General features: G+C 55.0%; 1 protein-coding gene across 1 annotated transcript; it reads right to left on the bottom strand.

Moving 5' to 3' along the window:
* Positions 1-40,122: 40,122 nt before the first annotated feature.
* Positions 40,123-60,841, bottom strand: LOC112313319 (cytokine receptor-like factor 2). The gene is made up of 8 exons (XM_024569857.4): positions 60,711-60,841; positions 51,194-51,296; positions 49,560-49,720; positions 48,297-48,430; positions 46,269-46,431; positions 45,331-45,436; positions 43,878-43,962; positions 40,123-42,543 (listed from the first exon to the last, which is right to left on the bottom strand). Exons 1-8 carry the CDS (start codon positions 60,802-60,804, stop codon positions 42,265-42,267), a joined length of 1,125 nt encoding a protein of 374 aa, XP_024425625.2. The 5' UTR covers positions 60,805-60,841; the 3' UTR covers positions 40,123-42,264.
* Between the last annotated feature and the right edge of the window lie 9,634 nt (positions 60,842-70,475).

Below are 70,475 nucleotides of genomic sequence, written 5' to 3'. Positions count from 1 at the left end.
TGGCAGTCAGGAGGGGTAAAATGAGTGGGGCTTTGTAGGGTGGATAGGAGTTTGTTCAGCTCCTCTGAGGAAGAGAATTTGCAAAGAGGGAGCTGCATTGGCAAATGGCTGCTTGTGTCACCGTGAGTGTCTTTCACGGGCCGAGACACTCAGGGTGCTGGGTAGAGGCTGGGTCCTGGGCAAAAAGGAAGCGATTTTGTAAAGTCAGAATCACAAAGACTCATTTTTATTGCTCCTAAGAAAGGGGGCTATCCCAGAAGCCCGGGCTCTGCGGATGACAGTCATAGATTCCATGAGTTTGAGGTCTGCCTCCACAGACATGCTGTATAATCTAAGACTTAAATTTGAAGTTATTTGTAATAGTCTAATCACAGGGCTCTTTACTGATTAATCTGAAAGAGAGAGAGAGAGAAATTGATTTGTTGTTCCCCTTATCTATGCATTCATTGGTTGATTCTTGCATGTGCCCTGACCAGGAATCGAACCCACAACCCTGGCACATTGGGATGATGCTCTAACCCACTGAGCCCTACCTGGCCAGGGCCCTGTGGCTCGCATTTCAGAGCACGGCCGCTGTGAAGATGTTGCTACTCAGTTCCTGATGGGCAAATCGCAACGACGGTGGAACGCTCTCTTTGCACTGACTTCATGGACAAAATTTAAAAACAAGCAAAAATAAAATAAAGAATCAAGACTATAGCTAGCCTGGGAGAATGCTGCTGCAGTTTGGAGAAGCATCTGGTCTCCCGTTGTACGGGGTGCGGGGCACCGGTGCCCAGCTGCCCGGGCCACCCAGGGGTCCCGCAGAGGAAGGCCAGCCTGCCCTTGAAGTCGGCTGAGCTCTCGCCAGCGCGCTAGGTGGTTTCGGGAACGACCATTAAGTCATTTCCTCTCCTCCATGCCTCTCCCGCTAAGGAAACTATGGCTTCATGCACAGGCACTGTTCCAAGATGTTTACATTCCTTATGGAGGGCTTGTAAATGTTTTATTTAATTGCCCTAAAATAGGAGAACGCTGTAAACGTGCATTGGGAAAGATTTCGCGGAGCCGTGGGCTGGCAGGTGAGAGCGAGAGAGAGAGAGAGAGAGAGAGAGAGAGAGAGAGAGTGCAGGGTCCCTCGCCTCGTTGGTTTGGGGACGTGACATCTGAGGTGAGCCACCAGGCAGAGGGCCCCGTCTGGCTCACCTGCAGGGTGTGGCTGTCAGGTCTTGGTGTAGGTGGATGTCCAGATCCCTGTCAAAAGCCCCCTATCGCGTGACACAGTTGGTTCCCCTAGACCTCATGTTTTTGAGTAAGGTCACGGACTTCGTTATCAGCCGCTGGACGGAGATCTCGTGAACAAATAGCCTTGTGTGTATCTGACCTGCACCAGGAGATGCTCTGGTGTGAGCATGTGTCGGGCAGCGGTTGATTTGGAAACAAACAAACAGCCCTGGCTGGCGCAGCTCAGTGGATTGAGTGCCGGCCTGCAAACCAAAGGGTCGCCGGTTCGATCCCCAGTCAGGGCACATGCCTGGGTTGCAGGCCAGGTGCCCAGTAGGGGGCGCACGAGAGGCAACCACACATGGATGCTTCTCTCCCTCTCTTCCCTCTCTCTAAAAATAAATAAATAAAATCTTTAAAAAAAAAAGTGAAGAAAGTCATAGATACAGAAAACACAGGGAGGGTTTCCATATAGAAGCGGGGTTGGGGGGCTGGGTGAGAATGGTGAGGGGATTAAAAAGCACAAATTGCCAGCTATGAAGCCAGTCACGGGGATATAAAGCACAGTGCAGGGACCAGAGTGAATAACCCTATAATAAGTATGGGGCCCGGTGGGCCCTGGGCTTATGGGGGATCCCTTTGTAAGGGGAATAAATGTGTAGCCACTCTGCTGTACAGCTGAAGCCAATATAATATTTTTATTGAATTTATTGGGGTGACATTCGTTCGCAAAACTATTGCACATAATATAATATCGAATGTCAACTGTAATTTAAACATTTAAATTAAAGTGGAGAAAAGGCAAAAAAGCCCTGGCTGGTAGCTCAGTGGGGTAGAGCGTCTTCTGGATGCACCAAGGTTGTGGGTTCGATCCCCAGTCAGGGCACGTACAAGAATCGAGCAATGAGGCGTTGGTAAGTGGACCAGCAAACTGATGTTTCTCTTTCTCTCTCTCCCATCAATCAATACAAAAAATACTTTAAAGAATAAATAAAATTGAAAACGTAAGAATGTGACTTAAATGTGGATTTTCACGGACACTTCTCCAAGGAGGACACACAGAGGGCCCAGAGACATAAGAAAAGATGCTCAGCATCAGTAGCCAGCAGAGAGATGCACATTGAAACCACCATGAGGTACCACTTCACACCGGTCAGAACGGCCGTCAGCGATAAATCAGCAAACAACAGGGGCTGGCGAGGATGTGGAAAAAGGGGAGCCCTCGTGCACGGTGGGTGGGAACGCAGACTGGAGCTTAACGTTAATTAAAACATTAAATATACAGCTGCCCCATACCCAGCGATTTCTTCACGTCTCTGATTCTTCACCACGCTGAGTCTGCGGCTCTCCTGGAGAGGCTGGGTCCAATGCATTTTATTCCCCACTCGTGCAGAATCGCCGGTTGCTGGTGGAGACCCTGGGGACATCTTCCTGCCCATTGTAAATATGATGTCCCTGTAGCCCCCTGGAAGCCACCACCCCCTACTCTCACTGACCTGTGGGCTCCATGGGAAAGCAAGGCCACCCCACCTCCAGCTGCCCGCACCCCCATCCCGGCTGAGTCTCCTCCGTCTCAACAACACTTTGTCCAGTGGGAGCTTCAGGGGGGAGATCTCAGTGGTCACAGAACGTGGGCTGGGGGTGGACGGAGTGTGAGCACGGCGCTCGGCTGTCAGGGAAAGTGAACCTGCCGCAGCGAGGCTGGTTTGGAACATGCTGCTCGTCTCCAGGAGGGCTGCTCCCCGAGCCTGCAGCCTGGCGCTCGACGGATGGATGGGTGAGCTCCCCGCGGGCCCCAAATCTGCACGGACGACTCAACCTCTTGCTGCTACGCATGCGTCGGGCTTGGTGCCTCCGAGTGGGGACAGGTTGGGCAGCCCCTGGTCAACCCCTGAGTGCGCCCTCGGATGTTTCGGGCTGGCGATGACGGGGGCGGTGTCCGGTGGGAAGCTTCGTCGTCTCCTTTTCTTTCCCTCAACGGGGCCTGTCGGGCAGCAGTGGTGTGGATGAAATCCACGCTTTGAAGCGCCCACTCTCTGTGTTTGCGGAAGAAAAGCGTTTGGAAGAGAGGATTGCGATTGAAGTGAGCGTCCCTTTGAACGGCGACCTCAGCGCGGGGCGTGGCGGGGCTCGCAGATCAAATGTGGGGCACGGGGAGGGCCTCGGCTCCCAGGCTGTGGTCCCGGCAGACAGGACACTGTCCCGCCAGGCCCTCCCGGGGCGCTCGGGGGGCACCTTTGATGGGCGACGTTCCTGTGCCTGAACTTGTGGCCTGGGGACAAGCAGACAGGAGAGTACGCTCCAGGGGCTCGGGCAGGGGGTGAGAACTGTGTGTTTCCTGGGAACGGAGCTTCCATTTGGGGCAATGAGAAAATTCTGGAGAGGACAGCACGGATGGTGGCACAAGCGTAGCAATGTGCTTAAGGCCACTACGCAAAAAAGCTTGAGAATGGGTAAGACGGGGAATGTTGTGGCGTAGAATTTTTTTAGGCAGAATTTGTCAAAATGTCGCATGTCAGATGAAAGTCAAAGACGTTGCCGAGGTCGTGACCCTTGGCCACCTCTGAGCCAGCCTTGGACCAGCCCCCTGCATAGTATTCTTGCTGTCTGGCACCGAACCCTCTTTTTACGCCCCCGCACCCTGCCATTCCTCATGTCGGGTCAGTTGCAAACGCAGCGTTTCCTGCTCACGAGGAGCTGGCTGTTGCCCGTCCTGGTGGGGGTGCTCGTTTTCCAAAGTGCAGTACACGTGCCAGCGTTTTTGTGTGGGCTCAGCTCCGTTCATGGATCCGTGAACTCACCAACGGTCGCTGCTGAGCCGATGTCCTAGCCAGAGGGCAGAAATGCACGGAGAGGCTGTATTTTCCGTTAGGAAGTGGAGAAATGGAGGGCGGAGGAAACAGACCAAGAGCGTTGGGGCGGGAAGTGGGTGACCGCGGCCTATGGGGCCATCAGCACAGGCGTCCCTGTCAAGGAGACAGGGAGGCCCACACCTGCAGCAGGTGCAGGAGGGTCCGACATCAGGGATGGTGGTGCACCAGGTCCAGGGTGTAGCCTGTACAGACCTCAGGGAAGGGACCGGGCCTGGGACGTTCCGGGCTCAGCAAGCAGGGTGGGCAGCTGGGGTCGGGTGAATGAGGAGGAGGAGGGTGGGCAGTGAATGCAGAGTCCCAGTGAGAGACTTGGCGATGAGGTGGGGCTTTGTCTCCTGGAACCTTTGTTTGCGGGCGGGGGCAGGCAGCACCCAGCTCCCCTGCACGCCAAGCAGCCTCATCTCTCCTTCCGACTCCACCAGGCCCTCCGGTCCAGGAGCATGGCCAGGTGGTTCCTGCCGCTGGTTGGCAGGAAGTCAGATCTTCAGAGAGGGTTGAGGTTTTCCTGTCTGTTCGTTGGGCCTGGCCCTGTCCCTGGGGTTAGGGGGTCAGGGCTTCATGGGCAGAGCAGACTCCTTGTGGGGAACATGCGTGCCCCCACAATCGGGTGCCACAGAGAGACCCCTTCATTCCCTCTTGGCTCTCCCAGGACCCTAACAAAGTCCCGTGGCTGGGTTGGGCTTCCCCCCTCTGCAGACAGAGACTCAGGAGGGCACCCCACTAGCTGGAGGCAAGGAGGTGCGTGCTATCCTCCCATGAAGACAGGGGGAAGGAGCAATAAGCTTCATATCCTCTCGTGTGCAGGCAGGTGCCAGCAGAGAAAGGATCAGGCCCTTCAGACTCAGCTCCCCCTCCCCACCTGGGAGCGGGGATCCCAAGTAGGATGCCTGTGACACCAGCTGGATTTTTTGAGGGATGTTACAGTCTCCTGACATCCCGTCTGTAGCTCCTCTGCTGGGTGGAGTTGAGTTCTTGTCCTCTGGTTTACGCACTTTTTTTTGGTTGTCTGGCCCGTACCCTGGAATGCGAGTTTCAAGAGGGCAGCGTCCGGAGTCTTGTTTCTGTGCCTGGAGTGTGCTTCAGACACAGAAGGTGCCTGACAACTGTGCGTCGGAGGGATGCAGCGAGGGACGTCTGTGTGTGTGTGGGGGGGGGCGGGAGTGGGTGGAGGGAGGGATGGATGGATGGGTGGATGGTTGACAGACAGATGGATAGATGGACAGATGGACGAATGGATGGATGCCTGACCGGATGGACACATGGCTGAATGGGTGGATGGATGGATGGATGGATGGATGGATGGATGGATGGACGAATGGATGGATGGATGGATGGATGGATGGATGGATGGATGGGTGGATGGATGGATGGATGGATGGATGGGTGGATGGATGGATGGATGGATGGATGGATGGATGGATGGGTGGATGGATGGATGGATGGATGGATGGATGGATGGATGAATGGATGGATGGGTGGATGGATGGATGGATGGATGGATGGATGGGTGGATGGATGGATGGATGGATGGATAGATGGACAGATCCGTGGATGGATGGATGGACAGATGCATAGCCTGATGGATGAGTGGGTAAATGGGTAGGTAGACAACTTGCTTCCTTGGCTTCTCCAGCTTCTAGAAGTTTCCCACATTGCTTGACCCCTGGCCCCACCTGCATCTTCCAAGCCAGCTGCTCAGGGTCTCCATTCTCCACCCCGCCCTGTGCTTTCTCACCCTCTGTCCTTCCCTGATGACAAATCTCCTTCCCTCCTCCTTCCGTGCTCTCCATCCTCACATTCTGGTCCCAGCCAGCTGCTCCTCTTCCCAACTCCAGACCTTCCAGGTAACCCCCTCTGCAACGACCCTTTTGCCACACGAGGTGAGGGATTCGGTGGTTCTGGGGATCATGACTTGGACGTGTTTGGGGCCCCCAGTGTGCCTTCCATGGGCCAAGTTCTAGCAGTCCAGCGGGAGGGCGCAGAAAGAGCAAGGGAGACATCGTAGCTTTAGCCTGCAGGGTCCTGTCTCGCTGCTGAGGACCGGGTGTGCCTCCCCCCAAAAATTCACCTGCCAAAGCCCTGCCCCCCACGGTGATGATATTCAGAGATGGAACCTTTGGAAGGGAATTAGGGTTACAGGAGGGCATAAGAGCAGGGTCCCCATAGGGGATTAGTGTCCCTATAAAACAAGACACACCCGCGCTGTCCCGTGTGAGGGAGGCCTCAGCGAGAAGGTGGCCGTCTCCCAGCCGGGAAGAGACACCTCATGAGACCGTGACTGTGTCTGACCCTGGACTTGCAGCGTGCAGAACTGTGACAAATACGTGTGTGTGCTGCCTCCGTCCCCAGCCCGGGGTGTTCGGTGACCGCAGCCCGAGCTCAGGAAGACACTCTGTTTGCTGAAGAAAAACCAGCCAATGTTTTTGGAAGATGCTGGTGTGCCTGAAGCTGGGCGCTAGGCAGCTCCATTCCTGCCTCACTGTGCTCGACCCATTTCCACATCGGGGCGTGTGTATAAAAGGGCATGAAGGCCCCCCATGGCACGGAATTCCGAGAGGGCGGGAGTGGCTCACGAGACAGCATCGGGTTCCTAGTAACCTGGAAGCCTGTTCACCGATCCGGGCCTGCAGGGGCTAGCTGTTCCCTGATGCTCTGTCACCGGCGCATTGGGACGATGGCCCTGTGCCCGGGACCACTCAGCATTGCCGCCGAGACACGCTGCCCTACAAACCTGGCAAGGGACCATGTTATACAGTACGTCCCCATTTTGCAGGCTGTGAGCTCCCCATTCTGTTTGGGTTTCCGCGAAGGGAGAGAGCTTTCATACGGGCCAGTGCACAGGCCTGTGGTCTGTCCCTGGAGGGGTCAGGGTGGGGGGCGAGGGGGGGCTCCCGTGTCAGTCAGAGGCTCGGTGGAGACAGCTTGTCCCCTCCCAGGCTGGGCTAACGAGGCAGGAAGCCCAGCGTGACAAGGACATGCTCCCAGACGGGAGGCCACACATTTCTTGTCTCACACCAGTCAAGACAAGACAAATTGACCTTCGTCTTGAAATGTGCCCGGCCGGTGCTCAGCCAGCATTTTCAACCGGGAGGAATTGTTTTTCTTTTCTTTCTTTTTTTTTTTTTTAAAGATGCCAGTGCCATGCGAGATAAGGGCTTCCATCGGAAACTGGAAACCTGGCTCCTCATTACCTGCTCTGCGTCATGTCAGGTGCAGACAGGGCGGAAGGGGTCTGGGTTGGGGGGAGGGCGGACAGGGGACCGGGACCCTGTGCTGGGGGGCTTCGCCCCTGCTGCAAACACCCGAGCTGGCCCTGCTGGCGAAGGGGGGCTGTCCTCAGAGCTGCAGACCTGCACCCCGACAGCTCGGGGAGCTGCGCGGAGCGACGCCCGCGGGCGCAGGCTGAGTCGGGCGGCGCTGAGAGGCATCCCCGACATCATTTCCTCACCCGCTCGGAGGCGCAGGGGGGGCGTGCGCCTTCCTCGCAGCCCTAACGTGCACAAATGCCAGCTTGTCATCCTCATCAGGCGCGAGCAAGCCGAGGCGAAGGCGGTTTTTTGAAAGCTACCCGACCGTCAATTAAAATACAGGGAGGCTGACACGCGCCGAGAGCAGGCTGATCAAAGCCGAAAATGCCCATACAGCTTCTGACATAAAAACAGTGTGTTTGGCGGCAGACTGACACAGTGTAACAGGTCAGATAATTATGAGGAAATCTATGATATATCTGTTGCGATTGCTTATCCTATCCCCATTATCACAGCCATCAAAGGCGGCGGCGGGGTCCCGTCTGCCGGGTCCGTGCGCCGGTGACACCCGCGCGCAGTTGATACAGATGGCTTCTCCCGAGCGACTGAATTAATTTGACATTAAATAGGTGCTACGCTTACCGGCTTGTTTAAATATATATTTTTTAATTGCACTGGGAATAGCCGAGAAGCGAGCGGGGGTCTCGTTAGCGAGGCGGCTCCCCCCCCCAGCCTCCGCCGCCCCCCTTCCCACGGCAGGGCGCCCGCGCGGCGGCGGCATGCGCGCCTTCTCCCGCGCACGGGGAGCTGTTTTATGCTGTGCATAGTAATTGCACAGAGGCACCCACGCGCGTAGGGCTCTTGTCTGATGCTTTGCATGCTAATTCCTCTGCGGGAAGACATTGCTCCCCCCTCCCTCGCCGACCCCGGCCCCTAGCGCGGGGCACGCGCGTTAATTATGATGGGGAAGGCCACCTCCCGTCCTGCGCCTTGATGTGTTTATTAAGCTGAAGGAGGACGCATGTGGCGTAGGAGTCTGGGTGGGTCAAGCTTCGGCGGCGGCGGGGACAGTCGCGGGAGCGGTGGCCCGGCCTCCGCGTTCCCTGCGAGGCTCGCCTGCTAATTGCTTCGGAGGCTTCTCCGTGGTGCACGCTGGCTGCTCCCCGCAAAAGAAAAAAAAAAGCTAACCAATGACAGCTTTTTACAGGAAATCCTAATAGATTTCAATTTATCGCGTCCAGATGATTACAATAATTACAGGAAATGAGGCGCATCGGCGCCATCCTTCAACGCCCGTCTGGGTCGGCCGGCATCACAGCGGCACCGGGCCGCACGTGCTGACTGAGGCTGCATTTCCAAGCCAGCGTGTTTGCACGGGGGTGCGCGGGGGTGCGCCTGAGTGTGTGAGTGTGTGTGTGTGTAAACGAATCTGCGATTCCTGCTGAAAGCTGGCAAATGTCTCCCACAGAATAGGGTTCAAATCAAAGCAAGGAGGATTTGGAAATCAGGAATTTCTCCCCTCCCCAGCCTGCTTTCTTTTTTTTTTTTCATGCTTTTTCCCCAAGTGCCTTTCTGCCCACGGCAGGTCTTGCCCACACCAACAGGCATCGCACATGTCTCCTTTGCTGAGTGAAGCAAGCATCGAGACCTACTTATATTTCCATTTTAATGGGTTCCCATTATCTCGGTGGGAGAGGGAGACGCAGCCTTCACCCCCTTAATCAGGCAGCTGCTGGCCGGGCCCCACAGATATGAAGTCCCGGGCACGCTGCGACGTCTGGACAGGCGGCAGGCCTTATTTGTCACTTCGAGCCAAGCAGCATGCCAGGCGTCGACTGCCTCTGAAGTTCACGGCGGATGCTGACACAGGTGGGAACAGCACCGGTAGTTCCAGGCTTTCAGAGAGTTAGACAGGCGAGTGCTTTTGGGTTCATTTTGTTTGGTTTGGGGCAGCGAGGCCAAACTTTTACGCTTGCTTTGTTAAACTCCTGGGGGCCAGGTCTGAAACGCATTCCCAAGCGTGCGCGCTGAGGCAGGAGGGCGGGAGGCGACACCACACTCTGCGAGCGTTTAAATCCGACGTTTTCCGACGGTGACAGTTCCCGCCTTCTGTGGCTCGTCCGAGTGGTCACACGGCCTTTGAAATCATCATTTTTTCTTTCACTTTTTGGGCGTTATGAGCATTTCACCGCTATGAGCCTTATGTGGCGGCACACGGCTGTGTCGAGCTTGAAAATTACTCACCTGCAGGGTAAGAAGATTCTCTGAAATGCAAGCAGTCCACCGCACCACTCAGGATTTTGTGCAGGGTGGACACATCGTAAAGCGTAAGAGAGCAAATATTTTAGGCTTTCTGGGCCACACACACCGTGTCTGAAGCAAGTACAAAACCCTGCCATCATCGCTCAAAAGTCAGCAGAGATGATACATTAGTGCATGGACATGCCTGTGTGCCAATAAAACTTTATTATAACAACAAGTCGGGGGCCAGATTCGGCCCCAAAGAGCAGATGGCAGGTTACTGATTTGAATGACGGAAGGGGATGAAATGCAGTGATTCATTGGGTTGCCTGTTTCAGGGGCATTTGGCTGGTTCAAATCTCATCCCAAATTTGTCTGGGGAGGCAGTCAGCTCCGCCAAGACAGGGCACGGGGTGTCTGTTTGCTCATGTCCTCGTTAGCCAATGCGAACAAGCACTGTAATAAATTTACAAGTGAAGCCTAAACCCGGAATTCTTCCCCAGCATCTTCTCAACACAGCACGCCAGCGTGGTTCTGTCCACGGATGGGAGCAAAATACAAGACAAAAGTGACTGACTTCTTCTTCTTCTTTTTTTTACTTCAATCAACGAAAGGGAAAAAATTCACTTATTTGTTGCCTTGACTTGCAGTGAACCTTGAAGAATTCACGCCTACGTCTGCTAATATACCATATTTTGCCGTGTACAATGCTCACTTTTTTGCCCAAATTTTTTAGGGAAAAATAAGGAGGCACGTGATATACATGGTTAGTACTAATTCCGTATCTATATAAGTGATTTTCCTTCTTTTATTTATGTTTGTGCATTAAAAGTATATCTCCAGGATGCAATAATGATATCTGTATACAAAATAATACCCTGGAACACGATCATCTCTTTCCTTCCTAAATATAAATAAATAACAAATTGAATTAAAAAATTTATATGAAAGATTTTTTTTCCTGAAAGTTTGGGCCAAAAATGTGGGTGAGCGTGATACGTGGCAAAACATGGCACATTCTTCTTTCTCAGAAGAAATTCTTGCATGAAGCATGAAGTGCTGTTGGTACACGGCCTCGCAGGGGGTCCCCGGGGTTTCCCTGTGGGTGCTGGCGGGCCCTTCCTGTGCTGGTGTCAGGTGCTGATGAGCATGTGCGGTTCTAGCCCAGGCACGGAAGGGCAGTCACCTCCGTCACGGATGGCACCGTGGGGCCTGCTGGTCTCCTGCCCATGCTGCCAGCTGCTGCCGCTCCACAGGCCCCAGTGAGCCGTCCGTGGCTGAGAACCCTGGATGTGTTTTACCCGGAGAAGGTCCCCTGATGTCCACTCTGCAGGGGGCTCCTGTCTGCAGCGTCCGGCCTGTTGGGGCCGGATGTCCCTGTGGACGGGCCTCAGTGTCCCAACACCATTTCCCACCCGGGTGCTGGGAAGTGGACTGGTGGAGCAGGTAGCTTTTTCTGGCTGCTGGCTGAAAGGGAAGTTGGAGGATGGGAGGGATGGTGGTGACTGTGTACCCTGGATGGGTTGAATAGGGAGGGCCCCCATGACAAGGGGGTGCATGGCCCCGGGAAGTGGGGAGAGGTCCCTACTGTAAGTAAGTCAGTGAGGATGTGGGATCTCTGACCTCAAACACGGGAACTGGACTCTGGCAACAGATGAGCAAGCCTGGGAGCAGGTCTCTGGAGACCAAGGCGGAGGCCACAAGCCACCCCAGACGACTACTGACAGGCCTGACCTCTGAGTCACCTGACCCCTGACCCTCTGCACCCACTTGACCCCTGAGCCACCGGCCCCCTGGACACAGATAGGAAGAGAGGGCATGTGCAGGGAGCCCAGGGCGGCGCTGCTTCACACCAACACTCCACGGAAACAGCCTCAGCTCTGGCTCTGGAGCCATAAAATGAAACGTGTCCCTCCATGAACCGCCCTAACTGGCCAGTTACAGGGGCCCAGATTAGCAGACTGTAAAAATAACAATACCCCCTCTCTCCCCCTGAGAACTAAATCACTCGCTTGTCCCCATAAACCACATGTATATGGATTATACCCATTACACTGTTTTTCTGCTGTTACGTAATGAAAGATTGGAGACCTTCAGGAGGAACACCTCCAGGCGTTAGGACTGGCTTAACGGTGAAGGGGACGCTATTGATTATGACCAGTTTTCCTAATTCACAAGGGTTTCATTGCATGTTACAAGGAGCCAAGACTGCCACACTCCGCCGTGGCTGCGCTGATACCTTTGTGGCCACACGGGCTTGGTGGGAAGAAAGAGGAATGAAACGGTGGCTGGTCTTTGTTTTCATCCGTGTGGTCCCCATGTGGATGGAAGTGGCACTGTGTCTGTTTCTTCATTAGCAAAGTCAGGGGAAAGCAGGACCCACAGGCAAAGTCGGAAGGGACTGCATCCCCCCACGCACCTGAAACATCCAGAATGTTCCGATGTGTGAGAGATGCCCACGCAGGTCAGTTATTGCAATCCGGTGTCACCACACTGCCCTAGGCACGCTGCTCTCTCAGGGGCTCAGGTGGGCACGTGTCTGCCCAGTGATGTGTCTCACTGTCCACCCTTCTTTCTCTGCCTACCTGTGCCCTCCGATCGACGACAAAACATGCGTGTACAGTTTACCGTCTCTGAGCTCCGCCCTTGTGCATTGTGACCGGCACGGCACCAGTGAATTAGCAGCGGTTTCTATTTCGTCGGGGGGGGGGGGGGGGGGGGTTGGCAGGGTCATCAACTCATGGTGTGGCTTCAATTCCTGGAGTTGTAGACTCGGCAGAATGTGTTGTCCACACGTTGAGATGAGAAAGGGCTCTCGTGTGTTTGATTCCACGAGAATATGTGATCATTTCAACCAGACATGTGATCTCAGATGCTACAGCCGGAGCGATGTTGGATTTAGGAGGAAAGAGAGTTTTCAATGCTTGCGTGAGGCGGGTGTGTGCAGGGAAGCTGGGATTTAACCGGAGCAGGCGAGGAGGTAAATTGTGGGGAACTGTGTTTCACCCCATGCTGCCCTTTATTTGGCCATGAATGTGCAGCGTGGAAATTCTCGCCCCTTTTCCTGAGGGGTAAATGCGGGAAGACATGAGGGGGACAGAATGCTGAGGAGGTGGGGGGCCTTTTGTGGTCCTCCAGTGCATCTAGGGGCCCTGCCAGTGCTTGGGCAGTTGAGTCTGTTGAGAGAGAAGCAGAGACAAGATTCAGAACTTTCTTGGACCTGGCCTGCTTCAACCTCAGCTCCTCGGCTTCTGTGAGTCTAACCTGAAATGTTTGAGAGAACATGCGCTGTGTAAATTAGATCTCAACGAAGATGATTTTACAGTGAGTCCTGGGACTGACACTTCCTTGCTCTCTCTCTCTCTCTCCCCTCACTTCCCCCCCTCCCCATTCTGTTAACAGTGCATCCAGGTGCTTTTCTGGAAGGAGGAAGGCCCGAAACCGGCCACAATTCTTTGGAAGCTGGAAATCTGGAAGGGGAGGCTCAGAGCTCCACCTGGCTCCGCCTGGGACTCCTGGTGCATGCTGGGCCTGTCCCCAACCCTGTCCGCATCCCACCCTCCATCCCTGTGGAAGGAGAACCCAGCTGGTCTGCAGGTGTGGTCAGGAGTCGCCGGCTCAGGTGACAGTGCAGGGGGAACATGTCTGCTTTCTGCTCAGGGGACTTGGAACATGTGTCTGCTTAATGAATGCTCAGCGGTCCGTGGCTGCGAATAAATGCCCACGCTCCCCTGTGCACCTGCGTGTCTGCCGTCACAGTGGTACCCCCCACAGGTGTCAGTGCCTACGTGCTGATGGACAGGTGTGCGCTCAGGTGCTCACAGACCCGGGGTAGACACAGGGCAGGTGTGCACAGACAGAGGTGCGGGTGTCAGTGTTTGTACACACAGAGTTGTAGGTGCAGACATAGAGGTACAGAGATAGGTGACAAAGATAAGTACTGAGAAAAGATAAAGGTAGAGACATGGAAAGAGACCTAGAGAGACAGATGATTTGTAGAGATTATACAGACACAGGTGATTGGAGATGATACAGACACATGATTAGAGATGATACAGACACAGGTGATTTAGAGGCAGACACAGAGATAGATGATGTAGACAGGTAGCTATAGGTAATAAATTGATAACAGACATGTAGCTGATACCTAGGTACGATATAGGCATAAATACAGGTACACAGATGTCACACAGATTTGATAAGCACATGGTACAGATTGACGGACACTGATGTGCAGGTAATATGGACAGACACACAGGTATTGAGGTGGTAGAGATTTTCTAGATGTGGGAACGCACAGGTATACAGGTGACACAGGTAGACAGGTCTCAGAGCTGTAGAGATACAGGTGACATACATGTAGAGATACAGAAACACACACATGAGTTTCGCCCACACGTGCAGAAGACCACGCATTTTTGAACGAGAGGAGGGCTTCCCACAGAGCCAAGACAAGAGGAGTCCAGACAGCCCTGCACACGGCAGGCTGGGCAGATGCAGGCCCTCGCGAAGGAGGAAGCGGCCGGCCAGGGAGCCCGTGGAGAGCTGAGATCCTATGACAGGAGACACGGCATCTTCACCTGTTTACAGCTGGATTTCTGTTCTGCTTTTGCTCACGTCTCCAGAGGAATGAACTGGAGGCCACAGTGGTTGCCCGGGTAGGAAGGGCTGTTTGGGCTTCTCCTGCCCATGCAGACGGTTTCAGAAAAAAGGCTGGGACTCCAAGAGCCTTTTGGGTCTGACTGAGCAGCCACAGGTGTCAGGGACGTGAGTGACAGATGCCGTCCACGCTGTGAGTTTTGTGGCTCAGAGATGGTGCTGTGCATTCAGGTTTCTCTCCTGCGTGCTGAGTGCTTTCTGTGGCGCGTGCGCTCAAGGCCAGACCCCTTTACCTCTGGGCCTGCACCCTCTGCAGACTGGCGTCCCTGGCTGAGCCCCAGGCATGTGCCCGACAGGGAAGAAAACGTAGCAAGCATTCCCCTGCTTCATGCCCGTTCTGGCCTCACAGGTAGGTGGTATCATTCCCTTTTTACCAAAGAGGACAGCCACAGCGCTAGGGGCTGGGTTGGAGCTTGGCAGGGTTCCCTAGCTGGTGGGGAGGCGCTGGGCTCATTGGTTCATTGAAGGTGTGGCTGGTGCTGGTGATGCTTCAGCATGACGGGTGTGAAGGTCCCCGGGTTCCTGGGCGTCCTGAGGGCACCCAGAGTGGCCAGGTTATGTCCACGGTGAGGAGGAAAGGAAAGGTCGCCTTTCTGGCTCAGTGGCGCGGTGGGCTGGAGCATTATTCTGTGCACCGGAAGGTTGTGGGTTCGATCCCCAGTTGGGATGCGTGAGGGAGGCAACTCATCAATGTTTATCTTCCCTTTCTCTCGGTTCCTCCGCCCCATTCCTGTCTGTCTGAAATCAATAAAAAAGCATTGGGTGGCGATTGATAACCAACCCTCAAGTGTCCCTGAGCAGCCACGCCGGGGTCACACGCCACCCACGGCACCCTGGGGACCACGCGTTGGTCCTGAGAGGAGGGCGCTCCGTCTTGCATCTCACGCCTGGGGCCAACAGCCCCCCGACCCCTCTGTGGGTACCTGTGGGTGACACTTCCCGGTGTGGGAAACAAACCGGGCCCACGGTGCCCACGGAGGAAACACCTACTGAACTGATCCCAGAGGGTCGCCGGCAAGGCCAGGCCCCAGGATCCTGGGGCGAAGCAGGGTGGGCCAGGGTAGCCGGCAGCCCCCAGAGGGGACGTCAAGCTGGGGCAGGTGGATGTGCCCCAGGGCGGCATCCACGGCAGCGATCCCAACAAAAGGGGCGTCCTGGGACCGCCCTGAGCCTCCCGGGGGTGCAGGGAAGCACACCCGTGTGCGTGTATGTGCGCGAGTGTGCCGGTGACGACCAGCTGTTTTCTCCCCCGTAACAAGAGGGAGGGTCGTGGAGAAAACTTCAATTAAGCCCTTAACAAGGCCGCCTGCCTGACGGGGACTACAGCGTCGTGTAAACAAAATGATTGCGTGGCGTACAAACCCAGGATCTTATCTGTGGTATTGTGTTACAAATTAAAATTAGCTGAAGCCACCTACAAGCTACCTTGGCTGCATCCTGCATGTGCGGGGGAGGCCGCCCCGCGCCGGGGCGCGCGGGCGGGGTGCCTCCTCCGCCGGCCTGACGAGCTCTCATTATGTCGGCCTGCGCATTACTTACCGCGCCCGGCATAATCAAAGCCTGGGGGTACGTATTAATTATCCCTTTGAATAGTGATGAAATTTTAAAAAGCTCTGCTTTAGGCTTCCATCAGCAGCAGATGAAACAAAGGCCCCGCACAGCTTGCGCGGGGGGCGCACATGTGTTTGTACATCTGTTCGGGATATTTCAATTGGAGGCTCAACAAGCGGGGGCCGGGCTGGAAGGGGAGCACGGGGAGACGGAGACAGAGTCAAGGTGTGCGAGAACAAATAACGCCCCGCGCCGGGGTCCATGATGGGGGAGCAGGGCTGTGGGTGGGGACCCCCTGGGGAAAGGCTAGGTGGCTTTATGGATGCAGGATGCTCGCGGGTGACCCGTAGGGGAGCGGCGCGAGGAGTGCACCATGCTCCAAAGTGTATCCCTCCGCCTGCACCTCTCTCTGCAGCCCCCCACCCCAATGGTTTTGGGGTGACACTCTGAATTTGCACAGGCAGCTTCAGCAGCTTTTGGAAGGCAACCTGAACAGGAATGCGTTTTGCGGGGGTGCGGGCACAAAAAGAAGAACCCCGTGCCTGGGATGGGTTGGCTGGCGAGGGAGGGGCCTTTGGACGTTGAGGGGGGTGTTTTACAAAACTCGGTAACCTGAGGAAGGTTAGGGTGCCGCAGGCAGACGCTGTGAAATCAGAACCTCAGGTGTGGCTGGGATGCTTAGTGGGTTGGAGCGTCGTCCCGTGCACCATGAGTTTGTGGGTTCGATTCCCAGTCAGGACACAGGCCTGGGTTGCGGGTTCGATGCCCAGTCGAGGTGCGTAGGGGAGGCAACTGATCGATTGATGCTTCTTTCTCACATCAGTGGTTCTCTGCACCCCTCGACCCAGCTCTCTCTAAAATCAATAAACCCATCCTAGGGTGCAGATTTAAAATAAGACAGAAGCTAAGCAATGGTGGGAAAGCCCCTCCGTGCTGGGCATGAACCCTGGCCCCTCACAAGTACCCATTTTCTTTGAATTCCCTGTTTAAATAAGCGGGGGCATCATGGAACACCCAGAAAATGTCCCTTCCGGTGGTCTTCTAGAAACAAACCCGGAACCCAAAGCCAGTCCCCCACACAACAACGGTGTCCCCAAGCGGGCGGCTGAAATTCGACTTCATTCCACGCACCTCGTATCCGCGGACGTGATTATAACACAACCCCGAACGGGAGTACAAATCCACGGCCATTTGGTAAAAACAAAACACACCCACAAAAAAAAAACCGCCACGGTGCCCCTGTTTTGCTTTGCAATTTGAAAGGAAAGCGTTCCTGAATCTGTAGGGTGACTGTGAATTAAAACAGGGTGAGCGAGGTCCCACCGGGAGACATGAATTACGTGGAAATAATGTCGGTTGAGGAAGGGAGGAGCGAAAATCCTAAAGATTTTGCAGGACGGTCGTAATGCGTGGCTTCGCGGAGTAGGTGACAAGAGGACAGGGCTTTTAGGAAAGGGTGGTGCATTCATAACTAGTGCAGAGATGTTGGGAAAAAACACACCCCAGCTCTGGCCGTGTGGCTCACTGGGTGGGTAGCAGCATTGTCCCGCGTGCGAAAGGTGGCAGGTTCGATTCCTGGTCATGGCACATGCCCAGGTTGTGGGTTTAGTTCCCGGTCTGGGTGTGCTTAGGAGGCACCAATCCAGGTTTCTGTCTCACACTGACATCTCTCTCTCTCTGTCTCTCTCTCTGTCTCTCTCTCTCTGTCTGCCCTCCCTTTTCTCCCTCTAAAATCAATAAGTCTATCCTCGAGTGAGGATTTTATCTTGGCGTGTGCTCCCGATTCAGCACATCTGTGTTTGCTGCTTCCCAATACCGACGGGTGCGGCTTTGTGGTACGTCTGAAGCATCCGTACCTATGACCTCTTGTTGCTTTGTTTCCTCCGACTACGTCTTGCCGGCTGCTGTGCACCTGCCAGACTGCCCTGGGTGTGAGTTCGACCTTCCCTGCTGAGGTGTGACCTCCGCCCGAGCGGCGACCGGGACCACGTTTGCTCCCAGAGCGGTCCTTCATCTCGCTCTGAGCGGGTCCCACAGAGGTGGACGTCTCATCGTTATGAATCGCGGTCTGTGGACAGGGGAGCCCGGCTGTGTGTTCTTCCGCACACGGTGGACAGGAGACTCTCCCAGGTGTCCGGCAGGTAAGTACTCAGCAAGGCACCCGGGACAAGAGGGATGGGGCTGGACCAGCAGATGCTGACCAAGTGACAGAGAATAAGCCTGGAGGTGGTGACGGCTGAGTCCTGCCTCATCCTGGGACACCCACATTAGGTGGCAACTGCTCCGGCTAAGACTGGTGCAGGGGAAGGTCACAGTAATGCTGCCCTTGGGGACGCAGGGATCTCCGTGTACAAGACTGACCCCAGAAGTGGCCGCCACCAGCATCTCAGAGACAACACAGCCTGCTCAGATTGACCCACGTCAACTCAACTGACTGCAGTCTCGCAGGACAATCCAGAAGGGACCCAGGGGACCCCCGTGGGACGTCGGCCCAGGGTGGTCCCACAGTGGGGCATGTGGAGAGCTTCCTGCGTAGGAAAGATGGTCCCTGGAAGGGAGACATTTGAAAAGGGGGCATCCACGTTGAAGAAGGGAGGAGCCTTGGGTGCTCACCACATCCCTTCGAGGAAGCAGCCGAGCTAGCACTCTGGCCACATCGCTGCCCGAATGGCCACGTCACCGTGTTCTGACCGAGGGACCCAAGACACACCATCCCATGCCAATTCTGCAAGATGGCGCCTCCACGGGAGCCGAGCCCCGGCCCCGGCCGACCTTTGAACAGCTGTCCCAAATCACTCTGATGATGTCTTGAAGTGACCAGATTTATTTTTATATGCTGCCTTGATTTTCAGATTTTAAATTTCCTCCCCGGCTCCCCGGTTGGATTTTTCAGCCTGCAGCGAATTTTAACAGCTGAGTTCGAAGAGCCCTAAAAATAGGGCGCTCCCGCCAAAGTGCTGACACCGGGTAAGTCCCCGAGGACTGCGCTTCGTGGAGGAGCTATAATTAAAAGGACAGGCAGGCGCTCCGCCTTTGACTAACCTAAATAGCTATCAGGTTAGCTTAACGTGTCTCCGCACTCCGGGAGGCTGGGGGCCTCACGGCACTTGTTCTGCGGCTGCGACCGGGATGGATCACCCAATTGCGACGACAGGTGGAGAACTCGGAGGTGTCGGCACCGGCACCGATAAAATGTTCCCTTGACATGTGCTCTGCCTGGTGAACACATGGGGTCCGTGCCCCCGACAATGGGCAACCTGTGCAGACGCACCTGCATAGCCCCCTGACTCCCCCCGCCCCACCCACCCACCCCAGGCTGGCTGCCTCGCTGGGGGCGCCGGAGCTGTTAATCCTTAAATTGGATATTAGGAAATAAAAACAAACACTTCCCCTCCTCCATCTCTTTTCTGCGCATCTCGGCTGTTTCATCGTTCTCTCTTTTCTGGATGCAATCTGGGGCGCTGGCTGCTTTAGCTCGTCAGCACGGGAGCATCTGGTACTATTTTTCTTTTTTCTTTTCTTCTTTTCTTTTCTTTTTTTTTTTTTTTTTTGCTTCATAACATTTTCTTCTCAGATTTCGTGGGACGCCTTGATAAAAGGTCTCCTGTTTTATAGGTTTGCTTTTATGAGTTCCGTTGTTCTACTCCGTTGTTCTCGCTGGAGTCCGAGTTCTTTTTTCTTTGCTTTGCTTCACTTGGCTTTCCTTTCCTTGCCTCTGCTGCTTCCTTTTTTCCCTTCCTTCCCCCCTTCCCTCCTTCCTTTCTTCTGCTTCCTCTTGCTTCTCTCTTCGCTCCTTTTCCCAGCACCCTGTGAGGAAAAAAGTTGTTTCCGAGCTGGTAAACGAGGTGTGGCTCGGTCGTTTGCTTTGTTTGGGTACATTGACCCAGAAGAAGTTTTCTGGGGACACTTTCGGCTGAATAGCCAGAGTGGGTGAACCCCAGATGGGGTGACAAGGGGGACACCTGAGTGCAGCTACCTGAGAATTGTGGCATCCGCCCCCAGGAGGTGACAAAACAGGAGCAATACTCGAAGCGAGTGGCCAGCACTGGCAGGTGCAAACCTGTGCACGCCCACAACGAGATAATGACCGTCCCCACGAAGTTGGAGCGGTCTGTGCTTGTCCATTCTTCCGGGTTTCAGAGGGGAGCACCCCCTTCCCGAGAATGTAAGTGGATGGCACCCTGCAGAAGCTCGGCCCCTGCTCTCCCAAACTTCTCCATCACTCTTCGTCCAGGGCAGCACCTGGTGGTGCTGCCCCTGAGCCCATCCTCCTGCCTCGGCGTGCCATGGGGACGCCCCAGTGGCAATTTCAGAAGCCCTGCTGGGTTTCAGCTGTGTGCAGCTTTGGCAGAGAGCGTGCCAGATGTTTGGGAACTTGGTGCTCCAGCAGGCTTTGCAGCTTGGCGATGGGGAGACGCCTTCATTCCCTGGCTGTGAACAGACGGAAGCCTGGTGTTTGGGCTCAGAGCTCAGCCGGAGTGCCTGGCTGCGCCTGGGCCGCTGGAGGAAGTAAGTATGTTCGTCTGATGCCCTCTGCTGGGGGAGCGGGGCGTCTCTCTCGTGGCTTGGAGCCCGGGCAGGGGACAGCTGGAAGTGATGCAGTGACATCTGGGGACAGCCTGGCGGCTGGAAGCAGCCAGGAGCCCCCGGCCAAGCCCGAAGCTTGGGACCTGCAGAGGATGCAGAGATGAAGCGTGGGAGCTGCTGGTTGCAGTCGGCTCTGTGGAACTTTACAATCATAAAGGCGCCAAAGGACAGCCGAAGGTGTCCCTGCGGGGAGGTGGTGGGCTCAGGGGTACCTCTAGTGTGACACCGAACCCCGAATCTGTTTGCTGCCAAGTGCCCACCCCGATTTTTCCGACTCCTCACGTCCAGCAGACAGGCATCACGCCACCTTCCCAGGCAGCGAAGCCCAGAGCTAGCAGTTTACCCAACAGGAAGTTGTCATCTCACCTTGCACAGGTGACCGGACACCTCCAGGCGACGACAGAACAGGTTCCTCTGGAGTCCCCCAGGGGACGCTCTGTCTCCGAGTCTTGTCCAGCCGCTGCACACACCCCTCTCCTCAGCGCCTGGTCCTCTTCCTGCCCGAAGCGAGCTCGTCCTTCCGACCTCTGCTCCTCATCCTCACGTCTCCCTGTGGGACGCTGTTCCGCCCGCCTCCTTCCTACAGGCACTCCTGGGGTGACCATCGGCTTCCTCTTCGGTCCCGTCCCACCTCAGGACCCTTGACGTCATCACCTCGGCCAAGTCCCTTGTCCATCTATAAGGTCAGGAGGGGCTGCTGCTTGGAAGCTGGTTATTAAGAAATGAAACATTCGCCCCTGGTCACGTGGCTCAGCTGGCTGGGGCGTCCACCCATAAACGGAAGGGTCACGGGTTCCATCCTGGAGCAGGGCCCGTGTCTAAGTTGTGGGTTCGATTCCCAGTTGTGGTGCATATGGGAGGCAAGACATTGATGTTTCTCTCTCTCTCTCCTCCTCCCTTCCTCTCTCTCTCTACAATCAATAAAATTTATCCTTAGGTGAGGATTAAAATATAAAGAAATACAAGATTTAAAGGAACGTTTGACCCTTTCCTTTGCTTGCCCGAGAGATGCAGCAAGAAAGGCGGAGTGCAAACCCTTCCGTGGTCACCGAAGGCCAACCCGAACGAAGTGGGGCAGACGGGAAGGGGTCCGGCTGGGGCCCTGGCAGCTGCACGCCCCCCTCTGTCCCACGGAGCAAGAATCACCTGCCACGTGTGTGCTTCCCTTCCTCACTTGCCTGCACTTGTCGCTCATTTGTAATTGTAAAGCCAAAAGCCCCACCTCTCCCTTTTGCCCCCGGTCCACCATGTCCTAGGTCCCCGGTGCTGCCTCGCTGTGTTGGCGATGTCCGTGCTGCCGTGGATTCACTGGGCACACAGGTGTGCGTGTGATATTCTGCTGCTAATTTGCCTCTGCTGGTGGCACTATTAGCTCAGATGGAGCACGGATTCAGGATTCTGTGAATTAGGATGTGGACATCTTTGGGGACATGGTTCTGTCTCCACTTGGGGGTTTGGACGTGGGATATTTGGGGACACACCTGAGAAGGGGTTGACGAAGTGGCCGGAACAGGACGCACATGAGGGCCCCATCACAGTCACATGAGGGGGAACATGGGCTGAGCAGGCTGGGCTGGTGCAGGGTCCTAGCTCCTCCCAGCTCCCAGGTCCCACTGCAGCCAGAAGCATCTGCAGAATGTTCCCAACCCTCACTTCCTCGCCCTCATCAACTCCCCCAGGCCTGCCACACTCTTCCAAGTTCACGGCGTGAACTTCCCAAGAGGCCGGCGTGTCCAAGGTGAGGCCAGCCTGCAGGTGCCTGTGCACCGTCACCGTCCGGCTCTAGGAGCCTCGGGGGAACCGCATCGTGCCGGGTGGATGGGCAGGGGCAGCCCCCAGGAGGCCCACGCCCCCCTGCTACACCAGATATGCTCTGCGTGGGGCACAGACAAGACCCACAAAACACCTCCCCACTGCTAAGAGCACCCCCACGCAAGTGAGGTTGATTCTGGAGCAGCCAGGGCTGCGATACTGTATATGGGGGGGGGGGCCTCTTTCCCCAAAGGTTTACCCCGAGTCCTGCGGGAAGAGAGGGACAGTGGAACGGCAGGAATTCACACTGGAACGCCGACCCGAATAACGTAACCGGGGAAGGTCACTCCGCTGCCAGCACAGCACCGTGTCCTCGGCCTGTGGGGCTCGTTCTGAAGGCAAACCCCCTGTTTCTGACTTGGTCAATTTTATGGAGTTTCAGGGGAGTTTATGTGCCGGGTTGGGGGTGGGGAGGGACAAGTTATGGTTTAATTTCCTCTGCTTTTGTGCATTTGCAATTAAAACTCCAGAATTCACCAAAGCACAAAGGAAAGGAGCCACATACAGCCCCTGCTTAAAATGGCTCCAGAAGAACAGTGTGGTTTTTTTTATTTTGTCTCCTGTGATATATCAAGTTTAAGTGATACCCACACGCAAGCCGGGCCCCAGGGCTCCCCGTCTTCCCTGCGAACGTGGGGCGTTCAGAGTCCAGCACACAAGGCTAGCACGCGCCAGACGGCCCCCGTGGCTGGGTGCTGGCGTTTCCTTCTGTGGTCTGACAGGCGTCTGTTTCGTTTGGGCCGCTGGAAAGAGAGAGGCAAGCACCATTCGCCTGCCTTGTTCTAAAGCACGTGCTGGGCTTTGCATGTGAAAAGGCAATAAAACTATCAGTAACATCTACAGGCCAACGGCTGCAAAGAGCTGCTGCCTCTGTACAGTACAAGGCGGTGTGTTCTTGGAAGGCTTGTGCGCAGAAATTCGCCCTGATGCGGGAAACACCCTGCTCTGGGTAGTGGCAGACACGGGCAGGGCACCAAAGCAGGCTGGGCTCCACTGTTGAGAAGCCTGCTCACGGGTAGACACAGACCTAGCCCTGCTCCGGGTGACTTGTCATGCACATCGGTTCTGTCATTTTGGGGTCTATTGCAGGAGAGATACATAGAAAGATGGATGGATGGATGGGTAGGTGGATGGGTAAATAGGTTCATAGAAGAATGGATGCAGGCATGGAAGGGTGGATGAGTGTATGAATGCATGGTTATATAGATGCCTGAATGGACAGGTTAATGGAGGGATAAGTGAAGGATGGACAGGTGGAGGGGTGGAGGGATGGGTGGATGCATGGATGGATGGATGAGTAAATCAGTGATGCGCAGATGGATGGATGGATGGATGGTCCAGAGGGCAAAAACATAATAGATACATAATAGGTAAAGACACAAATAGATAAAAAGTTTCCCATATGTATATATGTCTATACATTGTCTCAGGGCTCTCCAAACCAACAAAACCAATGAGAGATACTGAATAACATATATGTAAAAAGTGATTTATTGTAAAAATCGGCTCACCTAATTATGGAGGCTGAGCGGTCTCACGTTCTGACCCTGGAGAACACAGGAGGGCCTGTGGTGTAAGTTCCCGGCTGGGTCCCAAGGCCCGAGACCCAGAAGCTGATGGTACAAGTCCAAGTTCAAGGCCAGAAGGAGACGAGTGCCCCAGCTCAGTCAGTCAGTCAGATCCATCGAATTGTCCCTTCCACCAGCTTTTAGTTCAAGGAACGCCTTCAGCGGATGACACAAGGCCCACCACAGTGGGAAGGCGATCTGGTTGAGCCAGTCCACCCATTCAAAGGCTGCTCTCGTCCACACACACCCTCCCAGGCACAGCCAGACCTCACGCTTCCCCACATGTACGGGCATCCCTCACCCAGCTCAAGTGGACACACAGAATTAACCAACACACACGTTCATACGTGTATATGCACTAAGCGTTACAGTGTGTGTGTCTGGGACCCTTCTGGAACATTCTCCCCAGCAGCTCTGCCTTCTGGAACCTTCTCCCCCCCACGCCCACCGTCTCCTTCCCCCAAGCGCCCCCCCGTATCTAGCCAGCAAACAGGTCACACGCCCGCCTGCACCCGCCTACACGCTTCCTTATATCCATGGCGCTTACTGTCTGTGTGACATTCCCCCTAACTTTTGTATTGTTGGAAGGGCTGCCTGTGGGCCCTATGATGACATCCGTGTCTTTGTTCTGTGCGTGTGACACTGCCCGACAGGGACATTGGCCGCAGGAACGGGCGAGGCGTTCCACGCCCCAGGCACCCCTTCCAAGGTGCTGACCCCACTCCTGGGTGCTCTCCACCCCACGCTGCCAACATTCTTTGCCCGCCTGCCTTTGTCTGGGCCGTAGGTGATATATGGGCCCATTCTGCTCCTTCCCTCTTCAACGTATTAACTTGCATTTGCGCCTAATGGGACACAGAGCCCGGCTGCGTGGCGGGGACTTCTCCGGGCCAGTCAGCATCTGTGGGCGCAGCCGAGCCTGATGAGGTGCTAATCAGTCGCAGTAGACACAGAGCCCCCCGCTCCCCGACATGTTCGGATAATATACGGCCCTTGTCGACGGCACTTTCATGTGTGGCTCTGGAGGAATGCCGCGTGCCCACGACTCCCCCCGCCCCTGCCCCCACGCGGGGCCGGAGCCTTTGAAGGTCTGAGGCTGATTTCCTGAACACTGTGCGCATCGGCACGGCCCACGCTCCCTGCCCGGCAGAGGGGGGCCGCCTGGTTGTATGGATGTCATCTGCCGTGTTCCGGGTCTCTATCCCTTTTTCCCCCATATCTAGACTTAGAGACAGGCTACGGAGTCCCCCCAGTGGGCCTGGGTCTTGTTCCACTGTCCTCTGCAGGACGTTGTCATCGTCCCAAACAGACGCTCTGTCCTCATTGAGCACTTGGTCCCCTCCCCCTTGCCCACCCCAGGCTTCCTCCACTTACTCTCTGTCTCTATGAGTCTCTGTCCCTCCTACGAGGGGGACTCCTTCTGGGTCTGGCTTCTTTCCCTCAGTTTCATGTCCTCAAAATTCACCTCACACACACTAGGGATGGTGTATGAGTGCCCTGGGTAGCCTTAAACAGGAATTTATACTCTCATGGTCCTGGAGACCAGGCGTCTGAGGTCATCCAGGTGTCCCAGGGCCGTGCTCCCTCCACAGGCTCCAGGGAGGGGCCTTCCTGTCTTTTCTAGCTCCTGGTGCTCCAGGCGTCCCTGAGCTGGTGGCCGCGTCCCTCCCGTCTCTGCCTCCGTCTCCATGTGGCTTCTCCTCTGGGTCTGCATCTCCTCTTCTGTCTCTTCTCAGGCCACTGTCATTGGACGCAGGGCCACCCTGGCCCAGGACGTCCTCCTCTCAAATTCTTCCCTCATCCCACCTGCAAAGGCCCTGTTTCCAGATCAGGTCCGATTCTGAGGCTCCAGGTGGGCATGCATTTTGAGGGGACCCTGTTGAACCCACTTAAGTCTCTGGGAAGCTCTGTTATCTCCACATGCTTCCACCATTTCCCAAACACTGGATTCCCTGGCTCCCTGACCCCTGGTGCCGATCAGAATTGAAGAGACAAGAGACTATTTGTCCTCGCCCAGGTGACCCTGGGGGCTGGGAAATGGCTCTAATTGAATTAGAAAGGTGTCTGCTGGGCCCTGGAGACTTCAGGGCTGAAGAGAAGGCTCAGAATTTCTGAAGACGCCCACGTGGGGTGATCCCGTAGGACAGGTTCCCGGGTCTGTGGCTGTGGCAGTGGGCATGGAGATGGGACAGGGTTCGGCTTGGGGACTGAATTGTGGGTTGCTCCGGGATTGGGGCCACAGACTCATTGTTCCCCCCTTTCCTGTGAAGTTCCGCATTGTCTCGGCAGGTGAACCGGGAGGAATGATCTGCCCTCCTACCCTGCCCCGACCTCCGTGCAGAAGGGCCCCTCGGGCCGTCTCAGCGGTGACCTGGCCCAGGGACACTCTCTGTCCTCATGGTCACACTGAAGCCATCTTCTTTCGATGTAGCTGTAGCATCCCAACCTTTTCTTTGCCGCACGTCCAATTCGGGGGGAGAAAATAAAATACAACTTCCTCGGGGAGGGGGAGTTTTTCAGCACCTGTCCTTTGAAAAGGAGAAACGCAACCACATTTCCTAAGGGCCCGTGCGGTGTTCTGAGGAGAGCAAACACCTCAGCCTGTGTTAGGAGATTCTCCAAAAGCAATTGCTCTGCCTGCTGTTCTGTGGAGCGGTTTTCCCAGTCTCCAGAACCTCACTGAACCAGGAACAATAAGCACAGGGTTCGAATTCCAACGTTCAGGGGGATCATGTCGCAATCCATCCGTTTTTCCGTGCCCTTTCGATATGGAAGAGTCACAATTTTTTTTTTTAATTTCAGAATTTCAAACAGATTTGGAATGTCCCCATTAGGGAACGGACTTTACATGCTCCTGAAGGTCCCTACAACTGATGCACATGGAAGGGTGAATCAGATTTTACAAAGTTATGGGTATCCGGGGGAAAACCCACGTCCGGGCTCAACAGCGGGGCTGAACGTGACAAATTAGCTCAAAGACACACAACCGCTGAGTAGGGGATAATTTTCGTCCAAGTGCCGAGTCCATCCAGTCTTTGCTATTGTTCTGATTAGACTCACCCACACACGCTTCAACAGCCATTGGCATTGGCCTCTGGGCCACCCTGACCCGGGATGACCTCCTCCCAGATCTGTCCCTTCATGCCATCTGCAAAGCCCCTGTTTCCCGATGAAATCCCGTTCCCAGATTCTGGGGGGACATACCTTCTGGAGCCACCATGTCACCCATGACAATGACCTTGCTCTTGTGCTGCAGACCCCCGGGCACCGTAGCTTGTGACAACAGAGATGCACACTGTCTCCCTGGGTGAAGAGGCTACAGGCAGGGACCCAGAGCTTCCTGCAAACCCACCTGGTCCCAATGGCCGATGACTGAGAGCAGGTGTGTGACAGACACACCTTGCAGAAATTTATATCAGAGCCACAGAAACTGCCCCTGCTTTGAAGCATCATAAACCTATTCAAGACACAAGAAATTTGTCCTTGGGGACCATTCAGGCCCAGGGCAGCCCCGATAACTGAGCAATAATTGAAATACAATATCACAGCGCTGCGTTGCGGTCCTCACCGGAGTGGGCTAAGCCTGCTGGGATGAGTGTTCTGGGCCGGCGCTGTGCGTTTAATAAAAGATCATAATCTAAAAATGCAAAGGCATTTCGCGGAGGATATGAACCATGCAGCTTTGTAACGGCAAGGCAATTTTGTAGAGCAGACCATAAAACTGTTCCTAACATTAGCAGGAGGCCTGGGAACCCACGCTCATTGCAACAGGTGCAGACAGCGGGGGAGGGTCCTGGGTTGAATTATTTGAGAAAAGCGTGCGCTTTCTGGTGTGGCGTCCGCCCTCCCTGTGCTGAGGAGCTGAGCCCACCATGAGCCCTGCAACCATATTTCCTGTGCCATGGGTGCTGAGTCATGGGGGGTGAATGCTGAGTGATGATCACGGGAATGCTGAGTCATGGGGACGTGAACATGAAATCTTTGGGGACATTAACTCACATAACAAGTTCTACTTCGTACGCATTTATGGAGAGACACAATCTGTGCGTGTTTTTTGATCGCAGTTTATATTCCATACGATTCTGTGTTTCGCTTCCTCTCTGACTGGCTCAGGGTTCCTCACCATGTGGGGGTATTTATTTGGTGGCAGGGTGGGAGGCAACAGGAAGGCTGGGGTTGTAAGATGTTTCCCCGGGCGTGTGGTGCCACAGAGAATCCCCGTTATTGTGACACCCGAGGGGAGCGGACCTAGGGGGACCTCAATTGTAACACTAGGAGTGAGGATTCTGCGCCAAAGCCACAGGCCCTAAAGATGGGGGGCCCCAGGCTCAAGTGTGCAGAGGGGATCTCCCACTCAGGCATGGCTGCTTGTCTCTCTGATTCATGCTTGTCACATGCAGCTGGACAAGAGCTGTCTCCCCCACCGCGCTGTGAGCATCGGGGGTCGAAGCAGCCTCGACGTGGCGTCCTGGGCCCTGGACGGGGCTGGGCAGCCTCCCTGGTCTCCACCCTCCAGGGGCCAAGAGGACAAAACCACAGGGTGGAGACAAGAATGTCCCCAGGCAAGGCTCAGATGCAGAGATGATGGATACATGGGTTATATCTGTGTTTCACACATGGATACATAGTAAATGTCGATAGATACATCACATATAGATACACAGATAGAGAGATGGTGGATACATGGGTTATACCTGTGTTTCACACATGGATACATAGTAAATGTCGATAGATACATCACATATAGATACACAGATGGAGAGATGGTGGATACATGGGTTATACCTGTGTTTCATACATGGATACATAGTAAATGTCGATAGATACATCACATATAGATACACAGATGGAGAGATGATGGATACATGGGTTATACCTGTGTTTCATACATGGATACATAGTAAATGTCGATAGATACATCACATATAGATACACAGATGGAGAGATAGTGGATACATGGGTTATACCTGTGTTTCATACATGGATACATAGTAAATGTTGATAGATACATCACATACAGATACACAAATAGATAGATGATACATAGATAAGACATACATGGATGATGGATACATAGTACATATGTAGACGGATAAACGATAAATAGAATAGACAGATGTATGACGGAGGCACAGATACATGGATAGATACAAAGATTGTAGATATGCTCAACACAGAGAGAGGAAATATTGAAACACACACCACAGATGACAGATACAGAGACAGATGACAGATGTGGAGACAGGTAAATGAATGACAGGGAACTAGATCACAGACAGAGAGAGAGTCTCTTGTGCTGGGTTGGGGTCTCTGAGCTTCACACCTGATGTTGGGGCTGGAACACTTTCACATGGGGGGCGTCCACTTCCTTATTTGTATCCTCTGAGACAATCGACGATTTAGGTGATGTCGTCACGGGCTTCTCACTTTGGTGGTCGAGTCATTAATTACAGGGCCTGCCCTGGCAGGTCCCGCCCAGGGCGCTGAGATCGGCAACAGTGGGGGCTTTTCTGGGCCCCCAGTGATGGAGCGGCCAGGGGGACTCCTAAAACGGCTACCCTGGGGGCCAGCAGGCACTTGGAAGCTGCGGACCTGGTTTTGGTGCCTCTGAGGGCGGAGCTAGTTGCAGCTGAGGAAGCTCTGTGATCCTTCGAACTGAATCCCTGTCGTCTGGGTGCACGGTTCGGAGCTTCGTGAGCTGAGCACACAGGGGTGCTGTCTTTTGGGGTGCTTCCTGCCTCCAGATCTTCCCGGTCACAGCTGCCCCATCAACGCATGTTGAGAATCAATGCCTAGGAATCTGCAGCCCACCCAAATCCAGCAGGTTTCAAATGTCTCCAGGTGAGCCCTGGCCGGGTGGCTTGGTTGATTGCAGCATTGTCCCACATACCCAAAGGTGGCAAGTTCAATTCCCAGTCAGGGCACGCACCTGGGTTGCATACGGGAGGCAACTGATATCTCTCTCTCTCTCTCTCTCTCTCTCCCCCATTTTCCTCCCCTCTTTCTGTGTAAACACAATGAAAAAAAAAAAACTGCTTAAGTAACCAGTGGATTTTCTACCACACACGTTTTTACAAGCCTGAATTGAAACAATGTTGCATGAAACAATTCATTGGATTCTTTTATTTTTCGTGGAGGTGGATTGTCAAATCCCTCGCTATGAAATGAACCTGCCCTCACCCGGTGTCATGAAAATGTTACTTAAGACTAACAGAAACCCTCCTTTTTCCGGTGAGAATGTGGCCTTCCGAGGAATGCAGGCTGGAGTCTCTAAGGGGAGCGTTGTGTCGATTAAAACTCGCAAACGATGACTCTGTGTGGCCACTGCTTAAGAATGTAGCTCTTTCCGTGTTGAGTGTGCAGAATGCCGCACTCTCTGGGGTAAAGCGGTCCCCAGTCCGGCAGCACGGTCTCCCTGCCCCAAGCAGCCAGCGGACCCCGTGACGGCCATACGTGGGCCCCCCGATGTCGGCCGCTCTGGCCAGGACACTCAGGCCTGCCTCAGAAAACGGGAAACATTCAGAAATCCACAGGCCGACAGGGAAACGCGGACGCATTCTAAATGCCATCGCCACGCTGTGCGCGAAGGAGCTCCAGCCGACTGTGAGAAGTCTGCTGCGCTTTAAGCGGGGATAGTTTGGGCCTTGAGAAATCCTGTGATCGCCGGTTCTGCCTGGGGAGGTTGGCTGGGGGTCAGCTCCCCCTGCCTCGTTCGTGTGCGACACAGCAGACCCCGAACTTCAGAGCCTGGCAGTGAACCGGGAGGCTTGCCGGCCCCTCTTGGGTGAAGTGACGTGGCATCGTCCTGCGTGTGTGTTTCCGAGCAAACAAATGAAAAAAAACCAGAGAGACTTTGAATGATTAAGTATATCGGAAAGCTGGCATTTTATGTTACGTGATTTTGCATTACTTTCGGGGGTACCACATAGCGGTTAGACATGTATGTGGCTTACAAAGGGATCCCCCCGATATTTCCAGTAGGCACATGGCGCCATACATGAGTAGTTCAATATTAGTGACTCTGTTCCCTGTGCTGGACTTTACTTCCTGTGGCCCTTCTGTGACCGCCGGTCTGTTCTCTGTGTCAATATGTCCATTGCAGCATTATTTACAATAACCGAGCTATGTCAACAGCCCAGCTGTGATGCCCAAAGAGATGCATCAGCAGACAATCGGATAAAGAAGACATGGGGCATATATATGGTGGGATATTACTCGGCCATGAAAAGGAATGAAGTGTTAGCATTAGCGACAATGTGGATGGACCTACAGGGTATTATGCTCAGTGCAAAGAGTCACAGAGAAATGAACATGGGTCCAAGGATGGCCACCAGCCCTGCGTTTGCTTCAGGGCAGAAGGAAGCCATCGCCGATGGCCCCTGGGGACCTGGAGACTCTTGCTCCACAAGGCTCCCACCTCTCGGCGGCTGTCTTGCTTCTGAGCGCACGGTGGTCCCGATGGAAACGGCGGCTTGGGTTGTGCGGTCACAGCAGAGGAAGCCACCTGCACGTGGGGTGGCCTGTCCGATGGCCCTCCCTTGAACATGGAGCGTCTCCCCTGCCGGCAGCTGCTGGTGGGGGCGCCGTCTGCCCCGACTGGGGACGCCTGGGCTGAGCAGAGCCTCTGCCTTGTGTGTGCGCGGCTGCAAGCTGGGGTGGCAGAGCTGAGCAGGGGCCCCCGCAGCCCTGTGTGAACCGTTTATCGGGACAGACGGCAGGACAGTGGTCGTCGGGCTCCAGACCCATTGTCCAAGCCGGCTTCAGGACGCCTCCCGTGCCCGACGTCCCCTAACAGGATGGTTCTTCTACGGTGTCCCCATGCTGGCAGGTGAAACTGGGGACGACTGCGTCTGGTGGAAGAGAAGAGTCCTGGGTGCACTGGGGAGTGTGAGTCACCCCAGGACCCCCGCCGTGGTTTGGGGTCCCAGGCAGGGAGGCCGCACTCTGAGCTGCTCTCAGCCTCCCCTTGCTGAAGTCACAAGAACGAGGAGATTTTGAGAAACCTGGGGGATGCTGCCACCTAGTGGCCGCCGGGAGTGTGGCCCGTGGGAGGGAGAAGACACAGATCCCTCTCTGTCCTGAGCCAGGGAGTGAAAACCTGAAGTTGTTTCCGTCTTCAAATCGAGGGTAAAAAAAAAAAAAAAAAAAAAAAAGCAGGCGTGGGCACGAGTCAGTTTGCGCTGTGTTCCTGTGGTATTATGCATTTATTTATTATTGTAGGCTTTGTCTGTGCTTTTGCATAGGAAGAACTGTAAGCTGATGTTGCCACCAACCTGTGCACGATCTATTCATGGGGTTGCTGGAGCTTGGAATAAAATGCAAAATGCAACATAGTTGCTGCCCCCCGAGCTCTCCAGGGCTGCTGTTGTTACGTGGGGTTATTTCTTTGGTGGGAAGAAGCTGCGGTGTATCAGTAAATGACACTAAATAAACACCTTCTACATGGTGATTAAAAATAATAATAATTTAAGAAAACCAACCCTGGTCCTGGCTGGGTAGCTCAGTGGGTTAGAGCGTCGTCCCCATACGTCAAGGTTGCTGGTTCGATCCCTGGTCAGGGCAGAAAAATCAATCCATGAATGCATCAATAAGCAGAAGAACAGACTGATGTGTGTCTGTCTGTCTCCCTTCCTCTCTTCTGAAAATCAATAAAAACACATCTTTGGGTACTGACGTAAAGAAACAGAGAGGATGGTCCCTTTTATAGGTGTTTCCCAGCATTAAAACACGGGTCTGATTTCTGTCCTGCCAGCTCAAGGCAGGTGGCACGTTGGGATGGAGGGGTCTGGAGCTGCCGCCCGCCTGCGCAGGTGAGGTGGGCGAGAACGCAGGTACCCACTGGGGTGAGCCCATGCAGGTGTGTTCAACAGGTGTCGCTCCTTGTTTTCCAGGGCCCACACGATTCCCAGTATTGACGGAGCCCCGAAAGCACAAAGCAGGGGCAGGGGGTTCAGGAAGGGGCGCTCCTCCTCCGGGAAGGAACGTGGGCCCCACAGCAGGAAAAAGCAAGGAAGCAGGGATGGGGCCAGAAGGCTGGAGCTGAGCCGCGTGCTGGTGGGCAGCTTCCGAGGGGGCCGCAGGGGCGATGTCCACCAGTAGCACAGGCACCTGGGACACTGCAGACACCATGAGCTGCTAGGAATGCTGTCCCAGAGCAAGTGAGCATCACGCATAGCTCGGGCAGAAGAGGAGAGTCTTGTGGTGCAGCCGCCTGCCCGGCGGGGGAAAGAGATAAGGAAACAGGGACTATTCTGGGCTGCAACCCACAGCCTCAGGGGGAACAGGGTGGGCTGGGGCAGGAGGCACAGGTGGGACCAGAACAGAGAAATGGGGATGGGCTGGAAGAGAACGTTAGAAACGGGTGCACGGTGAGGATGGGCGGCACAGCTCAGGGACCTTCCAGAAACCACGGCTGAGAGCGGTAAAGGCCTGGCCCCAATCACCTGCCTGAACCTGCAGAGAATTCTCACAGAGATGTATTTGAGGCAAACAGGAGACGTCTGGAAGCAAGATCAGAAGAGACGGAGAAGCATGCATCTCGGGACAGTTTCCCGTTTGTTCTGCATGTTCAGAATTGAGGAGGGAGCGCCAGGAAGAGTGCAGGAAGCAGGGTGCGTTCCCGGCTACAGGACCGGTAAGGTTAATTAAATTCCTGAAAGAGAGGAACGTCAAGGTGTGTTGACCTGGATGCAGGGGAAGAGTCCACAGGACTGGCTTAATGCAAAGAGACACGTTTTGGTAAAAATGTTGCAGGCCTGGGGCGTGACAACCCAACATGACGTGATCGGGTAGAGGGTTATGAGGACACGACCTGCGAGGCTCGTTTCTGCAGACCCCCTTTTGCGGCCACAGAGGGACCATGGGCTCTGTGTGTATGCACCTGAGACAGGTACGTCCACGTGGGCCACGTTCGATTCCTCTCAGCCTCCGTGAGCCTTGGTGGTAGCAACCGAACTCCCACGGGAGGGAAAAGAGAGGGGATGCCCCTCCAGTGGGGAGCCTGGGGGTGACCGTGCAGCCTGTTCGAGGTCACGGGGGCAGAGCTCCTGCTCGGGAGGCTGGGTGTGAAGGTGAGAAAGAAAGTCCCAGATGTGAGCCATGCGAGTTACTTCCCGATGGCTGGGGGTAGCAGGTGACCTGGAATGATGGATGACATCTGTCTGTCTTCCCATCTGTCCTGTCTGTTCCCCTTCTGTCTGTTCTTTTAATGACTCGGGAGTCTCTCCTAAAATCATTGACCCGATGGCCCCCTTCCCCTGCTTGCGTGGCATATAAACTCTCCATCTCCGTACTTTGGGGGGTGTTCACCTTGTTTGCCTGTGCTGCCCTTTAACATTAATAATACTATTAAACTGTAATAAGTGTATTTCCCTGTCCTCTTATGCGACCGCCTGTTGTCAGCTCACCCACAGACCCAGCTCCGGGACACCCGAGGGCGGAGGGAGCGCCATCCATCCCTTTCTGCCTCACGCCGATGCAGACGGCGAATCTCCATAAACCGAGAGAGACGCATCAAATGACATAATGCCCCTCGAAACCAATAAGCTGCAGTTAACCAGAAAACCCCACACGTTTGCACATTTAAAAACACACATCGAACGGTGTACAATAAAGAAGAAACCTCCAGGGAAAAGCTATTTTTCGTAATGATGTTTAAATTGAGTGACAGTGTAGTTTGTCACTGAATTTAAAATTGCCTGACCAAATGCATCGCTGTCTTAGAAGAAGCATCACATGCAGCTAAAACATCGATTATAAAAGCAAAAACGCCTGAGCCATCAACGAGCTAAATGCTCTCCCCCGAAAGTTAGTGGGGGGAAGCCGAACATAATAAAGGTAAAAGTTGAAGAAAGACTGAAGACAACTGAAACTAAAATTTGCTTGTCCCGCAAAACCAAGAGAAACCGGTAAAGTTCTGGTGAAACCAGCAGAGAGAGACAGATGGCCGGATGCCAGAAAAAGCACCCAGGAGAAGACGTGGAAAGGAAGCTGTGAGTGAGACAACCGAAGGGAGAAAAAACGAATAGCAAGCGCACGGTGATGTGGCCACAATATTCAGAGGAAACGGAAGGAGTAACTAAGACGGTTTATTTGGCCACAGCCGGCGACACAATCAGTACTCAGAAATCGCCTGAGAGATTTCTCACCCACCAGCAAAAAAAAAAAAAAAAAAAAAAAAAAAAATCAAGAAAAAAAACCACATGAGAAAGTGAAGACAGCACACAGCGAAGGCCCAAAGAACATCCCAAGCAAACAGGTGACAGGAAAACCGGCAAACCCTTCTTGAGACAAAGAAAGGAAAAGCGAGCAGGCCTGTTGGGGAAGCTGCTCCGTCGTCGGTGAGGAGACGGGTTCTCGCGACTCGCTGGGGAAATCGTGCGATTCCAGTCGGAATTTCGGCCGTGGTTCGGTCGCGTGGGACAGGCTGTGTCTCACGCACCCGCGGAAGTGCAGACAAGCTAACAGTTGCCCGAAAGAGGAAGTGGTGCCGGAGGCGGGGTGGGGAGGAAGAGAGAAAGCAGAGGCAAGGCGAGCTGCAGGGGACAGGCCTCCGACGTGAGGGTTGAGGACAGACAACCGCGCAGGACACATTGTGTGACAGAAGGGGGTGCCGCACACCCTTGGGACAAGGCTGTCCCAGCCGTCCCCAAAGCCCCTCCTGCTCCGCCGTTGTTTCAGAAATGCTTTTCTTGCTTCCTGAGTGAATGCAGCTTTAAAGAGCCCTCTCTGTGTTTGGGGGAGTGGGAGGTCTCTTTTCTAGTTTTTTATTTTGTCAGAGGGATCCGATCATTTCCTTGTTGGCGGGGTTAGGTGACTGCGATGGTGGGGAGCCGGGGAAGACCAGTCCTACGTGCCTGCCACCGGAGCGTGGTTGTCGAAGGCAGGGCCCTGTGTATACCCCTGTGACTCACTTAATGCCTCAGAGGCCGAAGGCCACCCACCTGTCACCCCTCACCCAGCCTCAGGCGCCCACACAGAGCATAACAGTTCCCCTGCTGGTTTTCACAGGGACACGTCCAGTATATCGGGCCAGGCCCACTCAGAATAGACAAAATTCACAAAGGCCCCCCCAAATTGTCAGCTTCCATTCCTGGCCTTGTCTGTCTGTCTGATTTCCCTGAGCGGCCCCCGACTCGCCACCCCCACCAACCAGAACCCAGACTTGATGCAAAGATTATTTTACACTGAACACCGAGTTTGCGAGTTGGCAGACGCAGAGAAAGAGCCTCCCTTGGGTTTGTCTCCCTTTGCTGCGCCACAGAGGCAACGTCCAGGAAATGAGGCTCCATAAATGTGTCCCCGGGGGTGGCTCCACTCCCAGAACTCACGGCGAGGTGAGGGTCCCCCCAAATCCCTTCTCCGGGCGGGGGCGGGGGTCATCCCTCTGTGAGTGGGCACCACAATATCACTCGCTCTGATCTCCTGCGTGTTCTCAGAAAACCCGCTTATCTTTCCTAAAAGTCATTGTTTTTCCTGCTGAGCTGGGCTTCCCCTGGAAGCCCCAAATTCAAATCGCCCCGATCAGTTACTCTGGAGGAACACGCCCCCCCCCCCCCCCCGAACATGTGCCTCTGTGGCGGGCAGATTACCTTGAGCTAAAGGCCACTGAGAACACGGGACACATTTTCCTTCGCTGGAGGTCCTGCACATTCGCCTAGAAAAGTCCATCGGCAGGGTGGTCCATGGGGCTGGGGGTCACTTTGGCCTGAGTCACACACCCTAGTGCAGCCCTGGTCACCTTCCCCACGCCAAGAAATACCTGTTTGTCTTCTTGTCAGTCTCTTGTTGGCTGACGTCACATACAGGGCCCCCAAAACAGAGCCTCCACCGTGTGAAGAAAAATGTTTCCCTGTCTCCACTCATCAGCAAATTCTGTGTGTGCAAGTCAGCACTTTTGTGTGGGCGCTAAAAAAATATGTATTAATGCTTTGTAAAAAGATTTTTAAATTTATGTTTAGAGAGAGGGGAAGGGAGGGAGAAAGAGAGGGAGAGAAACATCAGTGGGTGGTTGCCTTGCTCACCCCCTACTGGCGACCTGGCCTGCAACCCAGGCATGTGCCCTGAGTGGGGATCGAACTGGCGACCTTTTGATTTGCAGGCCGGCGCTCAACCCACTGAGCCACACCAGCCAGGGCTAGCTGTAACCCACCGAGCGACCTGGCCAGGCCCCGTCTTCGCAGTTCTTGTAAGCCGAGCTAGTAATCAAATGAACAGACACATAAACAGGAGAAGATCAAAGTTTTATCCCGTGGGAGTGGAGAATGCACATCGACAGGATAAATCATGGAAGCCCCCAGCACCGCGAGGCAGCACGGGGCCGAGAAGACAGTTGGGACAAAGAGAAAAAGGCGGGGAAACCGGTGTGTGGTTTATTGAATGCCCAAGCCTCGGTGCACGACCTCAGAGGGTGGAGGAAACTTTCTTCCTCCCCTGAAGGCCAAGGCTCACTGTGAGTCCTCCACAGCCCCACTTGGGAGCAGAGAATGCGGCCTATGTGTGGTTGGTCTGGATATGGGATTCTAGGGTGCTCCCCAGTCATCAGTTCTGCAGTCACCTGGGGACATTTTTTCATTGCTTTTACAGACACAGGAAGGGACAGAGAGACAGACAGACAGAGAAGGGGAGGCAGAGAGAGACACACACACACAGACACATCGCTCCGTTGCCTTGTGCCGGGGATCGAACCCACAACCATGTGGTACACGGGAGAATGCTCCAACTGACTCACGCACCCATCTAGCACCTAACACGTTTCACGAAGGAAATAAAGCAGGGTTCTTTCTCTCACCAAATATCACTGCATAAAGCTAAAGTGCTTTTCATTACGGGCAAAAGTAGGAAAGCGTCCCAATGACACAGAAAGCCGTCCCTGGGCTGATGGACACTGTGCAGGGCCCAGGGCGCAAAGCCCCGCGGCAGAGAGAGAGACTCGCTACATTGTTTCACAACAGCAGCCTTTGCAGGAATAACTAAGCTTTGTAGCCAACTGCATTTAAGCTAAGATTGCTTCAGTGTATTTTTGCCAGCCCCTAAAAGCACAGGAGGATGACAGAGAGAATCGAGGCGAGACAAGAAACTCAACCCTGCCAACACGGTACATGTGTTTGGACGTGGGTTATTACCTCTCGTCTTCCAGGGAGAAACGCAGCCCCACAGATACCTGATTTTGGCCACAGGTCAGCAGACCCTGAGCCGAATAGGTAGCTCAGCAATGGGGCACCTGCACAGACCTAAAACGGGAGGCACAAAATGTATCTCGTTGGCGTCTTCAGATTTGGGGTCATTTGTTACGAGGAGTAGCTAAGTGATACAAGGCCCAACCCACCATTTGCCTACGAAAATATCTAGATGGAGTAAATACTGCCTCCGAAATAGAAAATTATTATAATTTCTGGGCGGCAGGGAGAAGAAGAAAATATTTGTGGGCTTGGCATAGAAGGAGATTGTTTGAACAAGATGGCAGAAGGCGGCTTTGTGCAGCAAACAGCATGAAAAATGCAGGTAGAGCCCTGGCTGTTGTGGCTCAGTGGATTGAGCACCGGCCTGCGAACCAAAGGGTCGCTGGTTCGGTTCCCAGTCAGGGCACATGCCTGGGTTGCAGGCCAGGTTCCCAGTAGGGGGCGTGCAAGAGGCAACCACACATGGATGCTTCTCTCCCTCTCTTTCTCCTTCCCTTCCCCTCTGTCTAAAAACAAATACATATAATCTTTCAAAAAAAAATACAGGTAGAAATGCATTCTCGTCCCCCCAGCTTTGGGGAATTCAGATATCGAACAACCCCCCCCCCCCCCCCGCAGAAGGCGAGAGAATTTGCAAAAAAATATCCCACTCCACGTCAGCCAGGGGATGGCCGTCTGCGAAGGTGAGAAGTCCACACCATTCCTGTTTTATGCCTGAAGGAATCCAGACCGTCTCGGGCCTGCCCATGCTCCTATGAGGCGGTGGTGGGGGGGAGCCCGAGATAGCCAATAGCCCTTGTTCTGTGAGAACCAGGCCCCGTTTACGACCCTTTTCCTCCGTGGGGCTGCAGATGCAAAGGCGTGCGCACACACGATGCAGAAATTAAACCTCCGTTCCCTTCTGCGGCCATCTCGTAACTCCAGCCTGTGCGGGGGCAGACCACCCAGATGTGAACTCCGGGTGGTTTGCTCGGGAACGCTGAAAATTCCCCCTTTTACGGAGTTGTTTTATTTATTTATTTTTTTAAAAATCTCACCAGCCATGGTAGGGGAAAGACAGGACCGCAAGAAGTCTGGGCTGGGTAAACAGCAGAGTACGAAGTCGCTGGCTCACTCGTTAATAAAATTTAACTATCCGGGAGAATACGGGCGTGAGACGTGGGGGGTTTTGACCGTGAAGAATTGCGTGTACTTGACTCGATTCTGCATCTGACATCGGTGTAAAAAAACCGGTTCTGACTCAAGACTGCTTGTCTCTCAAGCTGGGAAGCTCCGCACGCCCTAAATTAACGGTATTTGTTGGCAGGTGTAGAGACATTCCATGTGCACAGTCTTTACATGTTCATGTTAGGGGATTATTTTTAATTGGGGGAAAAAATGGGGGAATAGACTAAGCGGGGACGTTAACAGCATGTAGGCATTTTTATGATGTATTTTCCCAAAATAACCAGAGGCGCCTCGGTAAGCCTGGCGAATGTCTGCGAATGTCTCCTTTTTTCCCTCCTACGAAAAAGCGAAGGGATTGTCCTGTGCCAGCTAAGCGTCCACAGAATGCATTGCCCACCCCCAGCCCCGGCCCCCCGCTTCTCTCCTGGGTGATGGGATTCGGTGATCTGTACTTCCCAGCCCTTTCGTGAAAGGGAGCCCCCACGTGTGTGGAAGGATTTGTGGGCGTGCGTGTGTGTGTGTGGCTCAGTTGTGGACACACTCGTAACTGCTTCCATAATTACAACCCAAGTGTGGAGGAGCGGCTTTGTGGGGGGGCTCACGGGTTCCGATGATGAATGCCTTTCCCGAGGAGGATGGGGAGCTGCTTGTTGCTAAGGGAGAAAGAAATCACCCCTGAGGACAGGTACGGAGTTGGGGGGTGGAATAGGGGTGTCATTCGAATTTGGGGATCCTGAGACACTGTGACAAATGACCCCAAACTAGGAGCTTAAAAGAGTAAAGATTGATTCATGCTGCCTCTGCCCTGGAAACCAGGCGTTTGAGGTCCACGCGTCCCCGGGCTGGTGGCCTCATCCCTGCCGTCTCTGCCTCTGTCTCCAGGTTGCTTCTCCTCTGGGTCTGTGTCTCCTCTTCTCTCTCTTCTCAGGACCCTGTCATTGGACGTAGGGCCCCCCTGACCAAGGACAACCTCCTGTGAGACCCTTAGCAGGCTGGGTGAGGGGGTGAAGATGTAAACACATTTGGGGATCATTTCACAGCTCGCCGCTGTCCCTGCAGCCCCGGCAGGGGGAAAGAGCTCAGTGGCAAACCTCAGCCACAGTGGCAGGACAGTGAGGGACACCCGTCCCCAGAAGCCGTTGAGGCCATTGAGGCTGAGAACCAAAAAGAGGGTTTTGCTCCTGCCTCCAGCCATAAGCCTCGCAGCAGCAGATCTCACAGGCGGGCATAAGTGAGTGTGTGCGTGGGGCCTGGGCGCGGCGGGCTCGTGCGTCCACGGCTGCCGTAGAGTGGGCTCGGGACTGCAGGAGAGCAGGCAGCCGGCGCGTCTCGGGTATGTAAGGTGACTGTCCCCAAAGCGTGTTCTAAATGAGCTTGTTCGATGCTGTGTCAGTGAAGAACCGGGACCAAATTGAAGCAGGAAGAGGCTTAGAGAAAGTTGCCAGAAGGGAGGGGCCTGGGGCGGTTAGGGTGAGAAGGACTAAGAACTACCAATTCGTCCTTACAGACCAGTCTCAGCACGGAAAGGCGAGCACAGGGAATAGAGTCAGTAATATTGGAATAACTCCACGCGGGGCCAGGTGGGCGCTGGCGATATCGGGGGGGGGGGGGATCCCTTTGTAAGTCCCATCAATGTGTCACGACATTCCTAAAGAACGCACGGAGAGCCGTTGCGCGCGCTGCGTCCCGGGCACGGTGGCGCAAGCGCCCTGTGCCCACGGCTGGTGGAGGCCTAGAAGCAAGGTTTGGGTCCAGCCGCGGCGGCGGGGCGCAGGCAGACTCCGCTGGGTGGGGTCTCAGTTCCCAGCTTCCGACCCTGCGCCACACGCCGACCTAGACCAGGAGCGCATCCCGCACTGGGAGGTCCGGGATAAAGCGCCCCTTTCTCCTCTGTGCCAGCGGAGGGCGTGACTCCACCCTGCGCAGCCTCCGCTGCCTGCGCTCAGTGGGTGGCCGGTGATGCGCACCAGCTACTCCCATAGGAAACGGCGTTCTCCCTGGTGCCCTTTGCAGAGAGGGCTCTGGGCGGGCAGTGAGCAGATGCTTTTCCCCGAGAACACACACGCAGGCCACGCGTGCGACAGACGTTTGTTGGCAGCACTGTGCACACAGAGAGCGAGAAGGAAACGCCACGCCAGCTGAACAAACGCAGATCTGAGCGATCTAGAAGCTTCCTGTGCAATCACAAAGCCCAGGAGATAACGGCGCGAGCGTTGTCCTCTATCTCCCAGCACATCGAGTGCCGATGTGAGGCCCCCGATAGTTCTCATGACAACCCTGTCCTTTGTCTCTTGATTTCAGGGACAAACGGAACACTATGAGGCGCGCTTGACAGCGGGGTGCTTCCGGTACTCTGCCGTGTCCCCCCGCCCCTCCCTGTGCCACTCCTGTCACCGATGTGGAGTCTGCAGGAGGAACGAAGTATCTGGAAGGAAATGCCCCAATTCTTGCTCAGGGTGTTTCCCTTGCAGAGCAAGAGGGAGGGGGGCTGCCTGCCACTGATGAACCAGGCGGCCTTCCTGGCCCCTGGTTGCTTCTGGCTGCTTTGCTGGCTACAGTTTCCAGGAAACAAAAGACCCAGGAAATTGCTCCCAAGTGTTTGTGCAGAAAAGGCGGGACATGGAGGGGGGGAGGGTGAAGGAAGCAGGTGTCCGGGCAGCCTGGGCCTCAGCGATGCCTGGCTGGGCGGCATAGCAGATGGGAGCGACGTCCCGTACACTGAAAGGTTGCAAGTTCGATCCCCGGTCAGGGTGTGTACAGGAGGCAACCCATCGATGTTTCCTTCTCTCTCTCTTTCTCCCTGTGTCTCTTTACCCCCGTTCCTCTCTCTCTAAAATCAATGGAAAATATCGGCCCGTGAGGATAGGGGTGGGGGTAGAGGGTCAACCCTGATGATACAGGAGCTGAAACCAAAATCCAGATCCAACCCGTCCTCTGCCGTCCACGGTGGATCCGCCTTCAGCCCTCGGACAGCAAAGCCTGAGGGGTGCAAGCTGACTCGGGCACAGCGCTGTTTGGGCGGCTGGGGTCTTGGGTGACCCCCACACGTTGGCATCATTGGTCCGGGGTGTCTGTCTGTCCCCTTCACGGGGGAGGACGTCGAGTCCCTGAGAAGGTCCCCTCGGTGTTTCTGCATCCACGTGCACCTGTCACTAGTTTTGCGCCTGCAGCCGAGTCACACCATCACATACGCGTTGTCACCAACCACAAATGTGAAGCCCCCGAGAGACACCCGCTCCTTGCCTGGGGCAGGCAGGCAGGGCAGCGGGCTGGGGTCCCCTGTGGCTTCTTTCTCCTCCGTCTGCGGGCACGACAGGCCCGTCATCGTGGCCGCAGGCGTCTCAGCCTTGGCCGTGGGCGGCTGGACCACGAGCGGTTCTTCCAGCAGAGATTCCGGCTCCTTGTCTTCCACCTTATTCAAGACGGTGATGTTCTGCGTGTCCTTGATCCATTCCTGCGGGGACACAGCACGGGGAGTCACACGCAGGAAACCCCGGGTCGGCGAACTGCCTGGGGGAGCAAAGGGCCCCTTCCCCAGCGCCCCCACACATGCCCACGGCCGCCTGGGGGGCCCCTTCCGTGGGAACGTCACCCCCGTGGAGCACAGAAGCTGCACGAGGCCGGCCTAGGACAGAAGGCGGGTCTGGAACCAGCGGCTTTAGCACAAAGATGCTAACACGAGGGCTATGTGCTCCCTCTGCTCTCTCCCTTAAAGGACAGGGGACCGCGCCACCCCCACGTGGCAGGGAGATTATTGGGAGCTGAAAGCAACGTCAGCAAACAGCACACACAGCAGGAGCTCCCTGCCCTCTTTGTGAGTAAAAGCAACGCAGGGATTTCCCCTTTGCAAACAGGACTGCACTTGGAAAGGGTCTCTCCTGTCCCTTCCAAGTCCAGGCGCACCCACACAGGCCTCGCTGCTGTAAGGAAACGTACTGAGCATGAGGTGTTGAACAGGTCTGTCTGCGGGACCTCTGCGCACAAGCCCCGCCCCTGTCCTTGGTCTGGCCCCGCCCCTCTGCTTGCTCTGCCCCGCCCCCTCTCCTTGGTCCAATCTCTTCTCCCCGCTCCACCACCCCGTTGTGAAGTGGCAATAGCCCCACAGGGACCCCCTCTTTGGGGTTCTCCCTTCTTTTCTGTGACCCCCTCCCTGCCTCGTGTGCCTGTGAAATCAACCTTTTCTCTGGTTACTGTGTCCTTTTCATCTGTCCTGTGTCCATTTCGTGCACAGTCCTGGGGCACAGAACCTAGGAGGGGAGGGCAAAGGGCTTCTCTCCCCTCTTGTTTATGTTTTCTTCCCTCCTCCACACCTAGGCAGCTTGGAAATTCACTTTGCTCCTGCAGGAAGCCGAATGGCACACACCTCTTATCAAAAAAGTGTGTATATGCCCCACTCCTGACCTTCTGAGTTGTGTAGGGGATTCTATTTGGAAATAAGAGTCTCAGTAGATTGGATGAGGGAAGGATCTGAGAGGAGGTCGTCCTGGGTCAGGGGGGCCCTGCGTCCAATGACAGTGTCCTCAGAAGGACAGAAGAGGAGACACAGACCAAGAGGAGAAGCCACATGGAGACGGAGGCAGATGGGAGGGATGCGGTCACCAGCCCAGGGAACATGCCGGGGAACAGACATGCCTTCCTGGTGTGAGCAGAGCCGACCAGGCGGGGCGCGGGTCTCTGGGGCCGATTTCTAGAGAACCCACTTTTAGGGATCCTTGGGGGGCGTCGGTGGGAAACACTGTGCTCCAGGCTGGCACGAGGGCATGAGCCAGCCCACAGGGCAAGGCTTACCTGGAAGTTTCCGTGGTGAGACTCGAAGAGCCCAGGGAAGGTGAATTTGGGGTCAGGCACGCTGGGCACCAGCAGCTTCTTCACCCTGCAAGGCACACGGAGAGTGTACTCACACAGGAAACACAGACGCCCACCCATGGGGCACAGAGACTCGGCGCCCAGATGGAACTGTGACGCCCCCCCTACCCTGATTCCACAGGCACCCTGCCCCGGCTGCCCGCGTGAAGCCCACCACGGGTGTCAGGTGAGGGTCACACAGCCCATCTCGGGCTCATCATGATTCCTCGTTCTTCCTTTTTCATTGACAGTTTCAACTGGATTTCGCCCCCCACCCCCAAATCCACAGGTGGCAGGCTGTACCCACATTGTGGCTGCTCGGGGCGTGGAGCCCTTCACAAGGTCATAAGGACCAACTGAGGTCTGGAAGGTGAGGTCGCAGATACGCACTTTGGGTATTTTGAGGGGATGGCACTTGAGAGGGGCTCTCTGCCCTCCCCCCCCAGCGAGCTAAACACATCCAGTTCCCCTTTTGCAAAAGAAGTTTCCTCTTGTACAGGCACGCCCGGCTCCCTTTCCAGGAAACAGGAGGAGTGGCAGATTCCGAGATAATTCTGCTCAGAAAGCCTGTATCTGCTGCACGCTTCCTCCGCGCATTCCTCCTGACCCCTCCGCAGGGAACCTGGTAGGGCCTCCACACCCCAGTCCCTCTGCCCATCGCCTCTCCCCCACCGATCACGCTTTGTTAAAATGCGATGTAACTCCCCCCGCCAGATGAACTGGGTTTGGGGGGTTTTATTTCCTTTCTGAGATGCCCTTCTGCGTGTAAAAATGGTACCGTAATAAAGACACATGTGTCTGTCCTCCTGTGGATCTGTCTGTGGTCAGTTCAGTTTGCACCCCCTCGGGTACAGAACCTAAGAGCTGGTAACGTGTCGGATGCTAATTTAACAGGGCTGCTGTGTTCCTGACGAGAGAGGAATCCCAGGCCTGTTGGCATCCACGGAGGAAAGGTCATGGAAAGACACAAAAAGGAGACGCCCATCCCCACGCTAAGGACAGAGGCCTCAGGAGGAGCCAGCCCTGCCCACAGCTGGAGACAGAGCATCCTGGACGGTCAGACAAAAAAAGTCACTCCCACCATTGCTATGGAAACCTTCTCCTAAGAAACCAAGATGGCGCCCCAAGCCCTGGGCATCAGCAGCTTCCAACTCATAACCAGCAAACACCTGCACGCAGGTACATTTAAACACAGGTCAGAACGGCAGTGGTTACGGTGTTTTGTGGGAGGCTCACGGAGAAAACGAATCAATATCATATTTTTGAAAGGCTGGGTACGGTCTCAAAGGACATTGTTTTGCGATGTCTCTGCCTGGATGTCAAAACTGGACAAGCCTCGTAGGGGAGGGAACCCTATGCCCGCGCGTCTGACCGGAGCGGCGAGAAGGGTCCTTACCTCTGCAGTTTCCACAGAGACAGGGGGAGGAGGAAGAGTATGAGGGCGGCGACCAGGCCGTAAACTATAATAAATTTGGAGGAAAATGGTGTCTTCCGGCACGAGTCTAAAGCAAAAGCAGATTGAGCGCGGTTAGTTCATCACAGGAGACCGTGGTGGAGCTCCCACGCCCACGTCTGTTTTGTCTGCTGTATACGTGCCAGTGTGTGAGGGTCAGGAAATCCCAATTTCGGTCGGAAGCATCCTGGAAGGACAGGAGGTGTCTCCCCACAGACTCACATCGGGCATGTAGTGTGCACTCCCCACACGGCCCTTCTGTACCGGCCGTGCCGGCTGTTTGAGGGGACACAGGCTCACTTCTGCGTACTACCTGGGAGTCTTCTGTCCGCCCTTCTGACCATCCATCTGCCCTTCCATCCTCCCACCATCCACCATCCGTCCACCGTCCACCCATCCTTCTATCCAATATTTATCTATTTATTCACCCATCAATCATCGGTCTACCTACCTAGTATCAATCCATCTTTCCACCCTTCCATCAATCATCCATTATCAATCTATATATTTATCAGGTATCATCTACCTACCCATCCATCCATCCATCCACCCCTCACCTGTCTACATCGTCTACCTGCGACTCTTCCACCCATCTGTCACCTGTGTATCTATTTCCACCCTCCATCCACGCACCTGTACATCTGTCTACCTGCACACATGGGCGTGTGTCAGTGTGACACCACTCACAAAGGGTCCTTGTGAATATGCCTTTGCCAGGCTACTAGAAGCAAACACTAAAGCTTAGCCCCAGTGAGCAGTCCAGCGGGAGAGAAAAACAAGCAGAGGCATTGTCTTTGATCTGCCCTCCTCCGGCTTTCCAGGTGCCCCGCGCTCCCTGCCCGCCGGGCCAGGGGGCCGCGTGGCTGCGTCACCGGCCTCACCTCTCGGCTCACCCCTCTGCCAGTGGGCCACCTCTGACCAGTCGCTGGGGTAGGTGTCTGGGCCGTAGCTGGATTCCTTGGCTGTGACTCTGGCCCTGAAGCTGTAGCACCTGTCAGCATCCAAGGCCTCGATCGTCACGTTGCAGGTGTCTTCCTCCTTGGACTGCAGGGAAGAGAAAGGAACAGGTGCATCGGACACCTCACCTGGATGTTTCTCGGGGACTCCACTTCCCTCCCGCAGGCGCTTGGGCGTCTTGGGTCAGTTTGTCTTTCTGCCCAGATCTGAACCCTCAAACCAACAGCAAGAGACCACGTGTGCCCCCACATCTGTGCTTCCCTCCAACAGAAAAAAAAAGTCACACTCCTTTACAACATCGACTCCTTCAGGTGTTTGTGAAGAATTGGTCAGTGGAGGCAATTCATCCTTTTAAAAAAGGAAGCACTTGTGTGTGAATAGAAAGGTAGCACATGGTTACTTTGGAGGTTTTAGAAAACATACCAGGCAACAGAAGAAACTTAATATCCTAAAATGTAACCACCATGAACGAATGTATATTGTTCTTTTCCTGCAACTGATAGAATACAGTGTTTTAACCACATGCATTGCTTCTGATCGATAACTATTCTTTTTTTTAAAAGAGTTTATTTATTTATTTTTAGAGAGCAGGAGGGAGAAAGAGAGGGAGAGAAATATCAATATGTGGTTGCCTCTCATGCGCCCCCTACTGGGGTCCTGGCCTGCAACCCAGGCATGTGCCCTGACTGGGAATCGAACCGGTGACTCTTTGGTTCACAGGCTGGCGCTCAATCCACTGAGCCACACCAGCCAGGGCAGTAAATATTCTTTAAAGCGTCCATTCGTGGCCCTTTAAATTTTTATTATATCAATGTATCATTATTTGTTTTTTTAATCCTCAACCAAGACTATGTTTATTGATTTTAGAGAGAGAGACAGAGAGAGAGAGAAGCATCAGTCAGCTGCCTCCCATATGCGCCCTGACCAGGGATCGAACCCACAACCCTGACGTGTACCTGGACTGGGGAGTGGGTGACCCTGCAACCTTTTCATACAGAGGACAACACTCCAACCAACTGAGCATCCCGGCCAGGGACCACGGTTGGTGGGCTGTTCATCTGCGGCATGACATACGGGTGGCCCAAATGTTTTATATTTTATTTTAGAGCAAGTTCCAAGAGACCTCTTGTGTATAACACCGCCACGGCTTTTTGAATTATTGCCTTAGGATCAATTTTGAAAACGGGGGGCCCGTGGGTCAGAAGTCAGACTACGGCTACGCTGTCCAAGTTCATCGCTACTGAATGTCATTGAATGTCCGCTGTGTCATTGGTGGCGGCCAAAGCTTCTGCCCACCATGGTTTCAACCGGCACTGAACTTGCATTTCTTGAAGGAGAAATGATTCTCTCCTAGTGGGCCCCGCCACGCGGTGCCAGCTTTCCCCTTTTCTGACGCGCTCCCTTCTGCTTTGCTTACATGTAACTCCCACGGCGAGAGCCTCCTCCTCACTCTTTCCCTGGCCATCCTGCTCTCCGGTTTTGCCAGAACTCCCGCCCGCTTTTTCTTCACGCCGCCTGGGTGCACTGTAAAGCCGCCGACCGCAATGGCACCGCAAGCGAGCCTGCCGTATAGAATGTTTTCCCGGGGCTGAAGTCCACACATGTGTGCCCTCAGCAATGCCATTCGTGGAGACCCCCAAGGACAGAGCTCAGGTGTCCTGTTGGCAAAATGCGATGGTGTGTGGGATTGTGGGTAAGTGTGTTCAAAAGCGAAAGAGCCCGGGCTGGGTGGCTCAGCTGGTTGAAGCGTCATGCTGGGAGCGTCATCCCGGGCACCAAAAGGTTGTGGGTTCGATCCCTGGTCAGATGCAAATGGAAGGCAACTGATGGATGTTCTCTCTCTCTCTCTCTCTCTCTCTCTCTCTCTCTCTCTCTCTCTCTGTGTGTTTCTAGAGGTAGCCTCTTGGGGATGTCCTGTCACCCCGGCCCTGAGAAGATGCCACCGCACTCACCTGCCACTCTTCATCAAAGATGCTCTTGTGCTGGACTTTGTACCGGAGGCTTCGGTACGGCAGATCCGGGCACGACACCGTGACGGCCTCCCCGTGCCAGTGGAACTCCAGGTCCCGCGGGGACTCGGGTTTCACTGAGGGGTGGGCGAGACGACACAGACATCGTCACTGTTGCGACGGGGGGGGGGGCCCACATTTCTACGATGGCCATGGTGAGATTCCCTGTCTTCTGCCTTTAATTCCTTCGGGGGGAGTTGCAGGTCCCTTCCCTGTATGACATTTGCAATAGAGCTTTTCACCTGAGCTCCAAGGACTGAGCAGCAGGTGAGTCTTGAAGAAGCATGAAAAACTTGTGTTTCTGTTATGGGATGACTTGTGCCCTGCCCCCCCCAAAAAAACATGTTGATGCCCCCACTGTTAGGGCCTCAAAATACGGTGGCATTTGGAAATAGGTCTCTACAGATGTCGCTCTTGAACACAAGGCGAGGTTCTCTTGCAGCTGGGGTGGCCACGAAACCAATCTGCCTGTAAGACATAGTGGAGACACACCCATGCGTAGAGACGGTTTGTTCAGAGATTGGGGTGACACACCTATAAGCCAAGGATCACTGAGGATTTCCCGAACCCTGAGAGGCTTCCACGGAGGCATGGGACCGACTGTCACTCCGAGTGTCCGGAAGGAGCCCGCTACGCTGGCCCCTTGGTGTTGGACTCATAGCCTCCCTCCCGACCAAAGAGGCCACGCGTGTGTCCTTGGAGCCACCCACCTTGGCGGCATTTCGTGGCTGCCTCAGGAAGCTCTTGCAGTGGCTGTGAGTGACTTTGTCAGTAGGGGGCCCATAGGGAGCATCTGATTCTGAGATGCATCCTTGGCACCCATCCATAAAAAATAAAACTATCTCCAGAAATACAGAATACAGAACACATATTTGGAGAGAGGGTGTCTACATGCGTGCAGTATTCTGTAGTCCAAGAGAAGCAATGAGCCTCAAAGTAGTGAAGGAAAATGCACGGGTTGCGTGTCATGCATTCAGGGTGTATTTCTCTCCTTATTTGGGGGGAAACCCCAAAACCCCATCATTGGCTCATTATCAGCAGTCAAAGCCTTCACGGTGGCCCCCCGCGGGGCGCGTGCATGTCTGCCTGTTGTGCGTGTTGAGACGGGACTTTCTGGAAGGCTGGCGTCTTTGGTGTTGGGGCAGGAAGGGGCGCTCAAGTCTAGAGGTGCGTGGGCAGCCCACCCCCTGCCCTGTGGGCACTCACAGTAAGCGCTGATCCACACGCTGTCGGAGAGAACAAGGTGGGTCCCGTTCCAGAGGCAGAAATCCATCACCAGGTCTCCTTTGGCCTTGAGGACGCACCCAACAGCGAGACCGTGCTGAAGAATGTAGCTGGGACACTGGCTATAATTGCCGCCGCGGAACCTGCGGTGACGAGAGACAACACCGGGCTGTAGACCGTCTCTGACAGAAGCATCTCACCGTGTCTACCAGTCACGGGCTCAGACTGGGTACCTTCCTTAGTCACGACACTGAAGCTCCCGGGCAGCTACCGCAAACCCTGGCTGAACAGAAAAGCATCCCCTTGCTCAAGTGTGTAAACCCTTTGAGTGGCCTGTCTAGTGGGCTGCATGGTGACAATTCAAATGTACGTTCATGTACCGATCCCAGGGACCGGGGAATAGAATCTTATGTGGAAACAGGGCGTTTGCAGGTGGGATGAGGGGAGGATCTGAGAGGAGGTCGTCCTAGGTCAGGGTGGCCCTGCGTCCAATGACAGTGTCCTTAGAAGTGATAGAAAAGGAGACGCAGACCAGAGGAGAAGCCACGTGGAGACAGAGGCACGCGACCACCAGCCCAGAGACACGTGGAGACTGCAGAGCTGGAAGAGGTGGGAAGGCCCCTCCCTGGAGCCGGTGGAGGGAATGCAGCCCTGGGACTCCTAGATCTCAGATGCCTGGTCTCCAGGACACACAGAGGACGAACATCTGTGTTTTGAAGAAGCTCGGTTTGTGATAATTTGTTATGTCTGCCCCAGGAACTGATGCAGGTACCATCCGACCTCCAGAGCAACGAGCCCCCTGTCGTGAAAGGCACTTTCGAATGCTTGCACCAACATGGGACGTGACGTTCAGCTTCCTTGCAGTATCAGCCGTGGCCTCAGCCCAGAGCCAGCTCATGCTTCGTCCCGAACACCCCAGACCGCAGTGCTGTCTACATGAAAATGTACCCCCTTCACACTAAAAACTGACGCTCCCAGCAACCCCACACGATCCACCTCTGCGACCTCTCTGGAAAAGCCACCGCTTCATTTTTTTTTCCCTGTGAGTTTTATTTTCTGAATCAATTCATCTTTAAAAATTTCCCTCTTTCGTGCCCTTTTGCACTAATCTCCTACACTATCAAATGGTGAACGGCACCACACGTCACACGCCCATGTCTGTAGAACTGAACTAAATTCATTTGGGGGGAAACCCTTCCCGTAATGTGTGTATGACGGTCTTTCGGTGCGGAGGGCAAGGTCAACAAGCCGATGATAGAAGCAGATAGTTCTGGAAGGTGGCGCCTGACATGCTGATACCCAGAAATGTTTCGGTGGCGGACCTGAAGGTGGGGGACACTGAAGGTGACCCCTGATGAACAGAGTACGTTCTGAACATCGGGGTGAGAGTCTAGGTAGTTTCGCGGGTGACTCAGTCATCACTTGGTTGGGTTTGCGGCACGGCGGCTGTGGTTGAAGGGAGAGGAAAACACACACATCTACCCTCAGACCGTGTGCTTAGTCAGAGCTTTCTTTCCTGGCCCTTGCCACTGCTGATCTCTCAGAAGAAGAGGCATTTTCATACAGGGCATTGCTGGGTTTTTTTGTTGTTCTTTCTTCCCCCAGAGGGCACTTACCTGTAGCGGAATGTCAGATTAGTCCCTGCGTGTTCGCTTACATTCCACGTCACCCGCACTGTTTCGAAATTGAAGTTGATGATATCAAATGCCAATGCTTCCTCTGGGGGGGAAAAAAAACAGAGTAGAGTTTCAGGAGAAGCGGGAAAGAGTTTGGATTCGTCGAGTGATGTCCACACCTGTCATGAACATCCTACGTCGCTTTTAAAGGACCGACGAAACCAAGGTTTTTCACACACAAGCTGGTCATTAACTAATGAGTTGAGAGCTGAAGCATGTGTGGACATAAAGCTTGTGTCTCAGGCCAGTCACCCTCAGAGACAACCCTCCACAGCCTGCTTTCTTCTCACATTTTCAAGACCAGCCGTTATTGTCGACAGCAGACACGGAGCCCCAGCTGTGTGGCCAACGGTGCTGTCACTTGTGGCTGCAAAGCGGGGCCCTGGACGCTGTCCCCTGTGTACCAAAGCCACTGTGTCACTGAGAACACCACACGCGGCAACTGGAAGACACATTCCGGGACAAGGGGGTGTTTCAGCCTTTGACAAGTGACTTCGGCCTCAGTAGGTCTGCTGTTGGCAAAGCTCCGGTGGGTGCGTCTGCAAGCAGTGAGCGGGCGTGTTTTAGGGTTGAGCAAATATGCCATGATGTGGTGGGTAACGAGAGGTGGCTTTTTGCCTGGCAGAGAAGGGAGCTGCCGATGTTGAAAGATGAGAGGCTATAACGCACCCTGTGGTGTTGGAGTAAAAGGGACAATGGAGTAAAGGTAAGTGATAGGTAGAAAGAAGATCAATACACACAAGATTGATAGACACATGGATGGATAGATAATGGAGGATTGATATACACAGGCATGGATGGAAGGATGGATGGGTGGATGGATGGGTAAAGAGATATATAGATGATAGACAGACAATGGACGGACAGATGGATAATAAATGGATGATGGATGGATGATTGGATGAATATGGCGGATGGATGGATAGAATCATAAATGATAAATGGATGGATAAAGAGATAGATAGATGAGAGACAGACAGATAGATAGGCAGACGGACATAGAAAGGTAGACCTTGGCTGGTGTGGCTCAGTGGATTGAGTGTCGGCCTGTGAACCAAAGGGTCGCCAGTTCGATTCCCAGTCAGGGCACATGTCTGGTTTGCGGGCCAGGTCCCCAGTAAGGAGGCGCATGAGAGGCAACCACACATGGATGTTTCTCTCTCTCTCTTTCTCCCTCCCTTTCCCACTGTCTAAAAATAAATAAATAAAATATTTTTAAAAAAGAAAAGAAAGATAGAGATGAATGGCTGGGTGGATGGATGAATGGACACATTTGTAGCAGCTAGTACGTGGTGGGTGGTAGGCCGGTGGAGAGACACCTGTCCCTAACTTCTGAGGTCAGGGAAGCACACTCCACATTCAGGGCTGGGTGCCGGCCCTGCTCCTGGGGTAGGAGGTAAATCAGATTGTGCCCCAGCTGTGTGGGGTGCACGGCAGAAGGTACTTTGCCCCATGAGCATTCACGGGTCCACACCTGAGCTCATGGTCTAGAATGAACCATAACCCCTCAGCCAGCCCAATTGAACCCATTTTCCCAAACCCATCTTGTAGTTCTCGAATGCCTCTCTCGAGATCTCTAACCAAGATTCTCCTTCCCTTCTGGGATCGCTGTGCCCGACAATGCCCACCAAGTGGAGACCCCAGGAAGACCACCCCGGAGACACCACGCACAGGCTGCTGCTTCAGAACTCGCTGTGGCTAGAGACGCGGCCGCCATCGCTGGCGTTTGGCACATGATGCTCCTGGGCAGGAGAGTCGGACAGCTCCACGTGGGAGCGAGGGAAACTTCCGGAGTGCCCAGGGCAGGTGGCTCAGCAGAAGCAGGCTGTCCCATGTGAATGGATAGAGAAGACAAGGTCGGCTTTGTCTGGTTGGCTCCGAGTTGGAATCGGGAATGTTGCCCATGAGGAATGAAGGGGCTGGTTTCCTGGGCAGGCTGCCGCAGGTGGTGGGTTGGACGTCTCTAGTTCCCTGCAGTCTGGCCACGGGCTACTGCTATTATCGGTCTCTCGACTCTCTCTGCGTGTTACCAGTGGGACTGCAATGCGTGTGCTCCCCGATGAGCCCCGTCCATCTTACTTTGATATCGAGACCGGTTTCCTGTGGTCCCTCCCCACGCCCAGACCCGTGCTGAGCATGTAGAAGAACGTTCAGAATTCGGAGGGAAAGGAAAATTGAACTTTGTGGGAGATCTCAGGATGGGACTGGGGCTCTCACGCAGCGTCGGACAATCCACAGCACAAGGAGGGATGGAAAAATTTCTGAGTTCTGGAGGAGTTCCTTCTGTGTGTCCCCGTGTGCGGGCCATTCCAGGTCCATGCTGAGTGAGCGCCCGGCCGATGCTCTCGGAGTCGGTCCACAGCTTCCTGAAATGGAGACCAGGGTGGGCATTCCCGACCTTCTTCAGAAGAGGAAGCGGTGTTTATATCACACGCTGAGGAGATTTCTACCTCAGTCCCCTGCCCGCCTGGAAAATTCCTCATTGATAACGCCAAACGCCCCCGGGCTCCAGCTGAAAAGGAAGTGAGTTTTTGTGGCTCAACGCCTCGCCTCGCCCACACCGTGACTCAGCCGAGGGGTTAGGAGGTCAGCCACGGCAGCATGAAGGCATCAAGGGCACTGGGGTCTCTGGGGTCTCTGCTGCTTGGCTGCTAAGTCCTCCTGCCCCATTTCTCCCCTGCTGGCGAGTCCGGGGACGGGTGGGGGTCAGGCCCTCCCCACCGGCATGTGGCAGGAATTGTCGGACGGGGACTGACAGAAACGTGTCGATGGCTTTGCACCGTCTACACCATATGATGACCCAGCATCGCTCCTGAGCGGTTTCTTCTCCTAGCTGCACCTTAAAACAGGTTCCAGGTTAGCAAGTCGTTTCTGAGGGCTCCGGCGCCGTCACGGAAACAGAGAAAGCCTTCCCTCAGCTGCTTTGTCCTTGCTGCGTGCTGAGCTTTGCGTGGGCAGGTCCCAGCTAACTTCTCTCTGCTGCCACAGTAGCAGGAGAGACTGATTTCACCAGCATCATTCACGCTCTCTGGGTTGCCACCAAGGGTGACATTGCTTTTTGCGTCTGAGTAGTACGCCGTGTGCAAATGTAGCACAGCTGTTTTACACACTCGCCTTGTGGCAGGCACTTGGCTTATTTCCACATCTCGGTGATGGTGAATAACGCCTCAAAGAGCCTACGGGCAAACGTGTTTTTACAAATTAGTGATTCTGGTTTCTTCGGGTGTGTCCCCAGAACGAGAACAAGTCACATAGACAGAGGCAGATACCATGTCATTTGTCCTGTATGTGGAATCAGGAGAACAAGGTAAACAAACAAAGTCGTAAATTCAGAGAGCAGACTGACAATGGCCGCACAGGACGGGGATTTGGGGGACCGAGTTAAAAAGGTGAAGGGCTTACGTACAAGTTGGCAGTTACGGAATAGCCACACGGATGGGAAATCCATCCCAGGGGACGTACTCAGTAATGTTGTAATAACTGTGTCGGGCGTCTGCTGGGGGCCGGGGATACCAAGGCGGTTGCTTTGAAAGTTGCACAAATATCCAATCACTATGCTGTACTCCTGAAACTTATACAAGACCCTATCGAATGCCCCCTGTCATTGAAACAATAAATAACAGAACAGACGTCCCCCGTGTTACGGCCCCTACTTCACAGGGCTTCCTCCACCTCTTTGAAATGCAGCGTAAGCCCTTTCAGTGTGGACGAAGCTTTTCGGCACGTTGAAGCCCCTAGAAACACCTTTCTCAAGGACCCATGCAAATAGGAAGGGGTGTGGGGAGCCCCATCTCCCACTTTCTCTGAGAAGATAAGGGCAGTTGTGAAATTGCCTCCCCCCCCCGTAAAAATCGAAGCTTATTTTTCCGTTGCATAAACGATTCGGGATCACAGATGGCCCCCCCGGGGGCCCCGTGGGCTCAGCAGCGGCCGCGCGGGACCCCTGGTGCGGGGAAGCCTCAGACAAGGAGGACCCCTGGTTGTGGAAGTCGAGAACACGTAGCTCGGTACGACGGCTCTGTCTGGGCAGGCTCTTCAGCGCACCGCCCGGGAGGCAGAGAGCTGTCTGGTTTTATGCGTATTCTCCACTGCAAGGCTGCTCCTGTCTCCTCCTCCGTCGTGGGAAAAGCTACTCGGTGCGGAACAGACTGTGCTTGGCTGTGTTTCCCCGACGGCATCAGAAACCCCCCATCTCGGCAGGAACTACCCCCTCCTGGCCCACTGGGTGAGCTGTGGTTAGCATCCTGGCGGCCCCATTTCCCACGAAAGATGTCATCTCAGTCTTTTCACGTCACCGTCCTGTCTGCCCAGGTCAGCCTCTCCACAGAGAGTGCTCACGGCCACAGAGGTGTGCTTCGCCCACGGGTCAGTCTCACTGGTCAGTGTCAATGCGTTTGTAAATGTTAAGAGGTTTTAAGAGGCAGAGGCGTAAGTAGCAAGCTGTAGGAGAGAACCAGCAAGCAGGCAGCCTGGTGACAAAAGGGGTTTGCATCTGGGCAGGGATGAAGGGACAGAGACACAGACACGCAGAGACAGACAAGCAAAGAGAGATCTTTTTGGGGGGTACTAGTTCCCATCATGCATCAACACTGCCTTTCTATTTGAAGCCCCCACTTTCCTGGACACCCACGTGAACCCCCCAGAATGCTGAGCCTGTGTTGGGGACGATGAGAAAGTTCTGGAAATGACGGTGGGGACGGTGGCACAGTCACGTGGATGCACATGCTTCATGCCGCTGAGCTGTGCGCCCCACAATAGTTAGGGTGACAGATGTTACGTTGTGGGTATGTGACCATGTTTTCCTAAAAAGAGAAGCCACTTAATTTTGCTTTAAAAAATGTTTGCTTACAATCAGCTTTAGGATACGTCTTCAGGGAATCGTTCTTGGCGAGGCGGTGGGGACTCCAGCATGAGGAAATGGCTGGAGTGGCTTCTTACTGCCTCGTTTCCCTGTCTGACCAGCAGGCATTGCACGCTGAGAAAATGCTGAACCTCATCTGTTTGGGTCAATAATGAGGCCCCCCCGCCGCAGTGGAATAGTACGCAGCCAGGAACAGGAGCGAGGCTGTGACTCAGGCTGCAGCGTGGATGGACCTTGAACACAGGAGGCTCCGTGAGACATGCCAGACTCCCACGGTCCCATGGTGTGGATTCCGTGTGTGGGAAACGTCCAGAGCAGACCAACCCGCAGACACAGAGAGGGGGTCAGCGATCGTCAGGGGCTGGCCGTGCGACGAGGAGGTCAGGAAATAGATGGGGACACAGATGAGTGGGGCCCCAGGAGGCTGCTATCACCCTGATGCCCATGCCTCATGGACTCCGGCACCTGGGGAGCCCCTGGGCTTGGGAAAACCCCTCTGTCCCTCCTGTTCTTCTCACAAAAGCACAAAGGTGGCAGAGCGTGGGCAGGTGATCACATCTGCACCCCGTGGGCCATCGTTGAAACAGCAACAATTTTGCTCTACAGGTACAGCCCGCCTCCCCGGTAAAGGACATCTGCAGAAGAGAAGGCGGCCGGCGGCCGGGGGAATTTGGTTTCGCGACCTTGGGGAGAGCAGGGGACTTTGCACCCAAATACTGGTTGGTGCATGTTTTGGAAAGTACCTGTCAGGTGGGACCAAAGCAGCGGGTTCTTCCTTCTTTCCTTCCTCCTTCCCTCCTTCTACCTACCCATCCATTCCATTTCCTTCTTCCCTCCCTTCTTCGCTTCCCTCCTTCCTTCATTTCCTTCTTTCCTTCCTTCCCTCCTTCCTTCTTTCCCTCCTCCTTCCTCCCTCCCTCTCCTTCTTTCTTTCCTCCCTTCCCTCCCTCTTTCCCTCCTCCTTCCTCCCTCCCTCTCCTTCTTTCTTTCCTTCTTTCCCTCCTTCCTTCTTTTCCTCCCTCCTTCCTCCCTCCCTCTTTCTTTCTTTCCTTCCTTCCCTCCCTCCTTCCTCCCTCCCTCTCCTTCCTTCTTTCCCTCCCTCCTTCCTCCCTCCCTCTCCTTCCTTCTTTCCCTCCCTCCTTCCTCCCTCCCTCCCTCTCTTTCTTTCTTTCTTTCTTTCTTTCTTTCTTTCTTTCTTTCTTTCTTTCTTTCTTTCTTTCCTTCCCTCCTTCCTTCTTTCCCTCCCTCCTTCCTCCCTCCCTCTTTCTTTCTTTCTTTCCTTCCCTCCTTCCTTCTTTCCCTCCCTCTTTCCTCCCTCCCTCTCCTTCTTTCTTTCCTTCCTTGTTGATTTAATCTGCAGCTGAAACGTTAAGAACAGCAACAAGAGCCCGAGCCTACTGCCGTGCCCTCTAATTACACAGTGTGGCCGCCGCCCACCCTTGCCTGGCCCTGCTCTGGACTTCAGCTCATGCCATCTGCCATGTGCGGCCCTCCTGCGGTCGCTGAGGTCCAGCTCTGGCACACACCATCCACACTGTCTTGGTTCTGAGCTTCAGCATCTGTCTCCCACCTGGGGACGCCACTGAGGTTGGCTGCCTGTCCTCAGTGCACAATGTGGCTTCCTGGCAATTCCCTGACACTCACTGAGAAACCTGATCAGAGCACTGTGGCTGATGACAACTGAGGTGACGTCTAGGGTCCCTCCCCCGCCGCTGTCACACCAGTATCTCTGGAGCTGCTCACGCCACCTAATTCACAATCATCAAACCCTGTCTGAAAACTTGGAAGACCCCCGCGGGGCTCACGGCACATACGGCACACTCTACGCAGGTACCACGGGGAAGGTAGGAGTGTTCTGGGGGCCTGTAGCAAAGGATCACAGACCGAGGGTGGGGGTTAAACAACAGATGCTCACCCTCCCCCATCCTGGAGACCAGGCGTCTGAGGTCCAGGTGTCCGGGGGCTGCTCCCTCCACAGGCCCCAGGCAGGGTCCTTCCTGCCTCTTCCAGCTCCAGGGGCTCCAGGTGTCCCTGGACTGGTGGCCACATCCCTCCTGCCTCTGCCTCCGTCTCCACGTGGCTTCTCCTCTGGGTCTGTGTCTCCTCTTCTTTCTCTTCTCAGGACACTGTCATTGGACGCAGGGCCACCCCTACCCAGGACAACCTCCTGTGAGGTCTCTCACTCACTCCACCTGCAAAGGCCCCTGCTCAGACAGGTGCCGCTCCCTGGTACCCAGAATCCAGCATGTTTTGGGGTGGGCACTGCGGAACCCACAAGAGCAGCGTCCACGAGTCACCAGGATGTTGGGAGAAAAACCAGAAGCATCTTTGCACCTGGCTGACGTTGCCTCCTGCTCAGGATTGAATCAGGCCGGTGGGGATAGCGCGACTGGGGAGCTCCAGGCCCCTTTGCATGTTTGGGCCCTCAGAGCCCCCCTGCAAGACACACCCAGTGTCAGCAGAGCAGCCAACAGGGTCCCAGCCGGGGCAACTGTGCCAGGCCTTTCCCCGGACCATGCAGCCGGTGGGTCTGCAGCAGCTGCAGGTGGTCGGTCAGGTGCCACCCTTGTCCCACATGCAGGTGGTCGCGTGGCCGTTCCCCACCTGCCAGCCATCGTCACATTCCTTTCCCCAGCACGGTCGGAACAACACAACCACGAGACGCACCTCAGAGGGTCCCCTCGCCCTCCCTGCCCCCACACCTGCCGCCCTAACCTCGTCCAGGTTCGTGTGGGCTTAGCACACAGATGCAGCGGCGCCCTCCTGTCCATGTTGGCTGATGCGGAGTCTGCAGTCGGGAATGGCTCTTCCTGTCCCGTCACTTCTGTCTGAGTCCCATGGGTGCATGCTCTGTCGGCTCCCCTCTGTCTCTCTGCACCCGTGACTCTCCAGGGCCCCCAGTTCTGCCTGGACCCCACTCCTCACTGCCTGTCATAGCCCTTGTCTCCGTTCCCCACGGGCCAGGAGGTGTGACTTCAGCTCCCAATGTCCCCATGGCATTGGGACAGGCCGTGGGTGGACCAGGGAAGAAAGACACCATTGGTTTGTGCAGCTGGGGGTAGACGTTTGCCCCAACAAAGAGCCACAGACCCCGCATCGTCCTGGGATCCCCTTTTTCTGAGTTTGGTCCCAGCCGTCACAGGCCCACCAACCAGTCAGAAACACAAGCTGCCTCCAATGGAAATCTTTTCTGAAGCCAGATGGAGTCCTGGCACCTGAAATGCTTGGACGCAGCTTCAGCGGGGATCCCTGTGCAGCTCTGGGACCCCAGTCCTCCCGCTGATGGGCCCTGGGCTGTGACTGCTGGTCGAGCTCCTCCGATCAGTGATGGGGGGACTGGGGGTCCTTTGCTCAGGCTGTGTGCCCTCGGCACCCTGTTCTCTCAAACAGAGCACACCTGGAACGACCTCCGGTAACGAGCAGCTCAATCCTCAAAGTGCAGCAAAGCCAGCAAGCCACCAGACTTTTCACAAACACAGGCAGCCTTCCGCTTTCTAAGAAGTTTCTAGAAAGGCTGCGAGTGGGCTCCCTGGGCAGCCGGAAGCCGTGCCTGGGCACCGGCCCTGCCCACGCCCCTGGACACCCGCTGCTGTGCTGGGATGGGCTTCCGTGGGTCAGGTTCCCTAATGTGCCCCAGTAGCACATCCCTCATTCAAACTCTACGCCTGGGGGTGTTGGGGGGGACAAAAAGGGGTGGTTCAGGGGAGCATGGGGTACGTCGCAGCACCAGATTGGAACGTCGGAAAGCCAGGACGCGTCCGAAGCCCAGAGTTCAACAGTTTTGGAAGCGGCAGCCCTGGGAGGCTCACGTCCACGGTCCCTCAGCATCCACCCAACTCACAACTGTGAGATTTCAGCCAAACAGGTGCCTGGGGAGGATGCTTCCAGACCAGAGGCAAAGGTGTAGAATCCCACCAGAAGCAGCAAGCCAAGCCCCAGGTCTCACTCAGGTGGCGCGAGGGGGCCGCGCAGCTGCCGTCCCCATTGGTCGGTGGCAGATCCAAGCCGGCAAGTCAGACCCAAGCCACCTGCCCACAACCTGGTCCCTCCCCTCTGCTTCTCGTACCCTTTTCCCACGGCTTCTCACATGAGCCCACAAAAATTTTCTGGAAACCCCCCCGAGGAGCCACGCCCTGGGGACACACAGCTCAGTGATCCTTACTGTCACTCTCAGAAAGCACAGCCCTGGGACTGAAGGATGACACAGGCGGGGGACACGTGTGTCCAAGGGCTGGCGTGGGGAACGCCTCCGTGTTGACATGACTTCACCCCAGGCAGGTGAATACGCACCCCGAGAAAAGCATCAGCCTCTTCGGAGGCACAAAGAACAACAAGGCCACCCCGATTCTCAATTCGGCACACGGGTCTGTATTATTATTAATATTATTAATATTATTATTAGTTCCATTCAAAGCTCATTCTGAAATCAGTCATGAGTGGGCTGTTTTTCCCCGAGTTAGAGTCTCAGAAACCTGGATGACCTCATTTGTAACTTTGACGCAGAAAAGAGGGAGGTTGCCAAAGAGACCCCCCACCCCCAAAGTGGATGTTAACCTGAAGGATGTTCTGGCCACACCAGTGGCCACAGAGTCTCACCCGTGGCCGTGTCCCCCGCAGCGAAGAAGTCTCCCAGCAGGAAGAGGGCAGCGGTGGCAGCAGCAGCCGCCCAGGGCCCCGGGGCCCCACGCATACCCGGAACGGGGACTCGGCAGGTTGCCCTGGGCCACCTCTGATTTTGGTTCCTGACTCACGCCCGAGGTCACCGCGCTTTTAAAAGGCAGAAGCAGCCGCAGGGAAGTGACGAGAGGAAACACACTCACGCTTTATTGAAACCGATGACTCTTATCAAAGAAAAAAAAAAAAAAGGAAGAAGGAGGAGATAAGGTTTGTACCTCAAGCTGCCGAGCTTGGCTCCCAGGTTATGAGAGACTCTGCCGTCAGTGTTCTGGCTACTTCGGGCGTCCTGAGAGGGCTGGGTGCCGTGGCAGGAAGGGTCCCGGGAGTCCTACACGTCCCTAGGTCCCCGAAGTGTCCAGGATGGTGAAGGTGGGCTGGGCATCGGCAGGTTGGATCCCCGACTGCCTCAAACCAAGCAACGGGAACGTCCCGAGGGACGCAGGCTGCGGACACTCAGATTCCAGACGCAGAGTCCCTTCCTCAACGTTAAGGGCGAGGGTGAGAGAGGGTGAGAGAGGGTCCACGTGCAGGGCACAGGTGTATCCGCAGCCAACGCAGGTGGCCCAGGAGCCTGACAACAGCACCCCCACTAACAACAGTGCCTGGATTAAAGCTACGGAACCTGCTCACACATGTCTCCTCCCAGATCGGACAAAGTGGGATACGGAACAATGATAATAACAAAAACTGCGACAAGTCGATCTGTGTCCCCACACTGGCCCCCCTGCCTCCCCTGATACACGGGCACCCCGAGCCCTCAGGGACAATCCAGGACAGCCTCCCCACCTCAGCACCTTGGCTCACACCAGGAAGCGGGGTTTTGTCATCAAACGCCACGTCGTCGTGGGTATCGAGGGTTAGGGTGCCCACGTGTTTGGGGACGTGATTCAGTGGCCACGCGGGCTGCAGGGTGTACACACTCTAGCGTGACACGTGATAAGTACGCACAGAGTTAGACGTGGGGGGCGGTGTGGCAGGCACAGTCCCTCCTGGGAAGGTTGGGGGCTCTATCTCGATGCTACTCCTGTCTGGGGCCGGTGACGCCGTGCCCTGGGGCGTCCTGGGTGCCGGCAGGCGTTCAGAAGTGTCCCCGGTGCCCACCCATCAGGCAGACGCCAGGGGCAAGCAAAGTGTCTCCAGACTTGCAGAAACCTGCGCTGGGAAGCAAGGGCGACACCCCTTTGTCCTTGCCCATCCACCCAGCAAAGCTGAGAAGCTGCCCCTGCTTTGCAAGGGGAACCTCCTCCTTCTCCTCCTCCGGCAGGAACGGTTCCTTTCTGGGTTTTGACCTCAAAGGGAGAAAAGGCCGGTGGGTCCCACGGAGAACTGTGCGGAGGGGTGTGTCTGCTTTCCTGGTAGGCTTCCAGTCTCGCGTGGGGTCTCCGGGGGCTTAGGAGAAAAGGCCACTGGGAGACACAGCATTCCTAAACCCCATGTCCTTGCAAAGTGTGGGGAAATCGAACCCCATTCAGAACTTTGACTTCAAAATGCCGAGGGAACACGACGGCTCGGCCGAGACCACCCGGCTGGAGCAGGGTGGCTTTAATGAACAGCCCCCCACGTCCTCTCCCCACACCCCGGCCCCCATCCACGGGGACAAAATTGGGGAAATATAGCCCAATATGGGCAGCAAGCCCTTCCTGCCCCGGGCTCCACCATGGCAACGCACGCCCCGTGAATGTCAAAGGCCACCAGCATGTCTCACAGGCATGAGACAAGCCCCCGTGCCCTTCATCGTCACCGCGGGGAACTGCGAGCCGATGACAGGGGGCTGGCGTTTCACAACACGGCCGTGAGTCACCGACAAGAGTCACCGAGACTGTGAGGCATGGGCTGCATGCAGCTGACGGAGTCACTTCCCCTGGGAGTTCGCCGACGGATCGTGTGTGATGCATCTTGCAGGGAGCTGTGACGTGGCGGATGTGTGCATGGGTTCGAAGCTCCTCACATCTGTGTGGCTGCCTCTTCTCATCTCTCGGGGTGCCGAGGATTGAGGGGTTCAGCGGCTGCGTTTGCTGCTGGCTGGGGCCGGAGACTTGAGTGGGCGGGAAGGTTCTAGATGGTTCATTCGCACACCTGGCCACCGGGCTGAAGATCCACCGAGAGTTTGACTGGCACCTTTGGCGAGCGGAAAATGATTTCATGGAATGTTCTAGATGGCTCCTTCACACACCCGTGACTTCCACCCCTCCGCATCCACCCACACCCTCGAGCCAGCCCTTACTCAGGAAGAGAGTCGAGGTGGCCAAGCCTCCACCCGTGTACCTATCACGCTTCTCCTGCAGCACCAAGTCCGTCAGCATGACGACATTATCTCTTATCTCTGCTCTGGTCGCTCCTGCCTCTGAATCTGCCACCGTGCACAGGCTCGGGGACCGCCGGGTGCCAGGAGCACATGGTTGCCATCTCTGAGCAAAGCCGGTGGGACCCGACTCCTGCAGCAGAAGCTGGGACAGGACAAGAACACTTCTGTGACCAGTGACCAGCGCAGGGGACACATCGAGGCTGTGAATACAGCCCAGCCGTGTTCCAGCGTGCAAAGTACTCACTTCTCCATTTCACGGGTTTCGGCCGAGACGTGACGGTGCGCAGAGGGGCAGAGGGTGATGTGGAATTTGCAGGGTGCAGGGACCGCCGGCTGTGGGGCTGAGTGAGTAGACCGCAGGCGTGTTGGCCCGGGAGAAGGGGGCCTTGTCCCCGTGTGGTTGTGCAAGCCGGCACAGGCACCAGCATGCAGCGTGGGCTGTGCGGGCATCAGGAACCAGACGACATGGTCTCAGCTGCTCCGTGTTCTCCTTGGTCACATATCTGCCATATGGAGCCTTTGCTCTGTGAGGTTCCTTAAAGCAACAACCGAGTCCTACAAATCGGAGTTGAAGAGAGCCCACTGCTCGAACCCTCCAGATTGTTCTCTTCCTTCTCTCTGCCTCAGCCCCCCGTGACCCCACCTTGCTTCTCAGGGAGGGACCAAGGAGGGGTTACGTTGGGCGCCAGCATCCTGGTTGGCAACGTGAATGCTAGACTGGCTCTTTTACAATAGTAACAGGGTTTGACAAAGAAAAAGTTTGCCGGTGTGTGGCAGGAGAAAGTGCCATCAGTGAAATTACAAGTTAGTTAGACACTAGCGATGCCAAGGTCGGATGAAACACAGAGGAGTGGTGATTCACCCGCCAGGGCCGTGGTAGTTTGCATGGTAGGCCACCCGGGAGCACGCTGTTTGCCCGTGTGTGACTCACGGAAAGGGTGTGACCCCAAAACCTGTCAGAAGGAGCAAGCGGGTGAATGGGTGATCATATGGATGGATGGATGGATGGATGGACAGATAAATGGATGAATGACGGATAGGTGGGGGATGGATGGATGGGTGGGTGATGGATGGATGATGGATGGATGGATGGATGGGTGGAAGGATGGATGGATGGGTGGGTAGAATCATGAAAAAAATGTAGATTCGTGGTTTTGGAAGATCCCTGAAATATATTATTGTGTGTTAAATTCCCCCTCCCTCTTCAGAAAAAAAAAAAAGAAAAAAGATGTTGAAACCCTAACCCTAATGCCCATAACTATGACCGAATTTTGAAATAGGGTCTCTTCACATGATGAAGGTACCGTGAGACCCTCTGAGTGGATGGGCAGCTTTGTGGACGGGCAGCTCGAAGGGAAGGAAGATGAAGCTGGACAAACAGAACTGAAAAAGCTTCTCCTCCACCCTCTTAGGTTCGGTGCCCGGGGTGGGCAAATTCAAGGAACAGAAGGAAGCTCAGGGGGACTGGGAAAACCCGAGTTCCCAGGTACAGTGCGGTGCCCATGGGAGAAACTTCGTGGTGAACAATGACAGGTGTGGTTCGAACCTGGGTTTTGTAGAACCAACTCAGCAGGTGATGGGGAGGTGAGGAAGGTGAAACACAGGTGTTTTGGGAAAGATGAATGAGTTTTCAGGACACACAGGAGATAAGAAGGTGCGATGACCTGGTTGTCTACCTCAGTGGGAGTGATGTTCCCGCGGTGAGCACCCTGGAGGGGAGGTTGGGGGTGGCTTCCATTGCATTTTTAGTTCTGGGAGGAGGCCCCCTGCTTAAAGAGGGATTTACAGCAGACCTATTTCCCAGAACTTGATGTTTTTGGACAGATAAGGGAAACTGCAAAACGGCTTTTTTTTTTTCCTTTTTCTGCAGCTATTGAGTCTCTTTTTCTTTTCTTTTTCTCTTTCTTTCTTTCTTTCTTTCTTTCTTTCTTTCTTTCTTTCTTTTTTTTTTTTTTTGCAGCTGTTGAGTCTCAAATGTAGCCAGCTTAAAATACATTTGACACCTAGGCAGTGGCTTTGACCCCTAGTCAGGGGGCATATGGGAGGCAACAATCGATGTCTCTCTCTCTCACATTGGTGTCTCTCTCTCTCTCTCTCTCTCTCTCTCTCTCTCTCTCTCTCTCTCTCTCTCCCCCTGTAAAAATCAGTGAAAACAAAAAAAGGAGCAAGGCGGTGACTAGGGCTACCACATGGATGGGCCGTGAACACAGGACGCTCCGGGAGAGACGCCACACACCACAGGACAAATACCGTGTGATGTTCCTTTACCCGAATTGTGCAGCATCGAAGAGCAGATTCTTCGTGGCCAAGGGTCTGGCGGAGGGAGGAAACGGGGAGCAACTTCTCCTGGGCATGGGGACTATGAAAGACGCCCTGGGAGGGGCTATGCCCAGCCATGCAGCACTGTGTCCTTGGTAAAGAGAGTTTTACTTCAGTAAATTTGTAAAAGGTCATGTCACACCCGAGGGATGTCGCGCCTACACAGACGTGCTCAGCTGGAAAACTGTCCCAGGAAAAACACAGAACACAGGTCAAGAGCGGCTGTGTCATGGGCTCCGCGTGCCTGTCCCCTCTCGTGAGTCATCAGGCCACCTCGTGGTCCCCACGCGCCCGTGTGGGCGTGTGTCCTGGAAAGCACAGCATTGGCTCCCAAAGCTCAGTGCCACAGCGGACAGTGACCCTCCCCAGAAACGTCAGGGAAAAGGAGCATCATTCCTTTGGTGCACGGTGGCCCCGCCTGACACTCCCGCCCTCAGCCCTCTGAGCAAACAAGGAACTGAGAGGTCGTGGGCACAGCCCGCTGTCACATTTCCTGAGCCGCGGAGAGGACAAGGCCGGCCTTTCAAAAAAGCCACGCACACTTTCTCTGGAGGGAAGCTCAGGGAGTTCCCGCTGGGCCACCTGTACCCCGACCCAAGGAGTTCCCCTGTGCAGCGCCTCTGGCTGCAGGATGCTGAGCTTGTCCCTGCCAGGGAGCCCACGCTGATGTGTTGTTCATACAGCCATCCCTATGGATGTAGCGTTCATGTGACACTGGGGACACATTCATGCATTACACGGGACTGAGTGCCCAGGGACCGTCTGCATGCGGGACACCATGGGTGCCGGGCACGGTGTGGGTTTGGACACGACGGCGTGGGCCCACCGTGACCACACACAGTAGTGTCCCTGCCCTAAAATCGTCTGTCTGCTCGATTCACCCCTGCCTCCCGCCCGGTGACTTTCGGCAGCCACGGCTTTGCCTGTTTTCTGTGCAAGTTTGCCTTTTCCCGAGTGCCCTAGAGGGGCTCCTGTCTCTCAGTCACACACACATTTACGTTTCCTCCACGTCTGTTCACGGCTTCATAGCTGTTGCTTTTTAATTTTTTTTGGCTTTAGCATTGATGTTATTCTTCCGTCTGGATGGACAGGCTGGGTATTTGTTTTTAAACGCAGCTCCTGCCTCCTCGTTTTCAGAGAGGTTAACGCAATGGTCCAACGGCAGCCTCCGCAATCAGCGGGACGGTGGTGTCCAGGGCGCACAGGAGCCAGGCCGGCAGGGACGGCTGTGGTTGGTGTGGCTCGGCTGGAGAGGCATCCTGTGTGCCGAAAGCTCACAAGTTTGATCCCCACTCAGGATGCATATCGAGCTTCTGGGCTCCACGCCCGGTGTGGGCAGGTCTGGGAGGCAACTGACGGATGTCTCTCTGTCTCACATCAATGTTTCATTCTCTCTCTCCCTTCCTCTGTCTCTAAAATCACTAAGCACATTTGTTAATTTTTTAAAAGGCCACGGGGCCGACTGAAATACATTTTCATTATAATGTATAGAAGTCATTGGAATAAGAGCTGTTTAAAATGGATCCTTTCCCCTGAGAAACTTCCCCCTTGGAAGAGTCCCTCGCGGACACCCACACTGAGAAAGTAAACCGGCTTCGTGACCCTGGTAACTAACCTCTCTTTGAGCTCCGCCTCCTTCCCTGGAGGGGATGGTCTGAAACCCCCACACCTGAGGGATGTCACACCTGAGGGAGCTTTGTCTCCTGGTCAGTCTGCGTGGTCCCCGGCTGTGCCGGCCTGTCTCAAGCTCCTTCCATACGCCACCGAGGGGCAACCAAGTGGCAGAGCGGGGACTGAGCAAATGCCCCCAGGTGACGGTGACTCACTGATCCTTAGTTTAACAGGGACACCTGTGGGCTCCATCCACCCTGGAGGCTGAGCAACTTGACATTACAAACTCCGCTGGGGAGTTGAACCCCAACTTGGCATTGCACGGTTGTGCCTGCCGATGTGCCGTGAGGTGGCAAATGCAGGCCCTTATCGCCACCATTCCTTCCCCGCCCTGAATGCCTGGGATGCTCACATCAACGCCATCAGGGATGCGGGCCGTGGTCTCGCTTCCCCAGTCCGTCACAGCGCTGAGCCTCTAACTGGACGACAGAGTTCCGTTTGGGGATGCTGGGCAGCCGTCTTTGACAGCACGATGCCGTCTGTGGGTTTCTGGCGAAGAGATACCTGGATTTTCCCGGTTTCGTGCCTGCTCTTGGTATTATTATTTTTTTAAGTGCAAACAAAGCGGTGTGTGACATTCTGCCTCCAAGCTTTCTCCTGAAATGGCGTGGAGTTTCACTGACCCTGGGGAGGATGACAAATGCCACAGAATGGCCAGCAGATGGATACGGCAGTGGTGGGATAGTCCGCCCACGAGGACAGTGAAGCTTCGGCGAGAGAAGCCCTCAGCAGCCACACCGAGCACACAGAATCTAGGGAGCCTGTGAGTGATGTGGACACAGAGGGGCACCTGCAGGACACGGGGCCTGCACGGTGGCCTTACACAGGCAGGCAGCTCAAGTAACTGCACAGCACGGTCGGAAGTTAAAGCTTCCTAAGTCCTGTGCAAGACTAGCATGTTCTCTGACGAACGTCCGTCTCTCCCGTGAGTGAGTCTGTCTGTCGTCTTTTTGCCTGCATAACGCTCCATGGGGACGTCAGAATTCCTTTTTCCACACCCCTAAAAGCTCAGGCTCCGCAGCAGGCGGAAACCACGAATCCCTCACAGTTACTGTTGTGTCAGTTGTTGGCTATTAAGTATCCTGTGCCCCGCTGTGTGAAAGAAGGGTGTCTCTATCACTTTATCTCCAACCCCAGAAGTTCCCCTGCTCTGCTCTGTCTCGCCTCCCTAATCGATCACCCATGGGCTTCGTGGAACCCCCTACGCCACCTCCTCTGATTATAATCGATAAAATAAGGTCACTCCTCTCACATTTTGCTTCTGGGCAATGCTTGCCCTTTTGGCTCTAACAAACTCATAGAAGTTCTTATAGTTTGGACGTGTCTGAGGTTGCCAGTGTCAAAGAAAGAGAAGGTAAAAGATACGCTGGAAACAGCCCTCGCTGGGGCGGCTCAGCGGACGGAGCGCGGGCCTGCGAACCAAAGGGGTGCTGGCGCCCAGTCTCTGCTGGCCAAACACGGGTCCTGAGTTCTGTGACGTCACAACGCCGAGTAAGCAAGAGCCCCTTTCAGCGAGAGAGCCCGGCTGGCCGGCTCATCAGAGGGAGCTGCTGACCCCTAGTGACCAAAAGTTCCGTCCGAGTCACACGGAGGAAGCAATGTGTACAGCTGGTTTGGCTGAAGCCCCGGCCCGCAGGACGAGGGACAAGAGATGCTAAGGGACATGCAGACGCTCTGTGTCCAGGCCAAGTGTCCCAGCTGCTCTGCCAGTGGCCCCGAATGGGTTTCATTGTGTCCCTGCCCCCGGCAAAAGTTACAATTTGAACCCTTTGTTCTCTCAATATGACATTGTGTGGATACAGGGTCTTTGCAGGTGGGATGAGGGCAGGATCTGAGAGGAGGTTGTCCTGGGTCAGGGGGGCCCTGCGTCCAATGACAGTGTCCTGAGAAGAGACAGAAGAGGAGACACAGACCCAGAGGAGAAGCCACGTGGAGACAGAGGCAGAGACGGGAGGGATGTGGCCACCAGCCCCGGGACGCTTGGAGTCCCCGGGGCTGGAAGAGGTGGGAAGGCCTCTCCCTGGAGCCTGTGGAGGGAGCAAGGCCCTGGGACCCCTGGACCTCAGACGCCTGGTCTCCAGGACGTGGGAGGGTGGATTTAAATTGTGTTAAGCCGCTGGCTGGTGGTCATCTGTTACAGCCTCCGAGGATGTTCATACACGATCCCACAGCGACCGTACTTAGGATGGGGCACAGACAGCGACAAGTATGAACCTCCCCCCCCCCCCGAAACTCCTAAAATGACCTGGTCAGAAATCAGGACGGGGCCGCTTGACCTGACTCAGCCGTTGCTTTTGGAGCCCGCGCTCCAGGTAAATAACACAACAGACCAACACCTGTGCTTCTGGAAGGCAGCGAAGAGAAGCTGCAGACAGGGAGGGCATTAGCAAGGTGCTTCGGACGTCTGAGCTGCCCCACGTTTGGGGTGAAGCGTGCAGGGCGAGCCCCAAGTTTCCTCCGTGGTCGGGAAACCGGAGGCTGCATCCTGGCAGACAATTCTGCGCCTCAATTTGTTTCTTGTAAGAACCGCAGACAAATTGGATGACCGATGTCCCTGAATAGCCTTCTCCTAACGAATCACACCTGAAAAATCCGGTTTCCAAACGAGGTGTCCTTTGTGGTAGGGGGTTCAAATTTCAGCATTTGTGGGGAGAGGGGGGAAGGCACACAGTTTAACCCACGTGGGGACACTGTCCAAAGCAGCTGGGGCAGAGAGGGCTCCGTCTACCAGCCATCTCAGCCTGTCCTCTCCCAGGAGCTAGTTGGTCCTGCCAGGGACCCGCAGCTCCTGTTCCTCCTCCTTCCTGTTGTTCTCAAATCGAAGTTTTGGTCACTAGGGGTCAGTAGTGCCCTCTGAAACGCCCCAGCGGATTCCACTCCGTGAAAGAGAACCTTGTACAGCTTCACTTCGGGCAGCATGGCGGGAAAGAGGGCGCAGACTTGCGAGCAGAGTGGCCGTCACAGGTACACACACGCACGTCGCCACCGGGCCCCTTACGCACTTTTAACATGTGAGGTGTATGGATGCGATCATGTGCCACAAAAGTCCCCACACAGCCAAGCAGCCTCTTCTGCCGTGCCGATGGAAGGGACCCCCGCAGCACTCGGTAGTAATAATGGGTATGCTTCCCTTTCCCGATGAGGAGACACAGGGTCAGGGTGGACCTCTGCTTGCCGAGATCACTGCGTCCCTCAGGGTGGCATTAAAACTTAAGCAGACGAGGGCCAAGGCAAGCCACACCCGTCACTCCTCAGCTGTCCCCCTGGCCTCCAACCCCCCACCTCCCTCCCAGGTATCTTATCGGTGAGGCAGGTGCCTCACTGCGGCTCCCGGAGACAGGAGAAATAGAGAGGCTGAGGTTTGTGAGCTGGGGTTTCAACAGCCACCT

The sequence above is a fragment of the Desmodus rotundus genome, chromosome X, assembly GCF_022682495.2.
Source record: "Desmodus rotundus isolate HL8 chromosome X, HLdesRot8A.1, whole genome shotgun sequence".
NCBI classification, from domain to species: Eukaryota; Metazoa; Chordata; class Mammalia; order Chiroptera; family Phyllostomidae; genus Desmodus; species Desmodus rotundus.
Note: the sequence above shows the minus strand (reverse complement) of the source record. Positions and strands in the feature narration are given on the sequence as shown.

Coding starts and splice junctions, on each gene's coding strand:
- LOC112313319 (XM_024569857.4), bottom strand. CDS start 60,804: ATGCGTGGGGCCCCGGGGCCCTGGGCGGCTGCTGCTGCCACCGCTGCC. Junction 51,297..60,710: donor TGCGGGGGACACGGCCACGG/GTGAGACTCTGT, acceptor TTTCCCCCCCAG/AGGAAGCATTGGCATTTGAT. Junction 49,721..51,193: donor AATCTGACATTCCGCTACAG/GTAAGTGCCCTC, acceptor TCGTCACCGCAG/GTTCCGCGGCGGCAATTATA.